Genomic DNA, 62,762 nt, shown 5'->3' on the forward strand with positions numbered 1-62,762 from the left:
AGAAGGAAGGAAGGAAGAAAGGGAAGGAAGGAAAGAAGCAAGAAGAAGGAGAAGAGAAGGAAGAAGGAAGGAAGGAAGGAAGGAAGGAAGGAAGGAAGGAAAGAGGAAGGAAGGAAAGAAGCAAGAAGAAGGAAGGAAGAGAAGGAAGGAAGGAAGGAAGGAAGGAAGGAAGGAAGGAAAGAGGAAGGACGGAAAGAAGCAAGAAGAAGGAAGGAAGAGAAGGAAGGAAGGAAGGAAGGAAGGAAAGAGGAAGGAAGGAAGAAGCAAGAAGAAGGAAGGAAGAGAAGAAAGAAAGAAAGAAAGAAAGAAAGAAAGAGAAAAGAGGGAGGAGGAAAGGAAGGAAGCAAGGAAGGAAGGAAGGACAAACTGCCCCTTCTCATCTCTGGCTGCAGGGAGAGCCCTGAATGTCAATGAAGGGAAACCACACTGAGCGGCAGAGCAGCCCAAAGGTGCGGGACCCTGGAGGTGGGCGGTTCTCCATTTCCAGCTGTGTGACCTCAGCTGAGTTGGATAGTCTCTCGAATTCTGTTTCCTAGACTGTGAAGTGGGGGGGGGGGGCGGGGGGGGATAGTCCTGTCACTCACCCACTCCTGAACATGCCCTTGACTCAGGGCTATTGGGGTTTTTTCCCCACGGCATCCAGTGTCCATCACCCAGAGAGCCTCATGCTTCTTCCCTCATGTTTTTTAAAATCTCTGTTCAAATCTCACCCACTCTGTCTAAAAGAGTACCCCCCTATGTTTCCCATATTCTGAATTATTTTTCTCTATGACTTATACACTTGTGGTTCCCTGTTTCCTCCACCAGAACGTAAGCGCCCAAGGGACATGGCCTCCCTGTGTTCATTTTGAGAGCACCACCCGAGTGCTTGGTGAATATTTGTGGAATGAATGAATGAAGGGTCGATGGAGGGATGAATGGGTGTAAAAAGCATTGTGGGAGAGGGGGGAGTAACTTCACTGAAGGCTGCAGAAGTCAGGCAGGCAGACAGTGTAGACTGGGTTAAGGAATTTGACCTTCATCCTGGAAAAAGGAGGGAAGTAATCTCCAGGGGTTGTTGTAAAGATTAAGAAGCAGAAGGAAAACAATTCAGCCCAGAATTGAAAACATCTTTACTCAATTCATGTCAATTAGCGTGTATTATTAAGGAAGGACCCAATTAATCTGTTGCAAGATGGGATCACTATTCAAGGGAAGATGTCACTTCCCTTCCCAGAACCTTAGAGGTTACCTAAGAAAACACAGTGTGAAATCCTCAGGCCAGTTGCCATTCGAAGCTGTTACTCATTACCCAGCCTCCTAGACCAGCTAACTGGAATGATGGCTTTTATAAAATCTGACCTCCAGGATGCCTAAAACCTCATGTATTATGGCCAATCCAAAGAAGGGTTTTGAAGACATAAACAGATTGTCATTTTATTCTCTTTCTGTTAACAAGCCAGAATCTGGTAGGTTGAGTGACTACATCCAGTGGCTTCCATGCATGGCTCATTTACCTAGTGCCAGGTGCTGTGTTAAGCATTTATAAATAGAATTTGATCAATGAACATACTCCTCACAAAGTCCCTAAGGGTACGCATTATTTATAGCTCCATGACCCAGATGCGTAACTGGAAGGCCAGAAAGCCCCAGTGAAACAATTTACCCCAGGTGCCACGGGTGGCCACAGTAAGCAGCAGAGCCGAGCTTTGAAGGCAGGCCAGCAGGTTCCAGCACCAGCTCCCTTGAGCCCTCTGTCATCCTGCTTTCTTCCCCAAGGAAGGTGACAATCGGCGAAGGTAAGCAAATCATGAAAATCACACCGCTGTGAAAAGATCCAGCCTGCAATGCAACAACTCAGGCCTGAGTATACAACACCAAAGCCCATGTTACCAAATTGCCTCTTGACTCCTCTTTGTTCTTTATTAATCTTTAACAGTTTAGACGCATTGGCAGTCCCTCCCCGTTTTAATACCAGAGTTGCATTCAGTGACAAGTGGTCTACAGATGGCCCCGGGGTCAGAAAGATTATGGACAAACTTTTGATTGGAAATCTAGCAAGATTTCAGGTTTGCATCCCCTCTCCCATGATGTAATGCTTGTACATGCATTTGCAAGTAATTATGCTTATTGGTTCTTCTTAAAGTGGCATTTCTGCCTTGAATATGATAATTGCAATTAATCCTCAGCACTTTTGTCTTAAACGGGGCCAACAGAGCACAAAGAAGAGAAGAAAATGCCAATGTTGGGTGACAGAAACTATTAACTCAAGTAGTTTTTTTGTTTTTTTTTTTTTTACTTCTGGAATGAGAAAATTTGAACCTTAGAGAGACTTATTCAAATGAGGTGTGTAACAGCATTTCTGACTTTTAAGGATCTGGGACGGGATGTTCATTTGGAACTTATCTGGTAAAAAAGAGAGAGAGAGAGAGAGAGCGAGGATCCAATTTCTTTAAGAAATTACTTAATGTGAGAATTGGCTCAAACACATGATAATTGTGGGTTCTCTCTTTTCAAGCCAACAGAAATGGCTTATAATCTTAGTATCAGCTTCTCAAACACATGTGGTTTCAGCTTCTTTACCAAGCCCCATCTGGTCCTTATTGCTATAAGGTATATCCAGTCGCTACTGTTAAGCATCCTGAGGTTATAAAAGGTAAGAAATAATAAACTCAGAGAAAGAATATAACTTTCTAAGTTCCCATCAAAGGTTATTAAGCGATCACCAAACCAAGCCAACATCTCACAGCATTTCCCAGCCATACGCTAATAATTAGGAATGGGACCTCCCATCACAAACAACGGCCATTACCTCATCCTTGTCCTAAATAGAACACTGTCTCTTCCTCTGATGAGAAGATCGCCAACCATCTTAGCCCCGTAGATAACATTGTCTATTTACTCTATCAACTGAGACAGCTCTATTAAAAAAGAGGACACTTCAGATTCACAAAACTTTAATAAAGATAGCCACCACTGGGACACAAAGGCCAAGGTGCCATATTGTTCTATATCGAGCTAGAGAGACACTTCTATCAAGAGTAGTCAACCTCTCAGTGTCTCAGTTCTCCCCATGATGGCCCTCAATGCTATGGGAGGCTTCTGGTAGCAGAAGGGAGGAGACCATGGAGGCATCTTCATGTACATGAGGGCATGCTTTACTTTCTTGCGAACATATCTCTCTACACTCTGAAAAAAAAAAGGAATGCAGGCAAGAAGCTGGGCTCTAATTTTTCTTTTTGGAAAAATCTGGGATTTGGTACTGTTTTTAAGGAATGGGCATTCCATCAGCCCTAATTACTGTTGGAAATGATTCTGTTGGAACTAGTTGGTAATTCAATACAGAATTCCTCTCCAGACCACCAGTTCAGAATTGGCCTCAATGAGAAAGAATTCTGAGTTATTATCTGATGGCGTCTGTCTGCCAGAATGAGAGGTTAGAAGAATTGACCGTTCTTCGTGTAGTGGTGCAGGGCCATGTAAGTCAAATGTTGTTAGTATCAACGCTTCATCACTCACTCCCACCCCTCTACCTCCTACTGCCGTCAGCAGCACCAAAGCCAGGAAATCAGTTGAGATAAAGACTAAATCATTGTTTTTGTTCCATGTGTGGTCCTATCTTTCAGAGATACGTTCAAGTCCAAGAGAACTTGTGGTAACAGTTATCGCTCATATGTAAGTCCCAAGAATTTACTTCCGTGAAGCCACATTTCCAAATATTTTTCGTATTTGTAGGGGATTCCTGCTTTGCTGATGCCCCGAACGTGTGCAGAGGTTGCATACTGAACATTACAAGAGAAGACGTAAGATAGCATATTGAAACCAATTTGAATTTGGAGTCTAGGTACCTGTGCTCAAGGTTTGGCCCTATCAGTCAGGAGCTAAGGGCTTCAGGCAAGCCAGTAAACTTTCTGGCACCTTCATATTTCCATCCCTACACCAGTGATAATATTTACTCGTTGGGACATTTGGGAGTGTGATGTGACTTGCCAAATGTGAGGTCTTGACATGTTAGTTAGAATTTATGTCCTTCTCCGTATCTTATTTTGCCAAAATTTAAAGAGGATTCTTTCTGGCTTTTTTTTCCAGTTTGTTTAAATATAAAACTACAATCAGTACTCAGCCATTTTGTTAGATTCATTTTAATATATAGTCTTAGTAATATTAATATTATTAATTAATGTATATTAATTTCATCTATGTTCTTACTAGTGATAAATACTCAGAGCTGGCCATGTGCCAGGAGTAGTCCCAGTTCGTCACTTGTAATAACTGATGTGACTCTCATAACAACCCTACAAAGAAGATATTGTTATTATACCCATTATATTTTTTAAGTTTATGTGTTATCTTGAGAGAGAGAGAGAGAGAGAGAGAGAGAGAACATGCACATGAGCAGGGGAGGGGCAGAGAGAGGGATGGGGAATCCCAAGAAGGCTCCACGTTGTCAGCGCAGAGCCTGAGTTGGGCCTCAAACTCATGAATTGTGAGACTGTTGCCTGATCCAAAATCAAGAGTCAGACACTTAACCAACTGAGCTGCCCCGGTGCCCCATATACCCATTATTTTTAATATGAAGAAATCAAGGTGCAGGGGGTGAATCTAGGATTACACAGCTAGTAAGTGGCAGAGCTGGGGTTTGAACTCAAGCTATTTGTTTCAGCATATATATTAATTAGTCACTTATGGAAGTCACTGACTTCCATAAATATGAGTTTTAAAAGGAAGGTGGGGGATACAATGCTATTTCATATTTTGATTTAAATGTTTTCATTCCTTTACTCAGTCTTGCATTATGCTGAGAATATACAACCATGCTGTTGTCTCTAGTGGGGAAGATATATAAGAAATAAGAAAATGAATAAACACACACACACACACACACACACACACACACACACAGATGGGCTACCAGGAGAATGAACCCAGATGATACAATAGAGAGTTATTATCTAGCTGGGGAAGACCTCTTCAAGAAAATGATATTTGAACCAAGGTGGGACTGTCAAGGACAAGTCCACCATGGGAAGATGGGCAGAACTGCATAGGCAAAGACCTTGATTCGGGAGTGAGCTTGGGAAGTAATCCCCAGTGTAGATAGAAGGAGGCAGATGCTAAAGATTTCGTATTTGCGTCCCCCTACAATTCACCTGTTACAATGTGATGACACTTTGAGGTGGAGGTCATAAGCGTGGAGCCCTCACGAACAAGATAGTGTCTTTATGAACAAGGTTCCAGAGAGTTCCCTCACTTCCTCCACACCTGAGGTTACATTGAGAAGATGCTGTCAGTGAGGAAGCTGGCCTTCACCAGACACTCAGTCTGCCAGAACCTTGACTTCGACTGCCCAGCCTCCAGAACTGTGAGAGAAATTTCCGTTGTTTGCAAGCCACATTTGTGGCCTTTCGTTATAGAAGCCTGAGTGAACTAAGACAGTAAGTAAAAGAGGAAAGTAGGGGAGTTTTAAGGAACAAAATGATGGTCAGTATGACTGAAGAGGAAGGATAAGAAGAGATTGTAAGGGGAAGGTGAGGCACACAAGGCAGAGGAGGCCATGCTTGGCACCAAAGAACAATTGACAGGCAAAGTAATGTTTTTAGCTGCTGAATGACATCACCAGATATGTCTGACATGTTTTGAAAACTTACTCTGTCTGCAAGACAGATAAACAAGTGGAAATTGTGAGAAAGTGAGAAGAGAGAATAGTCGGGAGCTATAGTGCAAACCACATGGGCAGGAGATGGTTGCCTGGGTTCCTTGACTAGACTGTTGGAGATGGATTTAGTGAAATGTGGTTGGGTTCAAGATGTATTTTGGATATAAAACTGACGGGACTTGGCAGAAATGAAAAGGAAGGAGGTATGAAGGATGACTCTAGTTCCTAGTTTTTATTACAAAATGACTATATCATTCTCTGAATACACTCAATTTGGTTGGAAAATTATGAGTTTTACTGTGGACCTTTGAGGTCAAGAAATGTATGCAAGTGAAGGACAAAAACTAGAAAATCTAATAAGAGTTCCATTAATATTTTTAAAATTTTTTTTCAACGTTTATTGATTTTTTTTGGGGACAGAGAGAGACAGAGCATGAACGGGCGAGGGGCAGAGAGAGAGGGAGACACAGAATCGGAAACAGGCTCCAGGCTCTGAGCCATCAGCCCAGAGCCTGACGCGGGGCTCGAATTCACGGACCGCGAGATCGTGACCTGGCTGAAGTCGGACGCTTAACCGACTGTGCCACCCAGGCGCCCCAAGTTCAATTAATATTTATTAAGTGGTTACAATGATTTCTTCTCTATTTGTCTGACACTGGATCACCTGGTCACATATATGCACATGCAAAATTTTGACGCTGGAAATGTTACAGATTGAATGTTTGTGTCCCCCTCGCATAATTCATATGTTGAAGATTTATGCCCCAACATGATGGTATATGGAGGTGGGGCCTTTGGGAGATAATTAGGGTTAAATAATTTCTTGAAGCTTGGGTCCGCATGATGGAATGAGTGCCTCATAAGATAAAACACCAGAACTCTTGCTTGCTCTCTCTCTCTCTCTCTCTCTCTCTGCATACAAGTAATAGTTCACGTGAGCACATAGGCATGATGATGGTTGCCTACAAGCCAGGGACAGAGGCCTCAAAATAAAACCTCTCTTTCTGGCACCTTGATCTTGGACTTCCAGCCTCCAGAATCATGATAAATGAATTTTTATTGTTTACGTGACTCTGTCTATGGTATTTTGTTTTGGTAGCCCAGGCTAACTTAGACATGAAATTTACTGGTAAAGTGAGATTTAATGAACTGACAAATTCCAGATGCAATTTCAATTTTGATTCACCCCCAGCTGATGTTACTGGAGACATCCTCTGAAACCCATGGGCATATCTTTATATTCCCTGAACATGGCAATATTCAGAAAATCTATACTCCCAACACACTTCTCCTTCCTTTCAACCATTAATCTCTACTTCTGGAAATGTCTCAGAATGTATTTAGTCTCTGAGATGAGACACAGAGAAAATATGAATATTTACCTCAGTAAAATAATCTCAGTTAATCCAGACAAATCTAGTTTACCTGTAATATATACCTTATGTCAATTACCTTTACTGAATCAGTTGATCAGGTTAATTCTCTGTCCCTTCCTCATCCTAATTACTGGTTAGAGATGGTTCAATTGAACAAGAAAATCTTTCTATTAGAAAAACAGTCATCATCAAACTTTTTCTGTAAAGAACCAGATGGTAAATATCTCCAGCTTTGTAGGCCAACTGGTCTTTGTCACAACTACTCAATCCTGTTGTTGTAGAGTGAAAGCAACCATAGACAGTAAAGGAATGGGTATGGCTGCGTTCCAATACAGCTTTACTTACAAAAGCAAGCAGACAGGCAGATTTGGCCCATGGGCTATAGTTGGCCAACCCTTTAATAGAACATTATTTTGGTCACACGTTATGTTTTCAGATAATTTCACAATGACTTTCTACGTATCCCACAGAGGGCAAAAGCTGAAATCACAAGTACCTTTGCAATCATTACAGGATATAGCCTATTTATGTAAATATGTGCTCTCTGTTAATATCATTCTCAGAATAGCATTTGTCATCCGTCCTGTAAAAAAACCCTCAGTCTGCCTTTGGGAAATCACTCCTTCCCATTACATGGATTCTGGTGTAGCTCTCATAGTTTGACTTCCAATATCCATGAGTGGCCTACACAGGCCAATCAAAACATTGCGATTCTACTAGAAATAAATTAATAAGATCAAGGATAAGACCAAGTTACAAAACTTTGATCATGTATGCATACTGAGAGAGATAACTTCGTTCTTCTTCTAAATGTGAGGTCATAAAATTTATGTGACTTGGGATTCTTTAGAATCATCTCCCAAGGCTACATGAATGAAGTCATCTGTAGTAACAGCAGATGAGATCAATGAAATAACAGAAAAACATCCAACATTGCAATGACAGGATCAAGCCTTCAATTACAAAGCAACCATAAACTTCTCTTTTTAATATCTACTTGAAAGTGAATGTCTAATGCTTATAAACAAAGGGGTTTGGAACAACAAACCTTCACTGCAGATATGGCAAAATCCCAATGAAATCAGACAATTTCAAAAAGTAAGACATGCCACTATCATAATTAGACCAATGGTTGACTTGATTAAGGAGGAAATAAGGAGCAATTTGGAGCATAGGCTTGTCAGAAAAATTACAGGATGCCAGCCTACTAGGAAAAAGCTCCAGTGTGTCATGACATCACATAGGAATTAATATTTGAAAAGTACAGAATACTTCATAGACACAATGAATCATAGATAAATGCATCATCCCCTAGCGTAGGATAACTCCATGAATAGAGAGGGAATGAAGATTTTTGAAGCATTTGGGAAGCACACAAAATGTAAAGAAAAATAATACTGCAAATACACTTCAAGAATACAGAATGATCCCCAGATATTAAACACTTCAGTGTCGCCTGATTGACTTTATTGACATGTCTAAAGAAGAATGTTTTGAACAGTAGGGAAATATAAGGAGCCGTGGAGGCATGGTAAATAGGAGTTGCAGGGTGAACACTGTCAGCTTCCACTCAAGCACAGCACAGAGCGAAGCAAGATTTAGCCTTGTATTTTCCACTTTCTAATCCTTTTGGCAGGCATTGCCAAAACTGGGTTGCTGACAAGGAACTGTGGCCTAATGCACAGTGCACAACCATCCCTATTATGAGACCATGAGATGAGATGAAGCCTGAGACCCCCGTACATTCAGCCCATCTAATAAATTCCATCCAAACACACACATTTTTTTTCTGATGCCAGCTTACTAAGGAGACTTTAAGTTATGCCCTAAATCACTGGGAGAAGGACTTTGACAACAGAAAGAGAATTTTCTGATCATTACCGTCTTTGAGTATTCAAATTCCAGTGACAGTGATTTCTCATAAATGCTGAACTCTGATTCTATGAGTCAATTGAATGGGTTTGCCTAATGTAAGTCTACCCCTGGAAAATGAAACCATTCTCTATGAGCCCACCCAATTCAGTCTTTGAGGCTCATGAAGGGCCCTAAAGCATGGTGAATCCTCTAAGCCAGTAAACATCTTCCTTCCACAGTCCTTGGTCTTCACTTGAGAGGGATCTTGCCTAGTCTATCAGGTAGAAACTTTCCCAACACAAACACACATTGTTCTGTGTCTATTTCTGTGTCTGTTGGCTCTAGCCTCTGGGATCTTAGTTCCAGGCTCTGGGTCATCTGCTTTCGCCTTGAAAAATAGCCTGTGTTTGAAGGGAGTGTTTTTCTCATTTTATCTCCTGCTTGGGGAAGTACGAGTGTCAAATGCCTCTTTTATTTTGTACTGTCTCTGTTTCTTTTAGCTCAAGTTGGTGATAGTCCTGCCAGTATAACTTCTTTAAAACCTCGTGGGATTTCTATGAATTATTTTGTTGTTCACTCTGTTCAAAAAAATTAACACCCGCAAATCTCTTCGAGATAGCCTTTCTCTATCCAGAGCCCCTCATGAGGCTGCTATGGGGTATTTCCCTTAGATTCGTAAAAGCCCTGTTGTTTAACAAAGTCTATGAGGTACGTCCTTTAAATCCTTAGAAGGCCTTTACCCATCTAAAAGAACCGCTGAGGCACCATCTTACGTCTTTTTTACAGCTCACAAAAGTTTCACGATTTTGCCATTTACTTCATCTTTACCCTGAGACTATATTTTCCTGACAGTGCTTTGGCTTTGGTATTTGCCCCGAGGTCTTTCTTGCTCTGAGAATCTTTTGCCATCTGGAGAGGCTGGGAATGAGAATCAATTAAATTTTCCAATTCACAAAGTCATGGTTTCTTTATATTTCTACTAACTTTTGCTTGAAAGCTAAACATTATTTTCACTTCATCTCTCTCTGTCTGTCTGTCTGTCTTTGTATCTTAGGATGGGTCACTAAAAGAGGTAACTCTGAATATTCTGCTTGGAAACCTCGTTAGGAAACCCACCAATTCATTAGGCATATTTTCTATATTCTATATCATCACACGTAACTGTGTCATCAAACTTTTTTGCAATCTCCCATAATAATATTTTTACTGACGTTCCAGCCTCCATCAACAGCCTCTTTGAAGTCCTTCCAACTTTTCCTAACAGAAGCTTCAAAACCCTTCCATTTTCCACTTGCAACCTAATCCTAAGCATGATGACACGTGGTTTAAGTTTTTGTTCTGGGAATACCCTGCTCCTGGTATTCAATTCTATTACAATGATCTATGTCTTTATTAAAACCACCCATAAAACACTGTGGCATTAAGCAACAACCATTTAATATGCTCATTAATTGGAACATAGGGAGAACACAGGGGGGATGGCTCTTCTCTTCTCGTGATGTTTGGGCCATGGCTGAGAATAGTCCATTGGCTTGGGATGACTCAAACAGCAAAGCACAGAAATCACTTTGAGGCCACTTTCATTTTAAGTCTGATGCTTATGGAGGGGTGGCCTAAAGGCTGAGCCCAGCTGGGATTGTTTACTGGAACACCTATGTGTGATTTCTGTATGTACCTGGAGCTTCTTACAACTTAGAAGCTAGGTTTCAAGAAGAAGCATTAGGAGACATTTCAGGAGACCTAGATAGAAGCTCTAAGATTTTTCTGACCTAGCTTTAGAAGTCATGCCGTCTTCACTTCCACAACATCTTATTGTCATTGTGATCTCAGCTCTCGTATATTTTACTGATATTTTTTGGTGAGTAGATTCAAAATGAGTCTCTGAGTCTAGCCCCGTTGCAAGGAGAGAGAAATCATATTCCACCCATTAATGTGAAAGTAGGAAGGCCACATGACCAAAGAGGTCAGATGGAGATATCATTAGACCTTCTTTGGAAATATGTCATAGACTATTGAATTAAGCTGCTGAGAAGGAAGAAAATACGAGAAAAGTAAATTCCATAAGCCCGTGAAGAGAAGAAAAGCTCCAGCAGAAACTAACGTGAAGTTTAGTATTTTCAGAGACGCGCACATGTCCTATATCTTGTCACCATTGTCCATCATTAGAGAACAAGGTAAAACAACATCTGGGGCCACCTCAGAATAACATTCAATAGTCTATTTTCCACAGGAGTAGACAAATGTTGCCCTTCTGTAAGAGAAAAAGAAACATCAATTGAGCTGAAGTGGAGCAGCTCTTATTTTCTCTCCTGCTGCTGGTGTGGAAAAATGGCTGGTTTATCCTCCATTCAAACAGCCGCGTTGCACTTCAAGAACCAAGGAAGATCGGGATGAAGTCCTTGGGAAAAGGGAAGATAGAGTTGGCTGTTGATCAGACCTGGGTCTGGTCACAATGCAGTGGAATAAAGACAAAACTTTATAGTTGTGGGGAGTAGGGAAGTGCTGGGGATGGTCATCACTCATGACAACATTCAGATCACAGACTGTGTAAACACACAGACACTTTCGTTCAACGTTGTCTCAAGTGTCCTTAGTTGATGCTTTTAAGCGCTTTAAGAACAGATAGCAAATGAATGCAGTGGAGAGACATGGAATTCTCAGGATTGGAGAAGCTTGCCTACTTCTGTAACTGTCGTGCTTATTTAATTATTCGCTTGTTTCCTCAAAGCTTCCCAACTTGGCGTTTCCACGGAACACAAAGGATACAAGTTGTGCTACATGACTGAGGTCAAAGGGTTTCTCTAAGTCTAGAGCCATATTATATCTGAAGAAGAAAGCTTTACCAGTCTTTCAATCTTCACCTTTTGTACTTAATAACTGGCTAATGTTGTCTGACTTTAAACTCATGGGATTCACTCAGGCCCACTTGGTCAGAACTTCCCATCAGTAACTAGTTATCTTGAAGTATACAGCTCTCACCCCATTCTCTATACTGAAAAGTTGATGACGATCAGAGGAAACAACAGGTGAATGAGAATTTGGCCATTGAAATTGGAAATGTTTTGCCCTTTGTGCATGTTTATTTCTGTAACAAGAATCCCAAAGTCCTTGCTTGCCATAATACTGTTTCTTTTTCCATAGAGCCTGACATCTCTGAGATGAGGATTGGATTTTTGTTTTATTCTGATGCCAAAACTGAAATGTTTGCAAAAGAGCCTATCAAAGTATGCTAGATAGATAGCTTAGCTGAGCTCACAAGTTCAAGCAGCCCATAAACATGACTATGGCAAAGAAGATGGCTAAAAATACATAAGATGTCCCCAAAGCTATTCTTCTCATAAATGTGTATGGCAGATCAAAAGCATTCTTACCAATAAACTGATTGTAAATCATCTATTCTGTCCCTAATGAGGGAAGGAAATGCTTTCTTCCTAATAGCATCAAATAGTCATCAAGAATTTTATTAAGGAGACAGTTATCACTTCTACAAGGTATTCATCAGTATTTTTAGGATGCGTGTGCTCCCCTATGAACACCAATGCTCACTGGAGTAGGTTCACATGGAAGAGAAAAAGACAGTGGAAGAATGGAAGAACCCATAGCTTCTATGAGAAGCTCTAAAAAGCATCAACTAAGAAGACACTTGAGACAACAGTAAACCAAAGTGTCTATGAGTTTACATAGTTTGTGATCTAAATGTTGTCATGACTGATGACCATCCCCAGCACTTCCCAAATCCCCATCACACTTCTGAGCACATGTGATGATAGGTCTGTAAAGCCATGTGGATATAGGTATGGACTGGCAAGCAGTATTTTATTCCAAGTCCTACTATCCAGAACTGGTTTATGAATGCTGCCCTCCTCAATTCCATCTCCATTTTTCCCATACCAAAAAATAGTCTTGAAAGAATGTTTTAATTACTTTTCGCAAGGAAAAGCCTTGAGAGACCAAGGATAGAAGCAGAGGAACCTGTTGGGATGTTATGGAATAATCCAGGAGCGAAGGTAGAACCAGTAGGATTTGCTGATGGATTTTATGTAAACATAAGAGAAAGAGAGGAACCAAGGATGAATCCAAGCTTTTAGTCTTGGTGACTGGCAGGACGGAAGCAACCATGTGAGGAAGGACATGGGTACAGCAGGTGTGAGGGGGACAGAAACCAACAATGGAGTTTAGGGGATGCTGAGTTCCATAGGCTCATTAGACAGTCAAGTAGAGAGTGTGAGTAGGTTGACATTCGATAAGTTTGAGGCTTATTGTATTTTCTCTTTTTGCAGTTATCTCGCTGCCCAGAAATCACAGTTCACAATATCTTTAATGATCCTTAAATTTCCTCAGGAACAAGGAAACAATCAACTTAGGTGGCACTTGTTTTGCTAAACAAAAGCACGGGGTAACTCCAAGTGATGGGAAACATGATCATAATGATGACATTGATACTTAACAATATTAATAACCATGACTTTGAAAACACATGCTGTGTATATTGCATTGGCATCGTGTCTAATTCAACAGCTCCTCAGGAAAGTCTTAAGATACAGAAAATAAATTGCTAATCTTGTCCAAAGGCACAAAACTATAAAAAAAAAAAAAGCAAAACAAAAAACAAAGACACAAAACTAAATGAACGGTCAAGCTATGATTTGAACACAAATCTGTCTCATGTTGTCCAAAGCCCCTGTTATTATTCAAAGAAGCACTGAATGCTAGATTTGCAGCAAATCTAGTAGCTACAATCTAGAGCCCTGAGTCCTAGGCCAGAACCTTTCATTACTCACTTGGGAGTGAGCCTCGGCCAAAAGTGACCTTTTAACAATTTTTTAAAATGTATTTATTTTTGAGAGAGAGAGAAGCAAAGAGGGAGGCAGAGAGAGAATCCCAAGCAGGCTCCGTGTTGTCCGCTCGACGTGCGGCTCAAACTCAAAAACTGTGGGATCACGACCTGGGCCAAAATCAAGTCGGACTTTTAACCAGTCCCTGCCACAAGTGACTTTTCAGGAACTGTAATCTAATTTTTTTTTTTTCAACGTTTATTTATTTTTGGGACAGAGAGAGACAGAGCATGAACGGGGGCGGGGCAGAGAGAGAGAGGGAGACACAGAATCGGAAACAGGCTCCAGGCTCTGAGCCATCAGCCCAGAGCCTGACGCGGGGCTCGAACTCACAGACCGTGAGATCGTGACCTGGCTGAAGTCGGACGCTTAACCGACTGCGCCACCCAGGCGCCCCAGGAACTGTAATCTAAACACGCGAGACAGTGGATATAAAAACACCTGGTTTGTTGGTTTTCTGGAGATTATATACATTAAAAGATAAGGAAGTTCTTTGAATTGCCTTTAGCATTGCACTGAACTCACTGACCTAATCAGCATTGCTCTTGGTGATGCCAAAGACAAAATACTTCTCAGATAGAATATCTGCCTCTGCTACCACAAGGGCTTTGTGTTGCAAAGAAACTTCAGAACAGCCAGCTACTTTTGCCTTATTGGACAGTACATTTCATATATATATATATATATATATATGCTTCGCAGAAAGACAGAAGAAACTGGCTGGTTGAGGCATAAAGAAATAACACTTAGTTCAGGAAAAAAATATATTTATTTTCAGAGAAAGATTTAAACCAGTTTTTAAAATGAGCTAGGGGAGTGTTTATGCTACTGACAATTTGTAAATTAAGGAAAACTGGAAGCCAAGTGTGATAAAGTTAACGTACCTTGTTCTATTACTTAGGGTAGAATACCCAAGAGCGACCTTAAACCTGGGGAACCAATAATTCAGAAGGAAATTAAGAAAATAAATGTAAAGGGAAGTTCTTAGCTTTGCAAAGTCTACAGAGGTAGACGAGAGAGAGGCTTTAAGTTAGGAAAGCATAAAAAGAAGACAAAATTAGAGTTAATTATGGGTGTAAAAATTAGTGCTTCCCAAAGCATATATGGTAGTTTAAAATATTACTTTAAATAATTATTTAGAAATTTGCTTTTTAAAAAGCTCCCGGTGCTTATCTAACGATTCCCTCTGAAACTCCTCCAAGCATATCCAGGGACAGAAAAAAACTACCTGCCCACCTCCCTGCTGAACACATCTCATTGGGCACTTGGCCTCTGGGCACCTTCCAAAGAAGATTCATCTCACATTTTGTTGGATGATCTCAACAGTTATTTCTTGCTAAGCAAAATGCAAACAAATTGTCTCTTGAGTATGACAGGCCTAGGATAAATTTGGCCTATTAATCACATAATTGATTCAATTTGCCTGTGATTCTCACAGAATGCCTGCCATTCTCACAGAAAAGAAGCCTATGGCACAGCTAACCCAGTCTAAAAAAACTTCTCGCCACTTGGTAGAGCAAGCTGACAGAAACAATACTCACAAAGTGCTCATATTTTGGTAGAGTAGTAGCAAATCTAGGAAGCCGGTTATTGGTATTGTCAAATTATTATTCGATGGCGATTGTGACGATTCTATTCATATTTATTGTGCTGAACCAACCCCTCCCATCGGCCCCAATAATACAATGTATAACTACTTTTTTCTTTACTACCAGACAAAGGTAAAAGTCGGTTTCTAGAGACATCTTTATGAAAATGAGCTAAAAATAGCACTCAACTTTTGGCTGTTCAATGCAAAAAAAAAAAAAAAAAAAAAACCCAGAAGCCAGCTCTGACTAACTTAAGCACAAAAATAAATAATTGGAATGGTCTTGGGGCATTCATTTATTAAATAGTTGGACAGGGGCACCTGGGTGGCTCAGTCAGTTGAGCATCCAACTCTTGATTTTGGCTCAGGTCATAATCCCGTGGTCATGGGATCAAGCCCCGTGTCAGGCTCCACACTGGGCATGGAGATTGCTTAAGACTCTCTTTCTGTCTCTTTCCCTCTGTCCCTCTTCCCCACTCACATGCGCTCTCTCTCTCTCTCTCTCTCTCTCTCTCTCTAATAAATAAATAAGAAAAAAGAAAAAAAGGCAGCTGGACAGCGATTATTTCTGGAAGGACAGCAATTATTTCTGGAAGGACAGGCCCACCCAGGGCAGCTAGAAGATCTTCATTTCAGAAAGCCTTCAGGAAGATGTAAATGGCCAAAATTGGGTCATATGATCAACCTTGGGGGAGGGGGAGAACAGAGACATAGTTCTGGGATGCTGGCAAGACGACAAGATGGGGGGGACCCACCTCCTATATTCTAGCACTTTATCAGTGACACATTCTGTCCTACCTCGGTGCCTTTATAACTTGCTGGTCTCCCTGACTGGAATGCAGATCTTAGCTTGGCTGCTTCCATCACACCATTTAGGATTTAGCTAAATGTCCCCGGTACAGAGAATTCTTCCCCAATTATCCAATGACAAAACCCCCAAGTGCTTCACTGCACTTATTAACGCCTGACTTACTATATCCTACACTGAGCTACAAACTTCGCAAAAACAGTGACTAAAATTAACAACTCAGGAAACAACAGATGCTGGTGAAAATGTGGAGAAAGGGAATCCTCTTGCACTGTTCATAGGAATGGAAACTGATGTAGCTTCTCTGGAAAACAGTGGAGGTTTCTCAAAAAATTAAGAATAGCATTTCCTTACGACCCAGCAATAGCACTACTAGGAATCTCTCCAAAGTCTGATTCGAAGGGGCACATGAACCACAATGTTCATAGTAGTGATATCGACAATAGCCAAATTATAGAAAGAGCCCAAATGTCCATCAACTGATGAATGGATAAAGATGTGGTGTGTGTGTGTGTGTGTGTGTGTGTGTGTGTGTCTACACATATACATACATACACAATGGAATACTACTTGGCGATGAAGTAGAATGAAATCTCACCAGTTGCAACAACATGGATGGAACTGGAGGGTATTATGCTGAGTGAAATAAGTCAGAGAAAGACAGATATCATACGTTTTCACCCCTATGCGGAATTTGAGAAACTTAACAGAAGGGAAGGGGAAAAAATAGTTTCAAAGAGAGAGAGAGGGAGGCAAACCATAAGAGACTCTTAAATACAAAGAACAAACCGAGGGTTGATGGGGGTAGGGAGTCAGGGAGGGTGGGGAAAATGGGTAATAGGCATTGAGGAGGGCACTTGTTGGGATGAGCACTGGGTGTTGTATGGAAGCAATGAATCACTTCGGGAATCTACTCCCAAAGCCAAAAGTGCACTGCATACACATATGTTAGCTAACTTGACAATAAATTATATATATATATATATATATATATATATATACATATATGTATGTATATGTGTGTGTGTGTGTGTGTGTGTGTGTGTATAGGGACAGTCCTGAAAGCCCAAGGTGAATGAATGAATGAATGTGAAAACACATAAAAAAAACGAGCTATCAAGGTCACTGGATATGTTTGATGACCACTTTGCTGACTTCTTGGCATCCTTGTTTGTGCCTGTCCCCCTACCCTAACGGACATAAAGAGAAATTTTGAAGCCCATGCTTTTTTTTACTCCACCCTGGAGACTATTCAATGTGGGCAAATCTTGCCGCTGCGGTTCTATGCCAGGAGTCTATTGCAGGTGAAGTGGTGCTTATAAGGGGCCCTGGGGCTGATCTGAGAACCTGAGCTCTGGCTTTGCCTCCTGGTGTATCCTGAGGAAGTTATACACCCCTCCAATGACACAGTTGTCTCATTGTTAAAGAGACACATTGAGATGACCCAGTGGCTCCCAGTTGGGAGCAGTACACTGCCCCTAGGTAGTGTTTTATGAAGCTGTAGCAGTGTTTTTTTTTTTTTTTTCATCCTGGAGTACAGTTATTCCCAAGCAGTTATATATCGGAAGATATAATATTCCATGTTAATTTTGAATTATACCTACTTCAAAGTACAGTTAGGGCATTGTATAGCTGTTTAGAATTAGGTTGGTTATGCAAGCTATTATTTTAATTCAGGAGAGTAAAAGAATGTTCTCAAAATATGTGGGGTTTTTTCGTGTTTATTTATTTTGGCAGAGAGAGAGAGGGAGAGCAAGCAGGGGAGGAGCAGGTAGAGGGGGGGAGAGAGAATTCCAAGCAGGCTCCACGTTGTCAGCACGGAGCCCTATGCAGGGCTCGATCTCATGAACGACGAGATCATGACCTGAGCTGAAATCAAGAGTTGGATGCTAACCCAAGTGAGCCACCCAGGCGTCCCTCAAAATATGTGTGCTAAAATCGGGAGTTTTGGGACATCGCGACTGGTGACTTTGCAGGGAAAACACGAACTGCACAGCCTACTACTTCCTTTGTTGCAAGGTCTCCTCGGGGTGGCCTCATGGTCCCATCTACTGCAAATTCTCAGACCAGACACACCAATGTGTGAAAGAAAATGAGCACATGCCTCCCAAACGGAGGACAGACGCACCTCCCAAACGGAGGAAAGACACTGACAACAGACGCCAATGCTGCCCCAGGGAAGCTGTGACTCTGGCAGTGGCCCTAGTCTTTGTGTTGCCTCTGGTAACAGATCTGCCAGGACTCAAAAGCCACGACACAGGAGAAGAAGGGAGAGGGTGACAGCAGGACAGCTTGGCCAGCTGATGGTGAAATCCCACCTGATATCACGACAGCCCCTTCTCCAGTCTAGATCTCCATCCACATTCTCCTTAGCTCTGAACTTCAATTACCATGGGAACATTTATCACTTCTTCATATTTTCTACATTCAGACCCCTGGCTTGTTCTCTGGATACGGTAAAAGTTCTTGCCTCCCTCTGATCTATTCTTCATTCACTGTCAGAGTGTTCTTTCTTGATGGCAAATCTCATTTTATCACTTTCTCAAAGCCTTTTCAATGCGCGCCATAGCTGGAGTGAAGTCGGGTTTTACTAAGATAGCAGACCCTGCCTAACTCTCCAGAATTGACCTCCTGGTGTCAGATGTGAAGCCAAGCAGAGCTCAAGGTCTGTAGTTACTTGTAGCCTGGAATACACTCAACATGGTTTTCTGTAAGAAAAGGAGGATGTGTTCATCTAGCTGGCTCTGATTCCTCTGGCCGTGACATATCCTATGAACCCATCCTATGGGTTCATATCCTATGAACCCTGTGGTTTCACACCCCTCTCTGACAAGCCAGACAAATCGGAGATTTGTATTCCTTTTTGGCTCCCAGAGGGTGCTAATAAACAGTGAAATCACCCGAGGGAAGGACGCTGAGAACAAACACCAAAACAAAAACAAAGCATCTTACGGATCTGCCCCACATAGATTACCTGCCATACACAAAGATGATCCGTACTCTTGGACTTCTCTGAAGCAGTGGTATTGAAAATCACTCGAAAATGTGGGCTTGCAGCTGGGGCTGGGGCTTTTCTTGTCAGGAGACACCCCCATTATCACGGTATGGAATCGCTGATTTGTTTTGTGCTGTGTGTCAGCAGGATTCTTAGGCTATGGGGATTGCTTCATAAAGACTTGTTGGCTATTGACTGATCATGAAGTAAATAACGTGTCCCATATAAGAAGAGGTTCTTCCTCAAAACGACCCCCAATTGGTGATATATCTGAAACCGCTTAATGTATGCCAGTTATCACATATCCAATACTCAGTTGTAAAAAATAGACCAGGTGGTATAAAGCTCTTATCCTTCAGAAATGCCAAATATAAAGTCAGATGTGTTATCTTGTCTTTGCCTGCCTGGAATCTTTTCATCTGGGGACCTTCTTTTCCCCATTCTCGTGGTAGAGCTGTCTAACAAATGACCCCATGAGCAGTCTCTTTCCACACAAGGTTAGTTCCAAGACCCAGTCAGTTCTTTTCCTAGAACTAGATCCATTGCTCCTTTTAATTTAGCAGCGTATATAAGAAGTCTGCCTGAGAATAAAGTCAACCCGGAGGAAACCAAAGGAGAGTAGGAGAAAGAGAAAGAGAAAGGGTGCCAGTATTTGACCTTCAGATTCTGGCCTTACCTGAAGCCCATGGCCTTTTTTTTTATCTTACTTAAGCTGGTTTTATTTGAGCTTCTATCAGGTGCAATCAAAAGTAAATATTAACTGATGACTATGGATGGAATACTAGCAATTATGGAGAAATAACATTTGCTTTAAACCACTCTTGTTTCCACTCTCTATTCCGTTGTGATACGAAAAGGGCTTACCAAAGAATAGGCATGGACTGAAGCATTCAAATGTATTGATTAATCCTTACTATGTATTATCTGATACCACTATTTCCTGATACAGAGGTTCACTGAACTGCACAATTGTACGCAACTAGGCATTTTTCAGAACTGCATTTCCTTCTTGCTCTTCACCACTGTGCAAATGTGCCTTCCTGAGTGCCACCCACACACTGACCTCGTTCTAGAAGGTCAACAGTTAGCGCTCGGTGGCAAGAATTTTCCAACTATTCTAAACCCGTGCTCCACAAATGCATTCCTGTAGGGGAGTGTGCTCCCCAGAGTTCATTGTATCTGTGTTAAAGTTCTGACTTTGTCTTTTAGTCATCATGGAACCCATGTCTCATTTTCTTTTTCTCCAAACACATGCCGTGAGACTAAGCCATAGGACTGGCACCTTCCTCAGAGTGTTTTTGTAAGGTCCAAATGAGCTAATATACATAAAGCATAGTGCACACAGTGGGGGACACCTCACAAGCGCAAAGCAAATGCCACTATCAAGACTAAGACCACCCATTTTGGTGGCAGAGCCCATCTCTTTGGTGCTGTCTACACCATCGCTCATGTTTTGGATAGTGTTAGTAGTTACTCTGTACCAGCATAAACTTACTCCTTCCTGAAGCCTCCGAGGCCATCTTTTCTCATCTCAGTCAGACATCACATAAACTTCAGTCATGGTACTTGCTAGAAGAATGCCCCAGAAGCCTGCCTGCACATCCCTCATGCCCATCCGTGACTCCTCAGAGCTGCTAAAACGAGGGGTTCGCCCCTGGAGAACTCCTCTCAGTGTGTATTATCTGAGGTTCTGTTTCCCTTTTACCCATCACCTCGCACAGTCTCACTTAAATTCCAACCATCTGATTAGAAACACGCCAGGAGAGGTCACAGAAACCAGATTCTTTCAGGGAACTAGATCTTAATAGGGTTTCCCAATCCTCAGTTAGTTGCTCACAACCACTGTTAAGGTAGGTCAGACCCAACCTGATCAGTCCCTTCAAGTGTAGACCTTGGAAACTGGACAGGGCCATTTTTCTAAGGTCACACAAGGCTCTAAAGTGCCCTCGTCTGTGTTTTAAGTGCAGGACACGAAAACAGGAGCGAAACCAGAAAAATTTAGCCGGAATACACTGACACAACTTTGGCTGGATCCGTCACAGCCTGGCAGGTGCACAAGCAAGGGACATCAGGCACCAGCCTTCGTCTTCTAGAGCTATAGCCAACCCTGCTATGTTCATAGATCTCTCTCCCACTGCTTCCTACGTGGGTTATTTATGGTTCAGAGATTCTTCGCTCACTTAATTATCCTGTTTAATGCATCTTTGCAAAGACATTAAAAGAGTGCTTCTGACAACTGAGGGTCTGCCTGCTTCCACAGCTGTAACACCTCTGCTGGGGCGCTGTGCACACCTGCCACACGCACCCCAGTGGCTTCCGGGATGATGACCCGCTTCTGCTGGGGTCGACCAGTCTCCAATTCCCAGGACCATGCTCTGCGCTGGGGTTCAGCCCACATGGTCCCATCACGAACGTTCTTTATTCTTTTTCCAATTCATGTTAATGCCTCTAGAGTTTGAAGACTAACTTGTGTTAAATCTGTGAAGAACTCAAACTAGGAGCGCCTCGCTGGGTTAGTGGGTGGAGCAGACAACTAGATCTGGGGCGGGGCGGAGGTGGGGGGGATGAGTTTGAGCCCCACATTTGCCTTAGAGCTTACTTAAAATAAATAAATAAAATTTAAAAAAACAGCCTCAGACTAAAAACAAAGAACCCGTTCTTCAAAAACCTACTAATTTTATTGTGTGAAATATTATATTATTAAACTCATATAATTATGTTTTATGTAATAAAAGTACAAATTATGTGACGTGTAAGAAGTAAAATATAAAATAATCATTCTACTATTAAATATTTTATTATGTTACAGATGGTACTTTTTCAAAAAATAATTTTCCAAAACGTAATGTCACTAAGTAGACATATTTAGTGATATTTCTAAAAGTGTTCTAAAATTCTTACATCCTCCCCTTTCTATTAACTTGTGTAATGAATAGCAATATCAGTGACATATTTAAGACCTTTTTAAAGAATTTCCTCTGTACATCCAAATGCTTTTAGTGTAACCCGCCTATGGACCTGGGTGCCATTGACATTGGTAACGAATTGTGTTAGATTATCATGCTGACTTAAGGTATTTACATATAAAGTAGACACTAAAAGATTAATGGATGTGGGTTAATGAGTAAACAGGTGAACTAATGCCAGCTAAATGGATAAACAAATCAATTAAGATGGCGTCATCTCAACAACAGCCTCCGCTATGTGTTAGTCGCTGTGTTAATGACTTATATGGATATTATCTCAATCGTTCCTCACATGAACCTTATGCAGTAAGAAAATTTAATTGTGTCTCATTTTACAAATAAAAGAACAGAGCCCAGTTCATTTAAGTTACTTGTGAAATGTCACTTAGCTGGAAAGTGGACATTGCCCACAATATTTAGCTGACTTCAGAATTCTTGTTTTTTCCTGCCACTTTAGTGTTTTTCCCAATGTTTAATGGAGACACATGTCCCCCCTTTCCCCACTTCCGCACCAACAGAGAGTGACTGCACATCCCTGGAGGCACCAAGAGAATGGTACGAAGCAGCCAGTGTCAAGGTCAGTTCCCTTCAAAGCCTTATATTTTACTTGAAAATCCACATAAATTTGCCTTGTATTCCAAAACGTAGATGTATTTGATTACTATCAACAGAATGGGGTCTTGCTCTTGCTGGTGTTATTTTTCTCCAGATGATCTAATGGAACTCATTTTATTAAATGAGGGCCACATTCATATGGTGGCCACATTTACTTGGTGGTTTCAGATCTCCCACTCACACCAGCCAGATGCAACTCCAGGTTGAGAAGCATGTGGTGCACTTGATGGGTATTTTTGATAGGGGTCAAGGAACATGGGAGCATTTCCTGGGGGTGACTGGCCCCGATGGAGTTCCACACTCAGGGACTCTGTATATTTGGGACAATAGCCCAAGAGTGCTGAGAGCCCTAAAAAGATGAAAACATCACAAGAATGGAAGATGAAAATGAAATAGGAGATGAGTGTGAAGTGTGGGGTAAAAAAGGTTTTTTGTGTGCATGTACTTGTTTTTCTGGTGGTGAGGGGTGAGTTTGGGGTGAGTGTGGGTGTCACTCTCCTCCTCCCAATGCCTGATGGGTCCTTCCATGTGGACGAGCTCCGTTAGTGTGGCCTTCCCACCTCTCTCCTTCACCAGGGGAGGAAAACTCTTACTGATGAGTTCAAGAGAGGAAATGGACATACATAGGTCTGGCACTGCCTTTCCCTTTGCCTTCCAGAGCTGCTGTGCCCACGAAGCATGGGTTATGGTCTGTCCTATCTACCGTAAGTGCTACAGTGACAGTCTGCCTGCATGGGGATACCTATGATGGTCCAGTCCTGCTGTAAGTGGTGGGTATATTTGTGTAATTCTGGGGTTCAGTTCAACAAAGCTTATTTGCCTCCAGACATACGCTACATTCTCCATTGTCAGCGTTATTGGAAATTATGATAGCATGTTGGGGGCGCCTGGATGGCTCAGTCGATTGGGCCTCCAACTTCAGCTCGGGTCAGGGTCTCAGGGTCCATGAGTTTGAGCCCCTCATTGGGCTCTGTGCTGACAGCTCAGAGCCTGAAGCCTGCTTCTGATTCTGTGTCTCCCTCTCTCTGCCCCTTGCCTGCTCTCCCACCCCACCTCCTTCTCTCTCTCTCTCAAAAATAAATAAACATTAAAAAAAAATTTTTTTTAAAAGGTACCTTTGGTCTTCCATCAACTTGATTTCCCAGCTGGTTCAGAACTCAGATAAGAGGGAGAGGTACTATTCATTGGGCACCTCTCAAGCTCCGGCATTTTTATGCAGGGCCACAAACGTTGAGAATGAAAAAAAAAAAAATGGAATCTTTGGATCAAAAGAGCTCAGAGAGATGTGACTGAACTCAAGGCACATGGCTTTGGTCCCTGAACCTCAGTAGGTATTTTATGAGCAGGATATTTAGACTTCGCAGCTTGAGAGACTCATAGTGGCCATGTGAGGTTGGGTGCAGGCTGAGTTTGCAAGTGACCTTTTGTTCTTCAGACCTGGTGGGTGGGTTTAAGTTTGGTTGTGTGTCACTTGAAATTCCACTTTGGCAGGTCACTACAGCTGGGTGTTGGCTCTGTTCGCAGATAAGTGGATGTCACTATGCAGTTAGCGCTATGCACACTAGGCCTAAAACAAGTACCTTGCAGGTCTTACCTGGCTTGAGAAAATTCAAGCACTTTAGCAGAGGCTCAGGTGACAGGGATCAAGCCAGACGCTGACTAGGAAAATGCCTTTTGCAAGGAATAGGCTACTGCTTGATTTATAAATATAGGCAAGCCTTTTCTTACAGTCTTCTTAAGACAGTACAGCTGGGGCAAAGATCCTTAGAGGAAAGAGTACCTTTCCATATACGGGCCTTTCAGGCATTAGTGAATAGAAAAATACATGCCTTTTTCAAACGGCAAGCCCACCAAAGTTTCCATGATCTCTGAAGCATTAGTGAAAATCAAGCTCAAACTTTTAGCTCTGGAGCTAGGAATCCAGTGCTGGACCATTTGCCCCAAATTCTATTATGCTGTTAGAGCCAAGGGGGCCGGGGGGAAACATGGCAAGACCAATCTTGGATTTGTGTGCCTTCTCCACAAGTTTGGGAGTTGGGAAAAACTCTGTATCAAAGGCAGAATCTAAGTAAAAAAATAAGGTGTCAATTCCAGCAAAGAGCATCTATGTTAGAGATTGGAGACCCCCCCCCCAACCAGCAGATTAAACCATTACCATTTCATCTGGATTATTCTGAAGGAAGTAGGGAAAGAACAGAAAGAAATCAAATCTCAAAAGCACATCCCTCTACCGCACAAGAGGTATAGAGATGGAACAAAGCAGGACGGGGGGAGCATGTGACCACTTGGCTTTGAGTTTCAGAAGCAGTGAGGAGCAATCTGAGTTCAGAAATCAGGAAACAGTGCTTCCCAGGTGAAATACGTGTGAAGTTGAGGGAACCCTAATCTGGGAGGGAGGTTTCACAGGCCTATTCTATGTCATAGCGAGAGGACTGAGGAGGCCCACCATATGCATTGAATTGCATCTCTTCTAAAACTCCAAATTTGAAATTCGAACCCACAGTATCTCAGAATGGGACAGAACTTGGAGACAGGGCTGTTACAGAGCTAATCAAAGTAAAATGAGGTCATTAGGATGGGCCCTAATCCAATGTGACCTTATAGAAAGGGGAAATTCGGAGACAGGCATCAGGGAGAACACCCATGTGAACATGAAGACAGACATCTACAAGCCAAGAAGAGAGGCCTGGAACAGATCTACTGTGCAAACACCCCATTTGTGGTACTTTGTAAATAACAACCCTGGCAAATAACACATCACTCACAAGCATATGTGGCCGTTAGGCTACTGCATCGAGCCACATTCCAGACGGTGTCTGAGAGCTGAGAAATAAAAATCAAGAGATTTTGGATAAAGAAAAAAAAATTCAATTCAACCTTGAGATTAGAGCTTCTGCCATTACAAGTTTGTGAGCTTCGCAAGAAGGTAGCAGTTTCCAGTGCAGCCCTGGGAATACGTTTGTGTAAAGAGATTTACTACCAGATACAGTACGTGCAGAGAATACCTCAGTTTACTTCCTGCCAAGAAAGTTCTCTCAAGTCAGCCCAAGTTCGCAGGTCACAAAGCCTGGATGGTCACTGGCGTAGATGGACGACCACTGTGGAAAAGCTAAAAAACCAAGGTTTTCTCCTTCTGCCCTCATTTTGGACTTCAGTTATGATTATGGTTATGATTATGATTATTATTCTTTATCTGCAAGTTAATTTAAGGTTTCCATAGCAAATTAACAACAGAAAAGGATTTATATAACAGTTTGAAGCATCTAATACTGCCGTTTTAATATTGAAATACACTTATAATACAAGCTTTTGGACAATCATTGATAGGGTAATTTGCAGGTGTCCCGACATAGTTTGGCATCGGAAATATAATAGGCAATGAAATTTTAGCCTCGGGTAACAAACAGCCATGGGATTTGGTTTGCATAATGCACTGTTCTGACCCATTGTTCACAATGGGCTTTGGGGGGCAGGGGGAAGCTACCACTCCCGCCACAGGACCTGGAAGAGTAACCAGGGGCAGGGATTGCCATTGGGAAGTAGATTCACCCATCAGTCTTACTTTGCAGGCCACACAACACCCGAGTTAGCCAATCTCTCTACATTACGCAGAAGACCCTATTTAAGAAACCAGAAACGAATTCCATCAAGAAGAGACTGTCTTAAAGTGACTCTATTACTGGGAGACAATTAGATTAGACATGCTTCTCTGATCCTCTCCATAAAGCAATGGTAACGCTCTTCCCAGGGAGCAAAATTGCCTCTGTCACCCTCCTACGTGTGCAGCAGCTGCTTAAATTTGAAGCCGGTTTTTAAAGAAGAGTTATAGGAAAGTGCGAATTGCCCGCGATCGATAAAAGGGGAGCTGAGCCACATCTCTGGAATTGCTGGGCCCAAATTGAAGCACACCTCAAGAAACGTACGAAAGCATCTTTTAATGCCAAGTCGAGTGTCCTCACTACTCATTGAACCTATTTTCTTCTGGCTACAAGCATTCATCTCAAGCAGATATGCTGAAGTCAGCTGGAGCTCTGCCTCCTGAATCTGAAAAGTTCTGTTTGCGCCACTGGCTGACAAAGGAGGGTGGCAATCCACCTGAAGTGAGAAATGACTTAGAACTGTCCCTGGATCCCTATTTGGACAGTATTGCTCAGCTGAGCCATCAGGGGACCCATATAAAATGCTCATGAAAGCTGTCCCTCCCTGCATTGGCCTGTCCTCCATGGAAGTGACCAAAGCTTAATAGATGAGCATTTCCACGTGTCACACCCAGTGCAGGTCGGAACAGAACCTGCATCTCAGAAACACATCAAGTTTGGGTGCTTTAGTGTCTGAGCATTTGGTGAGGGGGAACACGTACATCAGGAAATATGAAATAACACCAAGAGGCCATCCACGTCCAGAATGGCCAACCTCAACCCCATCCTTAGCAGTGAAAGCACATACTTGGGAACAAATGTGGGGAGAAAAATTACATTTCAAAAATGAGTCAGCGAAAAGGTGCAAGTGTGAATAATTCAATTAGGGCAATATAACAGAAAATAAATGAGGCAAGTAAATACACATTTGCCAGAAATTGGGAGGGTCATGCCAAGCTGATTCCGCAGCTGTGGTTCCAGCCCCGGCTAATCACCTGCGAAGAAACAAAATAGTGATTTCACGAACTCTGAATCCTGATCTGAATTCTCTTCCAAGCCTTTTTACCATCTCGTCGAGAGAAAGGTACTTAGAAAATGAAAGGTCGAACAAACTGCCCTTTTCAACTTGATTTATTTATTTTTTATTTTTGAGAAAGAGAGAGAGAGAGAGCCCACACGCACAAGTTGGGGAGGGGCAGAGGGAGAGAGGAAAAGAATCTTAAGCGAGTCCCACGCTCAACCCAGAGTCCGACACAGGGCTCAATCCCACAACTGTGAGACCATGACCTGAGTCAAGATCCAGAGTCAGATGCTCGACTGAGTGAGCCACCCAGGTGCCCCCTTTTCTGTTATTGCCCTTTTTTCAACTTTAAATGAGAAAAATCGTGAAACAAAATCTAGTGTAGATGATGGTAGAGGGGAAACATACATCGTCATCTATAGGTTTCTTTTTTACTTACCGTTATATCATTAGCATTTTTTAGCATCGTCTTCCTAGCCATTAGCTTTCAATGCCAGCAAAGCATTCCCTTAATAGACATTCCTTAACCACCCCTCCATCATATGGGATAGTCAGTCACCTTTTCTTTCCTTATTGCCTTCTCAGAAATATTAATACTGATAAAATTAATAACGGCAAACACGCATATACAGATTGGTATGTAAGATGTACTGTCCTAAGCACTTTACATTTATCAACTCATTTAACTGACAGGAAGGGACCTTGTGAAATGGGGCTTTTCATCTCCACTTTACAGATGGAGAAAGTGGGGCACAAAGAATTCACATAGCTCCTGGCACAAAACAGGGTTTCTAACCCAGACACTCTGGCCCCCGAGTCTATGTTTTGGATCATTACTCTGTACCGACCATATGTGGACATAAACTTTTGTCTCCCTTCCCTAGGATTGTTTTTATTGAGATATATTTTCCGAAAAGCACAACACGTAGACCAGAAAATATGAAAATTTCAAAAACATGCCCAACATATAATTTCTGAATTGGTTCCTCAACTGTTACAAATACTGTGCCGATCATTTTGCTCCTAAATCTGCATGTCGTGAAGCCATGTATTTAGTTTATAAAGACTCAGGACTATCCTTTGTTTGTTTGTTTGTTTGTTTGTTTGTTTTTGAGAGAGAGAGACAGAGACAAAGACAGAGACAGAGACAGAGTGTGAGCAGGGGAGGGGCAGAGGGAGAGGGAGACACAGAATCCGAAGCAGGCTCCGGGCTCTGAGCTGTCAGCACAGAGCCTGATGCGGGGCTCAAACTCACGGACCCTGAGACCCTGACCTGAGCTGAAGTTGGAGCCCCAACCAACTGAGTCACCCAGGTGCCCCAAGATTCAAGACTATCCTATCTTTACCACATTCTACTTTGATCGATAGAACACGACTCCCCAAGTTTTCTATTAAATATTTTTCTAATAGTTAACTCTATTTTGTCCAGCTTTAATGCTGTTAGCTTAAATTCGTTTTGAGGGGGTTTTTTTTGGTTGTTATTTTGTGTGTGGGGCTTATCTTTTCTTATTTTATATTTTTCATTCTTTTACTTTAACCTGCCAGTGTCTTTTTGTTTTTGATGTATCTCAAGCAGATAATTGTTGAATTGATTTTAAAAGTCCAATGAATTCACATATTTTCTCCGCCACTGTACCTCTGATATCATTCAGGATAGTCTATATGTATTATAATTAAAATAGATCTACAAATTGATTAATTTTCTTCTCATCATCACTTTGGGTACCTGACTCTTATTTCCTTCTTAAAATTAATTTGAAACTTTTTCAGATTTTCTAGGTTGTGGAATAGTTTAATAGCATAAGATGAATCAACTCCCTGAATATCTTAAAGATCTCAAAGTAAAACCTTCTGGGCCTGGAATAACTGGAGGAGAGAAAACAGAATTTTGCAAATTCTTCTTGAGGGGCACCTGGGTGGCTCAGTCGGTTTAAGCGTCTGACTTTGGCTCAGGTCAAGATCTCGCGGTCCATGAGTTCGAGCCCCATGTCGGGCTCTGGGCTGACAGCTGGGAGCCTGCTTCGAATTCTGTGTCTCCCTCTCTCTCTGCCCCTCCCCTGCTCAGGCTCTCTCCCTCTCTCACAAATAAACATTAAAAAAAATTCTTCTTTAGGTGATTTTACAAATTTGTATTTGCAATGAATTGCCTATTTAGATGCAATTTAAACACATATTAACATAAATTTTAAATAGTTTTCTTTTACAATGAAATAAAGCCCTATATTTGTGGTTCTGTCACCTTCCAAATTTGTAATGCAATGTGTCTATGGTTATTCATTCTCTCTCTCAGATGTAAGTCCATTTCATTGGATTTTTCAGAACACCAGGACTAAAAATATTTCATACATTTCAATATTTCTTGTCTTTTACTTATTTACATACTTCATTAATTTTGGCATTGAACTTAGTGCATGGGGATGTTTCTGCTGTTTTCCTTGGCATCTTGAAGTGAAAATTTTCTTTCTCTGCCTTCATTCATCTTCATTCTTTTTGGTTAAATAATAAACATTTTAATCACATTCCACGAACTTTGATATGTAACACAGTTTATTTATTGATATTTTAAAACAGTTTAATGTGGTGCTTTAAAATATGCTCGCAAACATTGGGGCACTCCCTTCAGAAGGTAGAACCCAAGTTACCTTCTCTTAGGTGTAGGCTGTTCTCAGTGAGCCACTCAGAATGAATAGAATAAGGTGGAAGGGACAGGGAGGAGCTTCTGAGACAGGTCTGAAAGGTGTTAAGATAGGTCCTTTCTCTCTGGGATCAATCACTCCCTCTAGGAGAAACCAGCTGCCCTGCTCCCTGTGAAGGGGTCCATGAGGCAAGGAACTGAGACCCTCTGCCAACAGCCACATGAGCGCGCCATCTTAGAAGTGGATCTTCCAGTCCCAGTCAAGCCTCAGATGACAAGTCAGCAGCCTTGACTCCCGTCTTGCCTGCAGCCTCATGAGAAACCCTGAAGCAGGACCACCCTGCTAAGCTGCTTTTGAATTCTGACCCATAGAAACCATAAAGTAATAAATGTTTATTGTTTTAAGTCTCCCAAGTTTTGTATTCTACACTAGTAGATACATCAAAACTCACGGTTTTTAAAAATTCCTTCTTTGACCCTAGATTTGAGTTTCTTTGATCTGACAGCATTGGAATGTTTCTCATTGTGATTCATTTCTCAGGCCTTTTGATCAGAAAGTGGACCTTATGCAATTTCACCCACTTAGGATATATTAAGGTTTTTTATGCCTTAATACATGAGCAAACTTTGTGAGTATTCTATGGATGCTGAAAAAGTGGTATGGCATAATGTTTATTGTTTTTAATCTGATAGAGCGTATTATTCAGATCTTGCATAAACTCACTCGTATTTGCCTCGTTTTCAACAACAGAGTGTCATGATAAAATCTCTCATGCTTGTGATACATTAGTCCATTCCATCTTGATTTTGAACAAATTTTTATATAAATATGCCAACGGGCACTTTTGTGGAAAAGTTTCTAGGAGTCATATACTTATTGCACATTGAATTATTTAATATTATCAGGGGATCTTTTGTACAAGTAGCGCAATTTTCCCATTGATCTTTATTATATTTGTTGAGTTCCTAATATCACTACTGTAGTATTCTACTTTCTTCGGTTCTACATTTTCCCAAAACAACTTTCTTCATTTTTCACATCTAACCTTTCAGTCTTCTAGAAATTTCTTTTTTGTAAGTAGCATTTAATTACTACACTTTGATCTGACAGCCTTTGATTTTAAATTGGGGGGATTTAATCCATTCGTTTCTGTTATAATCATTTGGTTCTAAGCTTTCTTCTTTTCCTTTAATTGTTCACTGATATCTTTTTTCCTAGCTTTTAACATGTGAATTTTTTGTTTCTGTTTTTGTTGTTGGTTTTTTGGCTGAAATTAATAAGTGCTTTTGAAGGTCTACATGCTATAATAATTCGAATAGCTCCCTTTAAGTTTTTCAGAAGCACTGTTTAACCTACATTTATCTAAATATCAAAGACCAAAATGAAATGCTTATTTTTGGTCCTCTTGATGTGAGATGAATAGTTTAGTACACTTTTACTCTCCTTCATCTATTAATCTATTTGAAGTTTTAGATCAAGAATATTAAATTTGTTTCATGACATGGAACCAGACTTTGCCAGGAGATAAAGTTTTAAAAGTTGTTCTTAACCTACATTTTTCTGCCTTAAAATGAGTGTTGTGTGTTCCTATAGTCTAACTTTCAGTCTCATTTTTTTCAGAGTCGCTCCTTTGGTGCTCCCATATCATCAGGGATATGCTAAGAGAAGTTAGGAAAATCTGCTCTGGAGATCGCTAGTGAGAGTGTGTGTCCCATTTCAAACTAGATATCTACATAAGACTACTTTTGACCTCCTCTCCTTTCCTAAAACTCCTTTTCCCATCACATCCCACTCATTCTTAGCACAGAAATTCATCTCTTTTTCTCCTCAGACAAAAGAGAAATCATCAGACAGGAACGCCAGCTATTTTCAGTGACCACATTGAGCTTTTTGTTTGCTTATGGTTCCTTCTTATTCTACCCTTGTAACAAAGTTAAGTTTTGTTTACATTTACCTTCTGTAAAACAAATTAAAAAGTGAATTCCTGCTAACATATGCTACATAACAAAATAAATTTTAGTATCTATTCCCAAACAAAATAACTTCAGTACATTTGGTGCTTCTGACTTAGGTCTATATGATCCTATCATCTTTAAAATGAAAAATAAATAATTGCTTACATATTAGATAACGTTAAAAAAATCGCTTTTTGGGGGGAGGGTGTGATTATGCTATTACAGTTATGTTTGCCTTAAAAGTCCTTACCTTTTTAGATATGCATGGTAAAATAATGAAGAAAAGTATATGGTCTTGGATTTGCATCTATATAATCTGGTGTTGGAGAATGGATGTTGGGAAAAATGGGTTGGAACGTAGAAGAAACACAAGTGGACAAGGATTGATAATTATTGAAGATGAGTGATGGCTATATAAGAGTCTGTTATGCCATTTTCTCTTCTTTGATTATTCAAAACACTCTCCATAATAATAGGTTAAAATAATCATTTACCAACATTTTAAACTATCACATGCTTCTACAATTACATGAACACGAACACGAAACCGACTTTAACCATCACTGCTCGTCTCTTCCTGCTACAATTTCACTTTCTGTAAGTATCCAGTAATTTGGTGAACAAGTTTACCTTTTTCAAAATTCCTTTCCAAGAATTACTGTGGGTAGTGTGTTTTCAGAGAAGCTGAATGTGAGCTATTTACAAAAGCCAAGGTGCAAAAGTGTTGTTCTTTTCCTCATTTGGCCTGGAGAGTTTGGAACCCAGCAAAATTTTATGCTGGCGTCTGGCTTCCTGCTACAAAGCGCTTGTGACGCGATATGCATCTCCTCTGATTCAGAAGTTATGGGAACCAGCTCTGATAATTGTTGACATTGTTTTCCTGTGATGTCGTAAGACTTCCTTCTACTGATCCACAAATCCTGACACTTGAGTTGATGGGACCAACACAGAGTGGGACAGATTTGTAAGAAGCGGGACCACCAAACTACAGTTCTTCGCCTCATTCTATAAAAGTCCTAGAAATTGTAGGATTTTCTTTTTTTTTCTCGCTGTCTTACATTAGCGTCGATTGTCTAAAGAAAAGTTACGGAAGTTACAGGTGTATGTGTGTGTGTGTGTGTGTGTGTGTGTGTGCGTGTGTATTGCTGTTGCTGCCGTTGTGAATTTAATAAGAAAACTAGTGTTGGGCCCAATGCATCTTTACATCCATTAATCCATTCATTTATTCAAACAAGTTTATTGTAGCTCACTCTAAACAATGTGTTCAGCTTAGGGATACCTTCCATTTCTGCCTTTATGGAATGTCTGTCTCAGCACTGGTGGTCCCTTGGGGGGAGGACAAAAGAATAAACACCTGGACTGAGGTCAAGAAGAAATTAAGGTCTATCCCTCACGTATCCAGAGAAGGAAATCCAGTCCCTTTCCTCCCCAGGGCTCCCCGCTTGGAGTGATGAAATGGCTTAGACCAATCACTGTTGAAACAAATTCAGGGGCCACATATGGATCTTAGGAGGCTGCATGATCCAGTTAGTGCTCTACGTATCCTTCCTGGGAGACCATCTATCCATACATTTCTTTGGAGTCTCAAAATTACCCGTGATATTAAAAGGATTAAGACTGCCTGACCAGCCTATGTTTGTAGTGCATAGCTAAAGACGAATGGTGATATATCAACTCCTCTTATCCCCACTCCATGGGGGAATTCTGGGAGATTGCTGATGCATTCGGACAGCAGAATACAAGGAGATCCATTTAGAATGATGGATGGTTTGGTAAGACGAGGATTTACAATCAGTCCTTCTTTTACATGGCTCATTTTCTTCTGAGGTTTACAGTTAATTATCAGAATGATTGATACTCATAGAATGAGATTATGCTTATTTTTAAAAAGCAAGCGAGTTATTTTGTTTAAAAATGTCAATAGTTTGGGTTTGGTGCAATTTCCTGGGGGATAGCGGTTTAGGGTTTTTTCTCTTCTTCTGTTAAATACGGAACATTATTTGGGTATTTATTGATCTTAGTGTCTTCAGCTATGATGCTTTGACATTATACAAAGTATTCTTAACAACATAGTAGAGATAAAAAAAATCTTTAAAAATTAAAATGTAATGTCCTGTGTTCAAAACTTTTAATGTCCACAAATGTGTTTTTAAAGTAAACATTAAATGCAAGTTTGGCACCATAAATTTTGTGAAATCCCAATACCACAAAATTTGTAAACTATATTATGCAGATATGAAAAAAATAGCATTAAATAATATTTTGCACCATTCACAGCTTTATTATATGAAATATCACATAGAGAATATGCACATATTGACTTAGAAATCCTAGTTTTGAGCCCCCAAAGTACCTTTGAAATACCATTATATTACTGCAAATAAAAGTCACAGTATATAGTTGAAAATTTTTTTTGAAACTACCACCTGCCTTGTGTTGGGCAGTAACTCAAAGCATAAAATAAATATTCAGAAGTCCATACAAATATAAACAAATGCGTAAATAAATAAATGAAGGAGAAGAGATAACTATCCCCTGCAGAAGAATTTCAAATAAATTATTTAGATATTCTTCCATCAAGGAAGGGACCATAACTACTTACTCAAGTGTGGGATCTGCATAGTATCTTCCTTCCAAAGAAGACTGAGAAAAGAGGAAAAATAAAAGAGTGATTTTACAATGGAGCGATCTAACCACACCCCCCCCCAACCCATAACCAAACCCAAAACCTCAGGGCAATTATAAGGAAAAACATCAGATAAATCCCAGTGGAGACAAAATACCTGACCTGTACTCCTCAAGATGATAAAAGTCATCAAAAGCAAGGAAATCTGAGCAACTGTCACAGCCAAGAGAAGCCTAAGGGGATATAATGACTAAATGCACGTAATGTGGTATCCCGATGCCATCCCAGAACCAAAAAAGGACATCAGGTAGAAACTAAGGAAATCTAAATAAAGTATGGATAAGTTAATAGTAATGCATCAATATTGGTTCATTAATTGTGACAAATGTACCATACTAATTTAAGATGTTAATAATAGGGGAAACTGGGTGTAGGGTATACGGCACATTCTCAATTTTTCTACAAATCCAACACTCTCCTAAAAAATAAAGCTTATTTTTAAAATGTCATCTGCCTAAATATTTTGGATGAAAGAATGTAAATTTTGGACCATGTACAAAACAAAGACATCCTATTAGTTGTTTTTCTGCAGAGTCAACAGGGCTTTTAATTTGTCAGTAGCATTACCTCCCTTCTAAATCTCTTCCCAAATATCAAACCATTATTCACCAAGTAATATTAACTTTTATAAGATAAAGTATTTTTATAAGTATATAAGCACTTCATCCTCCATATACATAGTTTTCTAAAGTTCTTCAAAGCAGAGTCTAGATGACAATTCCATAACTGTGCTTACCAACCCCATGGTGGCTTTCAGTCACTGCCAATCCAACCAGCTCTGTTGCTGGACCCACTGCTGGACCCTCCATTCCCGAACCCCAACACGGCTGGAAGTTTATGCCAATGATTCAACAGGTGTGTGCACAAAGTCATGAAACTGGGATACCACCTGAGCAACAACAAAAAACCCCACAGAATGAATAATCTTGGCTTGGATTTGAATTATAGCATTTCCAAATAGGCTTCTCCAGAAAGAACAGAGCAAGTAGAGAATTCAGATTGTTAAAAGTCAAAAGAAGCCTTGGGAAAAGATAGAAATCACAGCTGAATACTATCACCAGAATTTCCAGGTAGAAGCTTTACTGTTTTCACTTAGAGGACTATTTTTAAGAACATCATTTTATACTTAACTGAGACATGGTTGAAGAGAAAGGGTAATGCTGTTGTTCCTGGAAGGCAGCCTCATGGTAGGATAAATCACTGCTATTTTGGGATGCTTAAAGATTTACATGAGTTCTTTCAAACCCAACTCAAAAGCCTTCATAATCGATGACCAGATCTCATGGAAAAGGATAGCTTTTGATAATCTTTCTATTCATTTTCCTGGAGATAGCAAATGATTTTAAGGAAATACAGAGGTCATTCTCATAAGAGTTTATAAGACCAGCATCCACATTGACTATTAATAACTTACTTCCGGTCACTTGTTAATGTAGTTGTAGGGTGTGGATGTCTAATCTGAGTTCCTCCATTCGCAAAAGTTGTGAAAGATATGCTCACAAACATGATCGATTTGGCCTCTTGACGCCATATATTCTAGTCACTCAAAAGAGTCATCTCACATGCAATTTATTTTTCAAAAGCAACCTTACATGTGCAAGTTATTTCCTGTTGAAAGAAGAATCTACCTCTCTAGCACACTGATTCATGAAGCTGAAATAAAATCTTGTTTTCACACAATTAGGGAGTGAGGGTTACAGGAGTCTATCCGGATATGAACTACTCTATTCCCCAACTTGCTTGAGTGAGCTTCATTCCAATTTTCTTTCCATTAACCACAAAGAGAGGTGGGGAAGGGAGAGAAAGAAGAGATCAAGTGGTAAAGAGAGAACAGGAAGAAAGAGGGAGGGGGGTAAACATAAGAGAGTGAAGAGGAAAGAGGGTAGAGTATGGCAAGAAGAGGGAAGCCTAGAATATGGAAGGCAAGAAGGGTGGGAGAAATCATTGTGCAATGAATGATTAAAGTACGAACTTTTTTGCAGAGTTATTCAAACCAAAAACAAATGTCCTTGCTCATAGGATTGATCTATTTCAGCATTAAAAATCAACATAGTATCATTTACTCAATGGCATAAATTCATTTTAAAAAGTGATCTTGCAATGTTCTTGATTCAGACTTCAGACTCAAATATTTCAGATTTCAAATACTCTACCAGAGTCTAACCACTTACTTAATTTTGATTTGGAAATATATGGCCACCATATGTACAACACTTTCAGGGAGGATGTGGGAAGAGAATCCTTGCCTTAAAAAAATAGCTTTATAATTTAGACAACCTGATTAAGCAACAGATGATAAAATGTCAAATAAAGGTTCATTAGAGATTACATGAAATCTTTTAACTCCCCTTTCTCTAAAATTTCCACCAATGAATGTGGTTATGAAACCCTGTCCTTAAACAAATTTAAAAATTCAATTAAGGTAAATGATGAGAACATCTGAGAGTTTTCAGATAAAAAGTTCTAGAGAATCAAATTCTACGGTCTTCATATTACTACAGATCAGGGGAGGACTTTCACTTTCACAAAATCATCGTTGCTTTTTTGCTTTATGCCCTTTTGGCTTTCAAAGGGTTTCATAGGGATTTTCTGCTTTCAGCAGGGAAAACCTGTATACCCCTGCCTTTTAAATTCAATGCAGGGCACTTGGGTGGCTCAGTTGGGTCTGATTCAGGTCATGATCTCAGGATTCATGAGTTTGAGCCCCACATTGGGCTCTTTGCTGACAGCACAGAGCCTACTTGGGATTCTCTCTCTCCCTCTCTCTCTTTGCCCCACCCCTGCTCACACACTCTTTCTCTCTCAAAACTAAATAAATAAACTTAAAAAATGTATGCCAATGTATTTTCCTAGAAGTAACAATTTATTGGCTACTCTTGCCAAAATTTCAAAGGCCTGACTGAAAACCTTTAGTAATGGGCAATGTAGCTACTCTCCAAGGGTATTTGCATTTTACTAGTCATCCAAAGAAAGCTAAACATATTCAGCCCAATTCTGTGCCGTATTAGGCAGACTTGCAGACTTTCTTCTGAAACAAGTTTGCTCACAGAATGGCACCATCACAATAAAAAGAAAATGAAGAGATCTTGCTCCAATGGGAAACTTCGTGGAAAGAATTTCCTCGTGGGCATTATGTGTGCTATCAAAGCCCAGACTCGGTTTCCCCTTCCTGCCAAACCTTTCCACCTTTGAGTGACACCAATTACAGAGTAGAGAGGAAGGAAAGCTGAGGCTTACACCTCACTCCATATTACAATGGAGTCAGTGAAACAAGAGACTTGGTTCAGAGCTGTGGTTGGAGGCGTCACCTTACAAACTCTACTCCTGCGTCACAGGTGGAACAGGACCAGAAGCAGCTCATCTTTGGAACTAAATGTAAAAATGGCTTAACCATCACAAAGGATCTCAGGGATGAAAATAGAGTGATTTTTCTCCTCCCCACCTCATAATTCCTTTAAAAATCTCATGACCTTGATATTCTTTCTGTTGTCAACCCATGCATCAGAGCAAGGCCGTATGTGTGCACAAACAGACCCTCACCAACCCTCCACCAGGCAACTTCTAATTCTCCAGTCTCCCTAGAAAGTCTTTAATTTTTCTGCTCGAGAATGAGCAGCTAGAGCAGTGAAGAAAGGAGGTGATTTGATGGACCACAGGCCAGGTTAGAGTTATAAGTAAAAGCATCAAATCAAAATGGAAAACTTTTCAAATAAACACTGTAGGTAAGTTTCATCAGTGCCTTTTAATCTTTTCATTGCTGGAGTACTTTCAAGTTCCTTCATTTTTAATAATATGAGCACATTTGTAAGTGACTTTTGTAGTCTAAAACTTTCAGAAAGTGCACACACACACACACACACACACACTACACACACATTTAACCATTTGGGCATTGGAGCGTATCTCATTGATTAGCTGTTAGAAAGCTGAGTGTGAATCTCTCTGCTCATTTGCAGTAATTGTCTTTGTTCTAATTAATGATTTCCTGCCCTATCCTGTTTCTACTCTCATTCATTTTATCTCTTTTAAACTTTTTGTTGTGTTTCTAGTTTTTGCTTTAATTTTACTTGTGTTTTTTATTTTTTTAATTTATTTTTAATGTTTGGTTTTTTTTTTTTTTGAGAGAGAGAGAGAGAGACAGACAGAGAGTGAGCAGGGGAGTGACAGAAAGAGAGGGAGAGACAGAATCTGAAGCAGGTTCTAGGTTCTTAACTGTCAGCACAGAGCCCAATGAGGGGCTTGAACTCACCAACTGAGAGATCATGACTTGAGCCGAAGTTGGGCATTTAACCAACGGAGCCACCCAGGGTCCCTGTAATTTTATTTGTGACTTTCAGATTTCAGCCACTTCAAATCCTTTTAGAAATAGGAATGTTATTCATATGTACCTGGGTGCCCAAGCAAACTGTTGCAAACAGAAAAGAACAAGAATGTATCTTGTTTTAAATAACCCCTCATGCGGGCAGGTCTGGTCTCTCCTTTCATAATTTATTCTAGTATTTAGTAACCCACCGTGAACTAGAAATTCTCTCTTACCTTGCTGTACTGTAAGAAAATCAAACTTGTGTAAAAGGAATCATATTTTACTTATTTTTAAATATAATTTATTGTCAAATTGGTTTCCATACAACACCCAGTGCTCATCCCAACAAGTGCCCTCCTCCATACCCATCACCCACTTTCCCCTTTCCCCCGCCCCCATCAACCCTCAGTTTGTTCTCAGTATCCAAGAGTTTCATGGTTTGCCTCCCACCCTCTCTGTAACTTTTTTTTCCCCCTTCCCTTCCCCCATGGTCTTCTGTTAAGTTTCTCAAGATCCATCTTTTAAATGCACTGGGGACAGACTCAGCAAGGTTAAAGGAGGAGCTAGAGAATGTTTAAATATTGATCATAACACCCTACAAAAACAGATTCATAGTTTCAAATATTTGCATAGAGAGTTAACGGAAAGTTAACAGCTAAAAGGTGGCTGTACTACTCAGGAGTTTTCAGTTATAAACAACAGCAATTGATTCCATCCAAATGTGGTGCAGCATTAGATTCCCCAGGATCCATTTCTACTTTAACAATACTACTGTAACAATAGATGCTTTCACTTTCCTATATTATATTAAGGCACAAAGCAGCCCAGCTAATGACTCTATTCTCTTGTATCCTCCCGTGGAGCTAAGAGTGGTCATGTGACTAAGCTCACAAACATCAAATGCAAGAAGAAATGATCTCTGCAACTTCTACATCCTTCCTCTAAGAGGAAATTGCTTGTCCCCCACTTCTCTCTTCCCCCTTCCACGGGGTGGAATGTAGGCACGGTGCCGGTGATCCAGCTTCAGGGAAAAACACCAGAACAACACCCTAGAGATGTAAGCATCGTGATAGAAGGAATCTGATTCCCTGCAAGAAGCCGGGGAGAAAAGTTGCCTGCCAGTGCTGAGTTCCATTCATCTCAACTCTTACCTGACAAAACAAATAATACTAAATTTGTGAGATTCTTTGCTCTAATAGCTTAGTTTGGATTGTATTCAATACACTAATTGAATCAGCTGCTGGATTTTTTGGAATTCTATTGGGTCGCTCACAAAATGATTAGTAATGCTCAAAAACAGGCTTTGAAAATAGTCAGTGACCAAGGAATAAAGGACAACAACCACAGGCTGTTGATGTTATTTCCCTCCATGAATGCTTAAGTCTGCAACAGCCAACCACAAACCCTCTCTCTCTTATCCTCAGTTTCTAAATCATTCTTCTAGGGTTCGAAGTTTAGAAGCTGGGCAGATACAAATGGCAAATGTCCTCTACAATCTATCCTTGAACATGGAAGAGTCCTAAACAACCTTTTCCTCATTCTTAGGCTTTAAAAAAAAAAGGAAGAGGATTTCCCACTAAAATCAAGCTATCACTTATGCAGCTGAAAATACACTCGCTTTCCTCCCAAGGAGATGATAATGAAGCTTCATGAACACTTGTGTCCTGCTTAAAGAACAGCAGTGCCTTCTTTCTCGAAGGGGGTGTCCATTCCCCTTCCACTGGAGAGGCAACTCCATGATGATATCATGCGCTATGAACAAAATAGTAACATTGTCCAAGGTAAATTCAGTATTAAATAGAAGAAAGAAGGAGTCAAAACAAAAGGGAAATTACTTAAATGTGCAAATATAAACTTGACACAGTAAGGAAGGAAACACAGATTGGTGCTTCAGTTCTCATACCTGCAATTACCATAAGGCCACAGTTGGCTATAAACACTTCCATCCTCCGGTACCATATTCCATTCCATATTCCATTCCATATTTCCTTTGCCATAAAGCACATTTCTGCTGGTCAAGATGTTTACTTGGGACAAAGCTGGATGGTTACACAACCCCAAGAAAAGGTACTCGTTCATAGTGTTATCTCTGGATAACTGCTCTTTATCAGGACAGAAAAAGAGAAATGAAATCAATAGCTATCTGCCAGGTCCCAAGGGCTCTAGCGATTTGTTCTAATAAGGAGACATATGCAGCAGCAGCTTTAATTGGTGTCTCCCCTGATTAAGCTTAACAATCACTAATGAGCTCTGCAAGCCCAGTCCTCCTTCCCCACTGGTCAAGCCGGAAAGTTAAATGGACACATCACTGTATTAACCACCCATGAAGCTTTCAAGTCTTACACCAGGAGGCTTTCCTAAGCATCTGTCCCATAAGACTATTTTTTTTCATTGGACATATTTTTTCTTTTATTTTTTCTATAATTTTAAACTTACATAAAAACTGCAAGCATAGCATAAAAATCCTCTGATGCCTTTCGCCCGGAGTCACTTGGTCCTTTCTTCTCTCTCCTTTCCTTCTCCATTATCCCTGTCCCTTCTTCTTTCTCCTTTTTCTTGTTACCTCTCATTGTTTTTCTTAATCATTTAATAGCATATGACTCACATGATACTCCTTTACCTCCAAATACTATAGTGTACATGTTCTTAAAACATAGAATTCTCTTAAATATCCAGTTGTACAGTAATACCCTTGACAGTAAAAACAACGACGGCAAAAATCAGTAGAACAGATTAGTTATTTCATCAACTGTCTCTTAATGTCTGTTCGTTTGGTGGTCCTTATGGTGAGATTCAAGTTATGCCTTGTTGGAGAGAATGCAATAGAAATGAGGCTGCTTAGTGCATAATATCAGGAGCACATGCTGTTGATTAATCCAGTTACTGGGTATGTTAATTTTGACCATGTGGTCATCATATATGATCTATCCTGGAGAATGTTCTATGTGCATTTGGGGCAAATGTGTATTCTGCTGTTTTTGGCTGGAATGTTTTACAAACATCTATTAAGTCTGTCTTGTTTAACGTACAGTTTAAGTGGTGACCACTGGTTTGGTTGGTTTCTACTGTAAGAAGAGCTTTCCCTTCTCTATCATTTGTCTATTTAATTTTTGCAGATTTAAGAATCTCTGTATTTTGTGAAAGCAGTAACTTTTATATTCAGACCATCTTAATGCCCTCGCTCTATACTTTCCTTTTTAAGCTTTGCTACTTTGTCAGTTCTAATGGTATCCTAAATTCCCACCTATTGCTTATAAAAAAAATTGATGATTTCATTCAAATTTCCTCTTTCTTTTACCTTTGTCCTCCCATCTTTTAGCTGCCCTATCTCAGTTTTGTTAGAACGTACAACATGGAACATCCAGCACCGAGTATATAACATAGTATTGTTCTTCCTTTGTTCTCTGCACTAACTTCAACAATCAGTTACTCAAAATCTACCGTTTTGCTGAAGTTTTCAAAAATCACTTCTCTTTTTTAATGGGTGGTATCAGTTGTCATGTCTCCTCTTCTGTTTCTAATTTTATTTATTTGGATCTTCTATTTTATTCTTGGTAAGTCTAGCCAAAAGCTTGTCTACTTTATTTATTTGTGTTTTCAGAAAACAGCTCTTAGTTTCATTGATCTTTTCTATTGTCTTTCTATTCTCTAGTTCAGTTGTTTCTGCTCTGATCTTTGTTATTTTCTTCTTTCTACTAACTTTGGGCTTCTTTTGTTCTTCTTTTTCTAGTTCTTTGAGGTGTAAAGTTAGGTTGTTTATTTGTGCTCTTTCTTTTATCTTAACGTAGGCATCTATCCCTAATGAACTTCCTTTTCTTTTGCTACTTACTAATGGTATATTGTATTTCCATTTGTATTTGAATACAGATATTTTATTTCTTTTTTGGTTTCTTCTTTGACCCATTGGTTATTCGGTAACATGTTGTTTAATCTCCATTTATTTGAGAATTTTCTGGTTCTTATAATTGATTCCTAGTTTCATACCATCGTGGTCAGAAAGATGCTTGCTATGATTTAAATCTTAAATGTATTGAGTCTTAGTTAAAGCCTAACATACGATCTATCCTGGATAGCGTTCCATGTGCTCTCGAGGAGAAGGCACATTCTGTTGCTGTTGGATAGAACGCTCTGTAAATGTCTATTAGTCCATCTCTTCTAATGTGTAGCTTAAGCTCAATGTTTCTTTATTTATTTTCCATCTAGATGATCTATCCATTGTTGAGAGTGTATATTGAAGTCTTCTACTATTATTGTATTGCTATTTCTCTCTTCAGGTCTGTTAATATTTGCTTTATATATTTAGGTGCTCTTATGTTGGGTGCATAAATATTTACAAATGTTTTATCCTCTTTTTATATTGACCTCTTTATCATGTTATGACATTCTTGGTCTCTTATTTTAGTCATTGACTTGGAGTCTATTTTGTCTGATATAATTATAGCTATCCCCACTTTTTTATTTGTTTGTTTCCATTTGTATAGAATATCTTTTCCCATCCCTTCATTTTCAGCTTGTGTGTCTCTTTTAATCCATTGCAAGTGTGTGTGTCTTCCCCCCCATCATTGAAGATACTTATATTAGCTTCTTTAAAATTCTTGTCTGCTGATTATAAAATTTTCATCATCTCAGGTTTGGTCTCCATTGGTTTTTGTTTTTTTCTTGAGAATGGGTTCTCTTCCCCTACTTCTTCATATGTCAGAAAATTTTGGCTTGAATTGTAAACATTATTGTTATGTTGAGAAGATTCTGGATTCAGTTATTTTTGTTGTTGTTGATGAGCCTTGGATTTTAGGTTTTGTTGTTTTTGCTTGTCTCTTTTTAGCAGGTATTTAACTTGGTTGGACTTGAACTGCAAATGCATTCCTGGGAATTAGCTCCAATCTCAGAAAGTAGCTTTTGTTTTTGGCTAAGTTGCCTTGAGACTGCTCCAACCATTCAGGGTTCATAAATTATCCAGATATGGGACAGACATAAGTTAAACACTTTTTCTCTGGCTCTTTCTCATTGGGAAATATTTTTGCCTTGCCAGTGATTGTTTGTGTCAGTCTAAGTCCTCTGGTTTCTCTGGCCAAAAAGACTGTAGTTTTTCCACCAGTGCTCCTAAAAACTGCACCTTCCCTGGGCTAACGAACAAACATACAGAACTCATGCTCTGTAACTCTTGCTTCCAAGCATGGACTCCGTAGAATCTGTCTGCTTCTATTCTCCCTCCAATAGCTAACTTTTGTATTTTTTAAGATGTAGAGTTGTCTACAAACAAGTTTGTCTTATCAGAGTTCTTTAGTCATTACTGAAAGTGGAAATAACAAATTATACTTTAAAATATGATTTCTATTCCATTGTTGTCATTTTAAACACTTCTTCAGAACTCCAATTATACATATGTTATTTACTCTTTGCATGTCTATTTCAACCATTTTCTTTCTGACCGTTTTTACTGTTTTCCTTACCTAAATTTTATTATTCTCTATTTTTCTATTTTTTTCTTTTTCTTTTTTTAATATTTACTTATTTTTGAGAGAAAGAGAGAGAGAGCACGAGTGGGGGAGAGGTAGAAAAAGAGGGAGACACAGAATCCAAAGTAGGCTCCAGACTCTGAGCTGTCAGCACAGAGCCCGATGTAGGGCTCAAACCCACAAACTGTGAGATATGACCTGAGCCGATGTTGGACTCTTAACCGACTGAGCCAGGTGCCCCTGTTTTTCTATTTTTCTTAAATGCCTCTTATTTGTTTTCCATTTTATTTATTCTTTCTTAGGCGAATTTTAATTTAATCATCATTCTTGATATATTTTGTCTTGATTAAATTTTCTTTTTCAGTTCAATAAACTCTTGTTTCTTTGGAAGAATGTTCATTACTTCAGTTGTTTGGGGGTTGATTTTGTATTTATTTTTTAATATCTTATAGGTAGGTAGATAGGTGGATAGGTAGGTAGACTGTTTATGCCTCTCTGAATTCTACAGATAAGGCTAGCGTTTGGGTGGTTTATGAGATTCCAGGTTCAAAAGCATATCTTTAGTTATTGTAACAATGATTACTGATTTGGAGAAGGGGCATAGGTGAGAGAAAAGATATGAGAGAGGTTTTGTGCCTCTTTTTATTTTGTATTTTTTAATCTTGAAAGAGACTGAAGTTTTTCCTCTTGCTTATTTTTCCTTTTTCTGCTCAGTTTCCAAAAGGCACCCCTACATTCCCTCTAACCCTCTTTTTCCCTTGAAACATGGCTTTCTCAAGACTGACTCCAGAGGTTCTGAAGGCACTTTAACATTTTCCCTGTAGACAGTGCTCTGTGTTCTTTTGCATCGTCGTGGATTTTCTTCTTGGCATTGTTTTTCACATTTTTAGGCTTGCCACAAATTCCTCTATAGTCTTTCAATGCCTTTTTCCAGAAATGTCTAAATTATGTGGCAGGAAAAGTGGGGGACATCTTGCTAGGATTTGGTGTGTATTTTTCTACTGACAAGTAATTTTAAGTTTAGATGTTCTCTGTTTTCTAGTTATGCTGTGGATATGGGCTCTGTGTAGGGGTTTTGTGTTCTGTTTTGTTTTGCTTATTTGTTTCAGAAATTAAGAATGAGGGATCCATGTGCCCTACATTGCTTTCACCACTCAGGATTTTGTTTAATTTTCTATATTGGTAAGAAATGAGAGCCTTTGTTACAAATATAGTACTTACTCTGTGGGTCTGCAAATTAGTGTGAGAATTCTCATTGTTGCTAAATATTTGTATGTCTACATTTAGCAAATAGGGAAATCGTTTTAGGATGAGCTCAGAGGTAGACTTACTGTGAGGCAGCTTCAGGTCAAATTTCCATTTATTACTTGTCCCCTAAACACCAAATATGACTAAAGTTTCTCTCTGGTTCTCTCTGAGACTGTAATAAATGACTCCCAAACCTCTGAATATTATCCTGTTAAATGGCTGCAAGTCCCTTTAAAGAATACTGAGTGAAGATTCATTTTACAGGCACATGATGCTATTGTGAAATTCTTCTTTACGGGTCCCTAGGCATCCACTTCACTGAGGCTTTGGATCTGTGAACGACTCATCTCCGGGAATTTCATAAGGAGCTGTGACGCTTGAGAAGATCTCAGATTTTTTTTTTTTTGTATTTTGTTTAAGTTATACTAATCGAATAGCTGTTTTATGTGCTATCCTGAATATTAGCGTCTGGTACTCCATGATCAGAAGGGCATGATCCAACTCACTCTGGGTCAAGACATTTAGTTCACCACCATGTTTCTAAGGTGTGAGTGCCTTTCCACTGGGCTTCTACTCATCTGATGCTATATGTTGCTGTCTTACAGTCTAATTGCTCTCATAGCATTGAAATCAGAAAGCCCATTTCAACGGCATTGTCTTCCACCAGCATTATCAGCTTCCAGAGTACCGCGAGAATATTTCCAGAAATGATAGTGCCTCCCTCACAAATGACTTTTTAAGGCCTCAGGAAGGGGCCTTCTCCGCTTGTCTATGGACTGTAGATAGAAGGTGAATGAATTACACAAAATAATTCCACCACAGCACATCTCCTTCTTTGTTACACAGAAGAATTTATGGTATCTCAAATTACACATAAAATGACTTCCACTGCTCTGGCATATTGAATCCAGAATCTCTTGTGCCTTCCAGATTTTAAAATAAATTAGTCTGATCTATTTTTATATTCTTCCCTATTTGTTCTAGCATCCTTGGAATCCATTCCCACACATACTGCTCAGATTTTTTTTTTTCTGATACAAATTAACAAAGAGCTGTGTCTGAGACTTCTTCAGACCCGTGAGGCATGCAGCAACCTGACCTTATCCTTAGGTCTGGACAAAATGAGAGGTGAGAGGAAAGGACGTGGAGAAAATTGAGGTCCTTTGCAAAATAGGCAAGGGAGACATGGAGTCTTGAAGCCAAGCTAGAATAGTCTCTTTAGATGAAAAAGAAAAAGAAAATAGCTTGTTTCTGATATCAAGGCAGGCCCAGCAGACTTGAGAAGCCCGGGGAGCTTTGCTTCTTATCCAAACACTGCCATATGAGTAACCACTGCAATTCTCAGAAGCCTATTTTTTCTCAGTCAGTGCCTTAAGATATTTGGAAACATTGCATATTTAACCAACGTTGTAATTTGACAAAGCCCAGAATTCTTCCATATTTGCTTTTCAGCTCACCACCTCAGCACTGAAGGTATAAAATGTTTCAAACAGCTTCCTTTAACCGTCATACAAAGTTCTTGGTTTTCGGTTCGCTCCCCAAGAATAGAATTATTTGAGTTTATTACTCGGTTTTAAATTATTCAGATATTATTAGCTGTGAACACCCCGCCCTGTGTTCTTGGAATGACATATGTCCTTTATTCTGTTCTAGTCTATAGTCGTGGTCATGAAGCGGTCTTCAATGGCTACTTCATTACAGGTCACAACAGACAACGATCTAACAAATCACGCTGTAGCTAAATGTCACAGGCTGCCGGATCCTTATCCTTCAATATCCTGGAAGACACTAGATTTCCATTGCCTTCAGCTCTATGCAGGCTGGACAACAGTCTGACATTCTCTCAAACTCAATGGAGAAACACAGTTCACTCCCTTAATAATCTCTGCATGATGTATCAAAGTTCCTTGTTATAAAAAAATAGAAATAAGTACTGATTTAAGCAGAAAAGCCTTTTGTTGGAAGGGTGTTGAGGAACCCACGTGTTCTTTAATGGCCTGAGCTCTTCACCCTTCTCTGCATGCACAGCCTTGGCCTTTACAGTGTCACTTCCTGTGACTTTGCAGTGTCTTCCATGAGAGAAAGTAGAAATTTTTGCTCTCCACTGCTCCTGGGCTTGCTTTGGCCAATAAGATGTTAGAAGATACTTGATAAGATGTTAGAAGACATTTGCAGTGTGCTTGCTCGGTTGTGCCTTCTTGCCTTTTACCATCAGAAAGATATGCTCATAGTTGCTGGTCCATTGAAAATGAGGAAAATGGGGAGCACACCTGGATTTAATCATAGCTCGGAGCCAAGCCCCACTAAATTCAGCAGAGAGTGGCCAATCCCCTATCAAACTGCATTCGTAGGCGTTTGAAACAAGTAGAAACAAATATTCACATTCGAATGCCACTGAGCTTTCCTCCAGTGAAGAGCTGTCATGCAAAATTATTGTGCAGATAGCCCGTAGATACATCACAGATTCATTCAGATGACTAATGAGCCAAGAGCCAAAGGAAGATAGAAATGGCCAAGACTCTACCACAGAAATAGTTTATTTAGGATTCTACCGTAGGTGTCATTACCACTGGAGACTGTCTACTGTCCCATCATATTCCACACCCCTCAGACACACACTGAGAATTCCCTATAGCTTCATTCCTATCACAGCCACAGAAGTAATCTCTACTCACCGCTATTCTCATTCACCACTACTCCATATTCAAAACCCAGCCTGGAGCGTTTCATCAGCCAGCCAATGTCACACACGTCCACTCTAACACCAAGAAGTTGGGAGAAAGATAATCTGCCTCTCTGTGGCTTGGAACAATCTGTGATTCTGCCAAATATAAAAGGAATTTAAATCCTGGGTAGCCAAAAATAAATAAATAAAAATAAAAATAAAAATAAGACAAATGTCCACCACATGTCCTTTTGCCTGAAGGGAAATGGAAATGCCATGGATCCCATAGTCCTGCTGTCAAGCCCAACCACGTCTAAACGCAAATGTAACAATAACTAAGATATATTAACTAGGTGCTCGCCAACACTATGCTAAAAACATGATCCACACTTTTATTAGCATGATCTACGTTTTCATTATGGATCGAAATTCCCCTCTATAGAAATGTGAAAACAATGAGGTTTAAGAAGGTTAGCTAACTTTCTGAAATTCACACAGCTCGCCAATGTGGTAAATGCAAGAGATAAACCAGGCTGGCTGGTGAACTACATAGAATCCTTACTCTTAAATACTGGGGTGCACTATTCCTCAAGTATTAAGGAATCATTTCCAGAAAATAATGAGGTCTCCCTTTTTGTTTTTTTTTTTTATCTAAGAGAATTGGTAACTTCATGAGTATCATCAACATCCCACCCTAGGTCGTAAGCCCATAGCTAATTACTAGTTTTTAAATTTCCTTCATGCTATATTTTAAGCCACGTTCCTTTTTCTCTGCCTGCAGAGGAAATGGGAAATAGCTGGTCTTTCCCAAGTATCTGAAAACCTATTATCAAGCTTTCTATGTGCTTCTCTCATCGAGATTCTCATAGTTGTTTTTTTTTCCCCTGTCTTTAAATGGAGTATGCTGGGGTTTTTTCTTTATTTTTATTTGCTTTAATTAATTTTGAGGGGCTAGGTCGCCAAAGATTTTCTAGAGAGAAAAATGATTCCCCATTTTCTCTAAGCCCTTACTACTCCTGGAAATTTCTTGAGATTGGCATTGTGTGTGTGTGTGTGTATACACATATGCATGTCTGTGGCATACCCCATTGTTACTATCACTGTTATTAATGGAATCTCGAAGGAGACTGAACATTAGCTCAAATGTTTTCTCTACTGGCGCCCTGACAACCTACAAACAAGGGTGTCATATAGGAAGGAGGACAGAGGAAAGAGCCTAGTGGACCAGATCCATGTGGTAAAAGTGTTTGGCCATTAACTGGCTGTGTTTTACTTGCAACACACTCAAATTGTTAGAACAGTTCCTCCATTGTTTACTTGACGAGATAAAAAGGAAATAATATTGCATCCAGCTCAAAATCTGATGTGAAATGGGTGCTCAGTGGTAGCAACTGTCAGCAATATTGCCGTTGTTTCGATATCATTGTCATGGTCGTTAGTGTCACAACAGTGAAAATAGCTGTGGATCTTCGCATCATATTCATTGGAATCCACTTCTTAGAATTTCTTTTTCCTGAACAGTCACCAATAATAAGAGGAATCGTTTAACTAACGACCACTTCTTTCAAGTACTTAAGATTTTCCGGAAGAAGAGCAGTAGTATTTATTCCTGATTTTTAAATTTATTGTCTTGTGAAATCATCCTCAGAGATGCTGTAGGAACTAGAGAGAGAGATTTATGTAAGCATTATTTGAGTTATCTCTACTGTGGCTCTTGTGGTACCACCAGATAACCCAGTTGGTGATAACCACTAGTAACACCCCCACCACGATTAGTGAAAGCCAGGTTTGGGGCTAGAACATTTCTCCTCACGTTCTCCCTACTTGCCTCGCCCCCCTAGTGCTCCCGGACTTTAAAGTGGGAACTCCACTTTGAAAGATTCCTTGTAATATAACCACTAAACTATGGCCCCGATGAGGCCGAAACGAATTCACAACACTCGGGTTAGAACATTTGAGGGGAAATCAGGGAGAAAATGGCCGGAACCATTTTCACACATATTATTTTCATTTTCTTTAGCACCTGAGGCATAAAAAATAGGGTGGCTTCAGGACTTCAAGTCAAGGTGTTTCCAACAACTCTGTAAATTATCTTTCAGACAACCCATCACATGAAATAATGGAATTACTGAGTAAATAAAGAGCCAGATGACTCAAAGTGTTTTACAGTTGAGGGAACATCATGTCATGTCATGGCAGTATGGAAAGTCATCTTTATGTAAGGTTGGGATTTCTCTCTTTAAGGCATCACCTTACACTTTGACTGCCAAGTCTCAAAGAGGCAGGGAATTAGTGCTGTCAGTTTGAAGAACTGGGAAATGATTTTCCTCTGGATTTCATCACCCCCTCATCAGCTGCATAAGCAGGAAGTGAGATAATTTGTATTTATGGAGACAGACAGGATTCTATGTCATAGGCAGGGGGAGAAATTACTATGTCCTTGTTACAGGAATAAAGGTACTAGACAGTAATAAAGGTACTAGCTTTCCTTGAGCCTTTTTAGAGGTAAGTAGGATATAGATCTTTAATATTATAAGAAACAAGGTATATTAGGGACCATAGCTAAGTGACAAGTCACTAAGTAATACTAACATGTTTGGGTGGGACTGGGATGGGGACAAAAGGATAATTTTGTTATTGAATCAAAGAGCTAATTAGCTAAAGAACTTCAAAAAGGGTGTCAGTGGTTCATGCTTAGGACTAACAGTAACCAAAGAGAGAATTATAAATAAAATAAGTTCTTTTGTCCTGATACTCTTTTCACTTGCACCCAGCCTATTACCGTATATCTTCCAGTTTTCGTTTTTATATAAAGTGTCATACAGTAGAAAAGATGCTGTAATCCCATTTGTTTGTTTTCTTCTGTAATATAAGTAACAGGGCTGAATCTGTGCACCAAACAAAATAAAGTTATTTTCCTCCAACACACATTCCATTAGACATCTGGAAAACATTTGAAGCCACACTTCATGATCCGCAGATGAAAGAATCGATATGATGAGAAATGATGGTGTTCCTCCAAGGAATGAAAAGATTTGAAAATGAGTTTTTATCTTCTATCCTAGATGCATTTTCCAGTCCCCACTGAAGGCCAGCAAAAGGGGCTCAGGAATCCACACATAAATGAGCTGGGCTTGTGCCTTAGCAGTCAAACAATCACACTTTACCAGATACCTCAAGAGTGTCCTTGATGCTCACTCACTTCACTCACAGAATTTTACCTCAGTTCTTTGTTATTACCTTTTCAGTAGGCAATTTTGATAACTTTGATCACCAGCTGTAATTACAGGCCCAGCTGTTAATGACCTAACAGCCCATTCTACTATAACCAGATGTATAGGTCAAGTGTTCCATTACACACACGGAGAAAGAGGGGGCTGGGGTGGGACTGTCCATGCCTGACCATCATTGGACTATTTCTTGCACACTCACCGATGGAGGGTTCTAAACTCTCAGCTATCCATGGATAGAATTACATTAATTTGGGTGGCAAAATACATACATATGTATTTTGCTAACTTCTTTTTGAAATGTAGCAGTTCCTTCAAATTTATTTTTATCCTTAAAATATTGTGATAGAAATTTCAGAAGATGAAGTATGGTATTCTACCCCATTTATTTTTATTCTCTTCTATATTCTCTCCTCTTTTCTCTTCATTTTTAAGTCATATAGTTTCAGCCAAACCGAGGGAACCCAGCCAATTATGAATTCAGTTCTCTCTTGCATTCTCCGAGACAATTCAAATTCCAAAGTTTCAGAGTCATGTTCATTTGAAAGGACTTGCAGTGTAAGGTCTCTTGTTGATTAGCTCAAATAAGAACATTATACTCTGGAATGGTCTTTGACTAAACTCTATCCAAATATTGATCTGCACGTGGTTATACATAGGATATACTGGAATGCATTGTAGAGGTTTGCATTACCAATATGTTAACAATGTGGCTGAACTATTTGGTTCAAAAGAGCTAGAAGAACAGAATACCTGTTAGTTGGATGGTTACATTGTACAAGAATCTGTAGCAAAAACCGGGATCATGGGTTACAGAGGGGCATATTTTAAAGATACTTCACAAAACGAACTAAATGTACTAAGAATCATTCTGAGAACAAGTCAATAGGATTCACCAGGCTCCCAAAGGAGTCTGTGGAACAAAAAAGATTAAGAATTCCTGCTCTAAGTTATAGACAATGCTTTGTCCTATGTTTTCTTTGGGGAGCTAATGAAAGGGCAGGGGAGGCCAAGGACGTACCTGGAGCAGGGCCAGCATCATGGGCATGTGACCGGTACAGTCTCACAGGACCCATGCTCAAAGAGAATCTTTGCTTGGGATTTATACTCTGGAGGCACCATGGGAAATAACTAATAATGTTATCTTTGAATTTTTGTAAATAGAGTCCATTGAGAGAATAGAGAATGCACCAAGGGAATGGAATTTTGGCTCAGGCTCAGCCCATTTTCTACTATCTCTTTGTGTTCCTGCCTCCCTCAGACAGCTTCTTTTCCAACCATCCTTCCAACCTTGTCCTGATTTTTGAACAAGGGGTACCACATTTTAAAATAAATGTTTTATTTTAGAATAGTTTTATATTTGAAAAAAAATGTGAAGGTGGTACAAAGAGGTTTAACATACCCAACATCTGATAAATGAGTAGTGAAATTGGGATTTGAACCCAAATATATGGGGCCCCAAGGCTCACAGTTATGTAAGTTTATGGAACCATCATAGTTTTTCCTGGCCAGGGGCATTAAGGGAATATGGTGTCGACTCTCTACTTTCCATTGAGGTTCCCATGACTCAGCTTCCTCCTCCACCTAATATCACTACCACTCTCTTCTTTCACTCCTGCCTTTGGAGGTTTCTTTGGTTTTGCTTTCCATAGTCACCTTCATGGCAGCATAAGATTCTAAAATATTAGTGCCCAAGTCTCGAAAAATGTGATTAGCAGATATTGGATCTAAAGGTGAGGGTTGAATTCCCTAATTCCATTCTTTGGAAATTCAGAAATCTCCAGTATCCCCTCAGAGAAGAAATGTGGCAAGTACTTCAAAGCAGGAACAGAGAGGGGCGCCTGGGTGGTGCAGTCGGTTAAGCGTCCGACTTCAGCCAGGTCACGATCTTGCAGTCTGTGAGTTCGAGCCCCACGTCGGGCTCTGGGCTGATGGCTCAGAGCCTGGAGCCTGTTTCCGATTCTGTGTCTCCCTCTCTCTCTGCCCCTCGCCCGTTCATGCTCTGTCTCTCTCTGTCCCAAAAATAAATAAACGTTGAAAAAAAATTAAAAAAAAAAAAAAAAAGCAGGAACAGAGAATGTTCTAGTTCTGGGTAAACCATTACAGAGAAATGATCCAGAAGGCTCATGCCAACATCTAACTCTCTCAATCAAACTGGTTTTATCTGGCAGAAAAGTCTTCTTTTTCAGCTCTAAGTGTTGACACTATCATTTATTTTATGACCCATAGCAATAGCATTGGCCATCAGTCTAATATTTGTGCCTAATTGACATATGTTTCAATTAAAACATCAAATTCAAGGCACTTGGATGGCTCTGTCAGTTGAGCATCTATCTGACTCTTGATTTTGGCTCAGGTCATGATCTCAAGGTTTATGGGTTCGAGCCCCACGTCAGGCTCTGTGCTGACAGTGTGGAGCCTGCTTGGGATTCTCTCTCTCTCTCCTTCTTTCTCTGCCCCTCCCCTGCCTATTCTCTCTCTCTCTCTCAAAATAAATAAATTTGAGAAAAATCAAACCCAGGGGCACCTGGGTGGCTCAGTTGGTTAAGCCTCCGACTCTTGATCTCAGCTCAGGTCATGATCTCAGGGTTTGTGAGTTCAAGTCCTGTGTCGGGCTCTGTGCTGACAGTGTAGAACCTGCCTGGGATTTCGTCTCTTCCTCTCTCTGCACCTTCCCTTCTTGTTCTCTGTCTCTCAAAAACAAATAAACAAACTTAAAAAAATCAAATCCGGATTCATCCTAGTTGACAACCTCTCCTGAGTTCCCACCAATGATTAGGAGTGAGAAACATGAGCAAAGCTATCCATAGATGCCTACCAGCCTTGCCTGGCACCCAACTCACACTTAGGATCCATATCCACCCCCCCGGACACTCTGTGTCACTACCACATGTAGAGAACAGTGATTGAGGCACCTGTGTGGCTCCATCGGTTGAGTGTCCGACTTCTGCTCAGGTCATGATCTTGTGGTTAGTGAGTTCAAGCTCCCCATTGGGCTCATTGCTGTCAACCCATCAGTGCAGAGCCCTCTTCAAATCCTCTGTCTCCCTCTCTGTGCCCCTCTCCTGCTTGTGCTCTCCCAAAAAAATAAACATAAAAAAAGAAAATAATAAACAATATGATTGAAGCTCAGCTTGCCACCCATTCTGCATTGAAAAATAGACACTATCCATGTTCTAGCTCTAGATAGGTTGACAGGAAGGTAAAAAAAAAAAAAAAAAAAAAAACCCAAGCACAGGAGTGAAAAGTGTTCTGCTATGTTAACTATTCATTTTTCACCTGTTTCTGTGGTTGAGTAAGCCTGACCTCTTTCATGGTTAGAAAAATAGCCAGGAGAGCCCAATATGTGAATTTGAGCATTTTTTCTTGTGGGTTTGCTTTGAAGTTTTTCTAGGATTTCATTATCCACCAGGGCTCTGAGGTATCTCCTGTTTCTTGAAGCTACACTGAATCTGGAATCCATTACATGTTCTTTTTTTTGTTGTTATTTGGTGGAAAATCATTTAATAACTTAATAACAGGTAGTATTCAAAATTAAAACCATGTTTGCTAAGTCTGATATACCATAAAAGGAGAGGTGTATAATCAAGCAAAGCCATTCCAGTTAAATACCCTTCTTAAAATCATCCTCTTTTTTTCACCTTTTAAATGTTTCCAAATCATTTCTTTTCCATCCTTTCTACATATCTTGCTGAGAGAGATGTGGCTGAGGTCAGATGAATGATGTGATTTCTGGGAAAGAAAAGGATACATACAATGTGGAACTCACACTTGGTAACCTTACAGTGAGGGCCAAGGGAAGTTTTCAAAAATTAGTTTTTTGGAAGGAACTATTCTCTTTGCTTTGTTGTTTCCATACATGCGGCTAGACCCACAGCACAAAGATGTGAGCTGAAATAATCTCAGTTCATACATTACCCTTAGTTTGGTGAGAGGACTGTATCGTGACACAGACATCATTTAGTAACAAAAGAAAATCTTTATGTTACTCTTCAACAATGGTTTCTGTCCTTTCAACAACTCAAACACGTATTCAGAACTCAAAACTATTCCATGAGTTCTGTTGACATAGAGTTTGCTTATCTTCAGACAGATGCCTAGTCTTATGTGTGGAGGAAAAGTTTATTTGTCTCAAATTTTCCTCTTGAAAATGTCCAAAATGTGGCAAGAAAAAAATGAGAGAACGAATGTCAAGGTGAAATTCAAAATCCATCATTGGTGAAACTAGAAAAAATTGGCAATTCTGAGGGGGGCACCTGGACAGTTGAGTCGTTTGAGTGTCTGACTTTTGATTTTGGCTCAGGTTATGATCCCAGAATTGTGAGATTGAGCCCCATGCTCAGCATAGAGCCTGCTTGAGATTCTCTCTCTCTCTCTGAAAAAAAAATAAAACATAAGAAATAAAAATTAATAATAAACCCATTGAACTTTCAATGAAATACAATCATATTTTCCAAATCAAAAAATAATTAAATAATTAAAATTAAATACTAAAATGTTAAAATATTAATTATTAAAAATAATTAATTAGTGAGAAGAGTGTCACTGTTTTATATTTTTAAGATCTTCCAATATCTGGCTCAATAAAAAAAAAAGTATATTCTAACATCTGCTTTCCCATTTTATCTGTTGAGATATGCTGTTTTAGTTGATATATATAAAGAAAATCTAGTCTTACACAATACACAGTTGGAAAAGGAGCTGTGTTTTACTATAAGCCTTTTCAAATAATTGTGGATATTCTTCTTTAATACTAAAACACTTTGAAACATTATAGTTTCTAAAAGGACAGTTGTAGTGTGGAATATGAGACCATAACAATGAACTTTTCTCATTACATTAAAATCCATTGATCTAACTTGCACTTTGAATGAATCTTCTGCCCTTGCATAATTTTGCAACATCACGCATTAGTCATTTGGCTCACTGAGTAATGCAGATCTTTCAAATGTTGACACATTTTATTGTGCAATATTGAGAAATCATATTGTTAACATCACTACTCAACTCATCAGAAAAGTCATAAGGGTTGGAAGGATCTCAAGCTCAGAATGGCAAATGAGTTTTTTCCAAAATTCTAATTTTTGCTCAAAAGTTTGATTTTTTTCATTGGCAACAAATATTGCCACTTATCGTCCTTGATGTGACAGGCTCGCTCGATTCATTTTTGAGAAAATATCTGCCAAACGCTCAATTCTGAATAAGCTTAGGTTTTCTGTCATTTCTTCTTTCATGTAAAGATGGCATTCCATGGGGGTGCCTGGGTGGCTCACTTAAGCGTCCAACTTCTGGTCGGGTGGTGAGCTCATGGTTTGTGAGTTGTAGCCCCACGTTGGGCTCTGTGCTGATGGAACCTGGAGCCTACTTCAGGTTCTGTGTCTCCCTCTCTCTCTGCCCCTCCCCCACTCTCTTTCTTTCTCTCTCTCAAAAATAAATAAATTAATTAATTAATTAATTTTAAAAGGGAAAACTTAAAAAAAAATCTTGCTGAAAACCAAAACTAAGAGTTTTTTTTTTAAACTGTTATTTCATGGCTGTAAAGACTACAATGACCAAGAGTACATTCTGGTGTTACTGCCTTGATTCATGCTAAGGCACGAGCTGTTTCAGCCACCCTTGCTTTTGCCCAGTTGGCAAAAATGTCAAAACAATGAAAAAGCAAATAAGGTTTGAGCATTGTGATCAAGAAAGGTTTGACCTGGCAAACTTCCCAGAAAAGTTTTCAGAGACAGCCACGATTTTGCAAACACTTTGAGAAACACGAAGACACCTTACACTCCTTATAAAGTTAAAAATGAACTGGCACAGTATACTTACGGAGATAGTGCAGGAGAAAAAAAAAAGGATATGGACTGAATGTGTGTCCCCACCCTAAATCCACATTTTGAGGCACTTATCCCCGATGTGATGGTATTTGAAGATGGGACCTTTGGGAGGGAATTAGGTGTAGATGAGGTCATGATGGTGGAGCCTTCATGGTAGGATTAGTACCTTGTAAGAAGAGACACCAGTGGGCACACGCATGCACCCTCTCTCTCTCTCTCTCTCATTCTCTCCAATATGAGAAAATGGTTATCTGTAAGCCTGTAAGGGAGCTCTCACCAGAACCTCACCATGACAGCACACTGATCTCAGACTTCCAGCCTCTAGACCAATGAGAAAATAGATTTCTGCTGGATAAGCCTTCCAGTCTATCATATCTTGTTATGGCAGCTTGAGCTGACTGAAACGAAAAGGAACAGAAAAATGGCAGATGAATGTAGATTCACCAGAATCATGTTGCCAAGCAGCAGATCAAAACTGTAACTAAACACGTTGTCATAACCTTAAAAAAGAAAAACTTAAGCTATTGCCTCTATGAAAGAAGATCTCAAAGCTGAGATTTCAAAGTTTAGGGGAAATGTAGGAAGACCAAAAAAAGATGAAGCAAACTCAAGAAAGAGTGCAAAATACCAAGACTAATCCTAGAAAGAAGTCCTTTCTAGAGTAACATAAAGAAGAATACAATAAACCATGGAGAACACAGAACTGAGAAAAAAACAAGCAAACAAAATTAAAATGGATACAAAGTTTTAAAAGTTTAATTGATGTCTCCAAAGAAGAAAACCATTGTGATGAAAGAGAAAAACAATTTTAAGATACATTTAAAGAAAAATTTCCCAAAATAAATGAAAATACATCTCTACAGATTGAAGGCGTATGCTACGCCCCAGTGAACACTGAAATACAAAGTCGACACTGAATCTAAGGGCAGTAAGGACAAATTATTCATCTCTGCAATAAAGAAACATTCAGGCATCCAAGAACATGTCAAGTCACCATAAGAGAGGAAATCTGGTTGACCATATAGCATCTTGTCATTCCACATCATGCCTAGAAGATAATCAGTACACGAAGCCAGTTGAGTACTCTCTACAAAATACTCAAGGCAAGAAAGCATTCAAGTTTTATACCAAGACATACTGCCATTCAGGAGTAAAGCTATCACAAGTTCTGGACATGTAAGAACTCAAAGAGTAAATTCTCATTAGTTCTTTAAATTATTTTTCTTGATTAAAAAAAACAGGCAAGTAATATATTGGAAGGGGAAAATGATAGGAAAGGGATTCAAGGTGAGCTTTAAATAGACTGAACAAGAGTACTTTGCCAAAGACAAATTACGGGTCTAGAACAATCTTTACAGATAATAAGCCTCAACAATACAGAATTGAAATAATTAGACAAAAGCCAAAAAAAGAAGTTGGAGAGAAGGAGGTGAAGGTTATATGAATACACTGCCTTCCAATTATTTTACAGCTTGTGGCCAAAAAAGAGTATTTCAAACCAATAAATCAAGGAATAGAAATAAAAGTATATATTTAAAGATATGAAAGCAAACACAGAAAAATAATATATTCAACTAAAATTGAGTGGTGAAGGAGAGGGGAGGGAGAGGAGAAAAAACAAAATATCGACAAATTTCATCATTATTAAAACTAAGGAATAAATAAATTATGTGTAACAGAATAGAGGGTTAGATGTACTAGATAATATTGCAATTAATAAGGCAACCAATAGAATAAAAATCTCAACGCAAATAACCTCACCGCAAAAAATATGCCAAACCAAAGAAATCAAACGAGTCAATCTACTGTATATCAGACAGCATTTTAAATCAGTAGGAAAGACCTGGATTTTTTAGAGTTGCAGGTCAACTAGTAGTCATACAGAAAAAAATTAAAATAGATCCCTACCTCGGTCTTACCCCAAAATGAAATCGAATACAAGGAAGTTTCATGTATGAAAAATAATAGTACTAAAAACAAAGAGCATGGGGAATTTTTTTCTTATTGTTTTGGCTCAGGATGACCCTTCCGGGAAAAAGCCAGGGGTACTAATACACTGGCCTCCCCCTCTCCCACCCTCCCATCTCCAGTCAGTGTTGCCTGTTAGCTGAAACCAGATGGTGCCAGAGGGCAAAGGAGCCAGAAGGCTGTAATACTTCACTACAGAGAAGGCCGGGGAGCAGATCAAGAGAGGAAGTAGTCACTAACAAATGTGCCAAGAATACACAACGAAGAAAGGGTAGTCTCTTCAATAAACAGTGGTGGTTAAACTCTATATCCATAAACAAACGGATGAAATTAAACCCATCTCTTACACCCTACAGAAAAATCAACTCAGAGCAGATTAAAGACTTAAATGTAAGAACTGAAAATGTAAAACTCCTAGAAGAAAACAGAGGAAAAGCTTCATAATATTGGTCTTGGCAATGATTTCGTGGATACGAAACTCAAAGCACAGGCAACAAAAACAAAAATAAACAAGTAGGCGTGCATCAAGCTAACACACTTCCATGAAGAAAAGGAAACAATCGACAGTGTGAAAAGGCAACTTACGGGATGGGAAAAAAATTTGCACACTCCCTATCCAAAAAGGGGTTAGTCTCCAAAAGACATGAGAAACTCCCACCACTTAATGGAGGTCTTAAAAATAGTTTCCCTAAATCTTATCTCAGATGGGTGGAGGTTTCCAAGTGATCCTTTTTTTTTTTTAATTTACCAATAACACATTTGATCCAAATCTTAAACCCACATTTAGTAAAATGTTCAAAAGATTTTTGGTATTGACTCATCCATCAATTTTCTTTTCTGTTATTCACATATTTTGTATGTGGTAGAGGGTGTATATCTGTGAAACACTTCAAAACTTTCTGGAAAAGGAGTGATACACAAACAAATTTGAAAAATGAATTTCACTTTGTACAGACAGTTGTCTCTACCTCAAGTGAGCCAGGAACTCTGGGTTCAAATTGTAGCCCTGCCACGTAGGGTCGGTGATACCTTGGATCTGACATGTAACTTTTATGAGTTCTCCATCTGTAAACAGAAGTAAATAAATGATAGTGTTTCCCATAAAAACACAGTGAAAATTAAATTAGTTACTATAGGTAACATGTAACACAGGACTGTGTCCAGCATATTGTAAGTGCTATACAAATGCTACTCAGTATTAACGTTGAACTTCCAGATCATGCTGTGCAGTAACATGGCTTACATTTAGAAATGAGGCCCAAGGAGTCACACAGTTTGGGAAGAGCAGAGGGTTGGTGTAGAACAACAAACGATCTGCAGTTCAAGGTACATTAGACATTCTCGAGTGTGGCCCATTATTTTACATGTGTGATCAAAGCCCGAGATCCCCAAGGCTTAAGCGACTTGCCCAGGTCACCTTTATTCTAGGTGGCAGGGCACATGAGTGGGGGGGCCCCAGGCGTATAAGTAACAGACTTGCCATCATAAGAAACAGGAGTCTAGCCTAATGGAAAGAAAGCTAGATTCCAGACCTAACCCTGTCACTTGCCTGGGAGTCATGGGCAAGTCCCTGGACTTGTCTAGGTCCCCATCTGGGAATCAGAAAGTGTCAAATCATCTTCCAAGGCCTTTTATGGTTCTCAACAACTTGTGATTCTAGTCATTACAGTTCTCTTTGGGCTCCTGCCTATAACTAAACTGGAAACATTTGCAATGTGGTGGAAACAGAGCTTCAAAAGTCAGAACAGAAGATTTAACGTTTCCTACATCCAGGCTCTGACCCTTCTCTGTACTCCGGCCCAATTCTTCCCATGAAGAAATCTCTTTGAAGTCATTCTGACTCTGTTGATTAAGGAATCAGTTCTTCTAATCTGCCAGACTTTGATCCCCACAGAACCCAGATAGCTTCAAACAGATGCAACCTCTGATCCACAGTCAACCGACCATGCTCGAAAGCGGCCAGCAAAGCATGCTGCCCCCCAGCCAAGCCACTGCTGTGTAGTGAAATAAACAGTGGACCTCAAGAAAGTGGCCCAAGGCCACGGTCCTCACTACTCTAAAGCCAAGTCATTAATTCATTCAGAAACTATGGGTCCCATTTAAGTGGCAGGCATTGTGGTGGGTACTTAGGGAACTTACGATCTAGTGGAGAATAGACAGCCATTATTCACAGAGTCCCAACAAGGAAAGCACAATTACAACTAGGAGAAGTGCTAGGAAGAAAATACTCATGGTGCTATGGAGTAGAGTGCAGTGCCAGACTTCTAGTCATTCCTTTAAAGGTAAAGAAGTATTGCCTGAATCACAGGGGATGGGTTTAGGACTAGAGGACCAAGGTCTGGAAGTTGGCATTGCTCTAGGCAGAGGGAACAGAATATGCGAAGGCCACTGGTATGAGTATATGAGGAGCTAGAAAGTGTCCAGCATGTTGAGGCATAGAACACAAGAGGACTCTGAGTTTAGCTCATCATGGGCTTATTTAAGAAATCATTTTCTCAGTTATGTGACACTCATGCTTCCTTCTACCCCTCTTTCTGCATGTTTTACAGCACATGGAAATAGCTTCCTGGTCTTGGTTCAGTCTCTCTTTCTTTGAAATGAATGAAAAGAGTTACCAGAAAATTTACCTAAAGGCCATCCATAATGGTCTTTTCCAAATGTTCTTGCATTTCCTTCTAAAAAATGACTTTGAGGATGCAGTCACCATCACCATTAACCCAGAATAACACAATCATACTGACATGCATTTCCACAAATTGTTTTTTTTTTTTTTTGGTCCAGATGGCATATTTTCCAGTAGAAATGACTTTGTGCATTACCTGCTGTTCATGAGTATCTCATACCATATTGTGTCTTCTGGGAAGAATTTTCACCAGGGAAACCAATATTGTGTTTATATTTCTCTTTCCAAAAATTAAAGAACTAAAGAGCAACAGAAGTAATTCTTAAGTGAATCATATATATATATATATATATATATATGGAAGACATTACATGTTCATTAGCAAACATGAGGAAAATCTTGGAAGGAACAATCACTTTAATCACATCAGCATGAGAAAGTTGCTCTTGACATGATGATATATCGAGATGACTACTTCCTTTCTTCTCTATTATAAACATGTTTTCTTACATTATGAAATGAAGTTATAGGAGGAACGCCACTAAATAAAGCTAGCGCTGTGATATCTCTCCTGGAAATAACAATCTGCTTGTGAATAACAACATCCTCTTTTGAAATTAGGAAATCAAAGATAAAATAATGAAGAGGAGATAACACTAAAGAATAGGAATGTATGCTCAGGCTTATTTGTACAAAAATGCTGATGGCAGATAGACATAATAGTTCTTGAAAATTATAGGGTTTTAAACACTGAACAATAATTACGATACAATGGCCTCCGTTTTTAGTAAAGTTATGAAAATTAGTGTTAGACCATTCAAGGTTCATTGGAATAA

The 62,762-nt window shown here is 39.8% G+C and overlaps 1 long non-coding RNA gene across 1 annotated transcript; it reads left to right on the forward strand.

The window, feature by feature from the left end:
- Positions 1 to 11,621: 11,621 nt before the first annotated feature.
- LOC115521350 lies at positions 11,622 to 16,571 on the forward strand. The gene is made up of 3 exons (XR_003971031.1): positions 11,622 to 11,633; positions 14,513 to 14,518; positions 16,487 to 16,571. It is a non-coding gene; the product is annotated as an uncharacterized LOC115521350 (long non-coding RNA).
- The last annotated feature ends 46,191 nt before the right edge of the window (positions 16,572 to 62,762 follow it).

The sequence above is a fragment of the Lynx canadensis genome, chromosome C1, assembly GCF_007474595.2.
Source record: "Lynx canadensis isolate LIC74 chromosome C1, mLynCan4.pri.v2, whole genome shotgun sequence".
NCBI lineage: Eukaryota > Metazoa > Chordata > Mammalia > Carnivora > Felidae > Lynx > Lynx canadensis.